The sequence below is a fragment of the Symphalangus syndactylus genome, chromosome 18, assembly GCF_028878055.3.
Source record: "Symphalangus syndactylus isolate Jambi chromosome 18, NHGRI_mSymSyn1-v2.1_pri, whole genome shotgun sequence".
Classification (NCBI taxonomy): domain Eukaryota; kingdom Metazoa; phylum Chordata; class Mammalia; order Primates; family Hylobatidae; genus Symphalangus; species Symphalangus syndactylus.
The window spans coordinates 90,559,285-90,631,373 of record NC_072440.2 but is presented as its reverse complement, the minus strand read 5'-3'; the positions used below and the strand labels follow the sequence as shown (position 1 = coordinate 90,631,373).

At 38.1% G+C, this 72,089-nt stretch overlaps 1 long non-coding RNA gene across 1 annotated transcript; it reads right to left on the bottom strand.

The window, feature by feature from the left end:
- Positions 1 to 42,289: 42,289 nt before the first annotated feature.
- On the bottom strand, positions 42,290 to 65,344 carry LOC129467853 (uncharacterized). The gene is made up of 3 exons (XR_008652496.2): positions 65,287 to 65,344; positions 64,843 to 65,020; positions 42,290 to 44,199 (listed from the first exon to the last, which is right to left on the bottom strand). It is a non-coding gene; the product is annotated as an uncharacterized lncRNA (long non-coding RNA).
- Positions 65,345 to 72,089: the final 6,745 nt, after the last annotated feature.

The window sequence follows — 72,089 nt, the reverse complement described above, 5'->3', positions numbered from 1 at the left end:
TCCTACGCCAGGGCCAGGCCTGTTTTCAGCATGGTTCTGCTGGTTTCGTGACATCACAGCTTTGACATGCATTACTGGATCTTGGGAACTTCTGCTCCTTTCAGACTATGCATAACTCAGAGACAACTCTGTGTAAACACAGAGACGATCATATATGGAATAGAGTGGGGACCGAAAGGAAGACTTTTTGTGCTTTTGAGACAGAGTTTTGCTCCTGAGGCCCAGGCTGGAGTGCAGTGGCATGATCTCAGCTCACTGCAATGTCCACCTTCTGGGTTTAAGCGATTCACCTGCCTCAGCCTCCTGAGTAGCTGGGATTACAGGTGCCTGCCACCTCGCCCAGCTAATTTTTGTAATTTTTAGTAGAGACAGGGTTTCACCATGTTTTCTAGGCTGGTCTCAAACTCCTAACTTCAGGTGATCCACCCGCCTCAGCCTCCCAAAGTGCTCAGATTGCAGACATGAGCCACCACGCCCGACCACCATTTTAATGGCACTGGCTTTAGGTAGTGTTGAGGAAGATTAAATATAAACCTCATAAAATTGTTCTAACAGATCCACATTTAGTGAGGCTATTTGAAACCACGATTCTGGCATTTTACAATATCCAGGTTCACGACATGCACATAGAGGTGAACACATGCCTCATAAAATGCTTTTATAAAGACTGGAACAAAGTTCTAAAATCTTAATCACTCACTAATCACAAATCGTGTCATCCCTCCTGTTTGTCTCAAACTCTTCTGCAATTGTTATTCTTGCCCGAAAGCATTTGGAGGTCGTCCTGCCTGCCTCTCTTCAACAGGGTCAGGGTCAGCTCCATAACTCGGATGAAGTGTGACTGCCTGGGAGCCCACTGACAGCAGCACCAGCTACGAGGTCTCAGGATGCCCATTTGTCTGGATAAGAACTAGAAGACCAGGCACAAAAACAGAGAGGCAGACAAGCCTTCCTTTTATGGGGCTGGGATTATCCATTGTGGATTGCACAATGGATAATCTCTTTCTCTTAACTCATGTTTTTATTTCTCTGTTTTAGCAAGCTGTTTTCCCAATGTTTCCAACACGCTAGTCTACATTTGTCTTTCTTCTTAAGTTTAGTATCTTAGCCAATGAACCAAAATTATATTCAAGACTAAATGTCAAGCCCTACAAAGACTATAGGTGAAGTAAAACTTCTATAGTTCAGTGTACATTCTGCTTCAGCCTTGTCATTTTCTGATATTCTAAGTTCTTTGAATTAATATTCCTCCCTTTGGTTGCCAAACCAGATGAGATCCTCGAGACAAGAGCTGAAACCCTAAAAGACACAATTTCGTGAGTTACTTAGATCTGGAGAGGGCAACTTCAGAGTGACGAAATACTACGATGAAATATTATAAAGGGTTCCAGTGTTCACATCAAGTGCAAGCTTCCAAGTACCAAATACGTTGCTCTTGAAATCTGAACTCACAAAGACTGGAGGATGGTTGACACTACGTGACCTCATTTTTAGCTCTCAATATTGATTTTTAAAATTTCTTACTATTGGAAGAGATAGCCCATCTGTCCTTTAAGAAACTAATGGCTTTAATGCCATGAGTTTTAATGTAAAGTTTTCATTAACCATTGCTGTTATTTGGCACAAATAGAATAAAAAACAGAAGTCCTTTCTTATGACTGATTGCTCCATAGGACCTACTTCTGCCTTTTGCTATTTAATATGGACAGTTGCAGAGCCTAAGTGACAATTGCCAACACAGAGGAGAAAGAAAAGGGTGGTAGTCATAAAAATTACTAAGTTGACCAAGAACAAAAGCCCATTATAAGTGATAGAACATTATCTGAAGGAGGGTCTGAGTACTCCTCACATTGCATATGTGATCAGATCTCTCTCCCACCTGAGCAAAGCAGTTTCACTTGCTTACTACTGAGTATTTTCTTACATGTCAACATTGATTTATTGACAAGCACCACGATCCTGTGAAGTTTGCTGTAAGAATAAAAAACACTCCCAGCCTTGCAGACAGTGCTTGTTACTAATCACCACATTGCTGGTCATCAGATCCAGGGGAGAGGGTAACTAGTGGGCAGTGTTAAGCCATTTGGCTCAAGAGTTCAAAGGATGAAAAATCACAGATGCTTCCCTTATAAGCCATAAGGGCCAGATCGCTACAAAATGCAACTTATGAGAGTTAAGGGAGGGCTAAAATGAACACGGAAAATTGGAGCTGCCTTAATTTGCTGAGCCAGCATATGCTACAGAATAAATAAACTGTGCAGGAAAATCCAGGTCACACAGAGGCTCCCCTCCCTTCCCAGGCAAGGGTCTTAAAGAAAGACCTGTTCATCTCCTAGCCTATCAGCTGCTGATTGAGCCCACATAGGTTCCTGTGCCTGGAGTATGGGTTTGTGGCTCTCTGTGGGCAAAAGCATCTCCCTGGATTGGGGAGAAAGTTGGCAGGGGATATTACAATGGGCAGGATTGCATTACAGGCCCAGAAATGCAATGGATTTATCTGATGCTCGAGATGCATCTGAGCCTTGTGTTCCTGTCAGTGCTTCCTCCTTTTGTTATTATTAATACACAGATTATCACTTACCAACTCCCATGAGCTCTCTGACTCTAAGGAAAACGTTTCTCTCATCATCAACTAATGAAAACATTTTGTCCCTGTAATCCCTAAAGAAGTGTACTCCTCTCCTAATTAATCAACAAATATTTATTGAGAAGCTTTGGCACACAATCTCACTGCCATTCCCTTGGAGTCTCTCCTCCGCTCCTCAGTGTTCTTGGAGAACTCATTTTGCTTGCACTTCTGAAGCATGTTTGTTGCACTGTATGATCGTTACATGCCTACATGTCTGATTCTCTCACTAGGCTGAGAGCTCTCAAACTCAGGAGCCCTATATTCATCTTTGTAAGTTTAGTAGCTAGAATGAGTCCTAGCAGAGAGCAGGTGCTGAATACATAGTTAAGGAATAAATGTGTAGATAATGCATAGATGGTTCTCATCTCCTTGGCCCTGTGAAAGACATAAGAACAATGGAAGCCACATCCTCTACTCCTGGAGGAGCTCACAGTCAATATGTGAGTCCCATGAATATAAATATAGCAGATGATTAGTTACTAAATAGATTCAGGTAATGAATCTATCAGAAGGGTCTGGAGGGGGTGATCAGGATATGCTGGAGAAATCATGCAAGATGTACAGGGTGATGGAGCTTGAGCTGCATTTGGAAACTGGAAATCATGGTTTTGGATTCCTGGAAGATGATGAGGAGACACAGCCCTCCCAACTTTCTGGTGTTTCTTTCAAGGCATTCAGAAATGCAGGGCTCATATCGGAAATGAAAAGTCCATGATGTTCTTTTTAGTGGTATACAGTCTTGGATTGGGGAAGGTCAGAAAAATAATGACACTGTGAATTCTGTTAGGGAAAGTTGTCCCCTAATCTGTGAAAAGACAGCCTCTAAGTCACCATGAGTGTTTTGTTACCAGGCTTTGGCCCCCTCTCAAACCCCTGTCCTTTTCTGTTTTTTTACTTCACTGGGCTGGGGAGACCCAGGGAGGGGGGCCCTGTAGCCAAACGTTCTCAAAGTGTTTGAGACTATAAAATTCATGTACGTGGGGAGACTGTGAAGGTGGCAGCAGAAAAACATTTTTTAAAAAAGGAAAAGATGGCAGACGGTCTGTGATTTAAATGGAGGCCAGATCTAGCTTTGCCTTCGACAGGTACCCTTGCTACGTGCTCCTCCCTCTTGGAGATGCCACTCAAATGAGTGTTCTAAAAATCCTCCTGGCTGCAATGTCCACTGAGAGCCAGGATTGCCTGTGCTTCTGTCTTGTCCCTCATCTAGGTCAGTGTCCTGCATCTGGCCTGCCCTATCTGACTGATGCAGCAAGGATGCCTTCTCTGTTTCCTTCCATTTATCCTCATGCATGGACTAGATTTAGCTCTGCTCCACCTGACCCAGGGAGTTCATGGTATGTCCTAGCTCACATCAGTCACACCTAGAACCTTATCCCTCACCAAGGCCTGGCATCTCCCAGTGAGAATGCCCCATTGTCTTTCTTTCAGAATGTGATGGATCTTATGGGTGTGATATTTGCAGGAATCCTTAGAGAAGGAAACTTGAAAAGATATAAAGGAAACTTGAAAAGATATAAAGAAAACTTGTAAATAACTGATTGAAAGAGAGCAAACTTATTTACTGCTGCTCTTCATAGTGCCTTTCATGTGGCTCCTAGGGATATCTTGGGAACCGGGCAAGATGCAGAGGAACATTCTCTCTGGCTACTCTTTGTAAGGTCAGTACTTTCCCCAGTTCCCATGCAGGGGTGGTTTCTGGACTGGTAGCCAGAACTGCCAGGCTACTATTAGGTGTGGTCCTTGGAGTTGTGGGGGGGAAAATCTTTCCAATTTAACATTGATTTTTACTCAGAAGAGGTGTGCCTCTCTTCACACAGCCTGGCCCACACTCTTTCTCAGTGCTGCCCTATATTCCAGATGTGCACCTGGACAAGCACTTGCAAATATGAGGGCTGCATTAAAGGAAGTCAGGCAGAAAGGTAAAGTCAGGCTGTGGACCTAAAATAAGATATATGGCTTCTGCCTCATGCTCATTTTGGTGTGGTTTCCGCGGGGATCATCATCTGTAGGGTGACATCAGTCATTGTCAGCAGATTCTGCTGTCTTTTAGCTAAGGGGTAGAGTGAGCATAGGGCCATAAGCTTGGAAGGGAAGAGACAGAGTCAGAAGAATGGCCTTGGGACATAAAGTAGACTGATGGCCGACACTCTTATGGCCCCAGGAACGCTTGTGAAATGTTTGTGAACATAAGGAACAGCGCAGAAAACAAAAGCACAAACACACAGTAGAGGAAAGCCTGCCATGTGACCACTCCTCCCCCAGAGATGGGATCCTTGCTCTTCCCCTCACCCAGGGAGAGGCATGCAGAGACCTCTTTGGTTTTTTGAAGAAGGAGATGATCTGGACATTAGAAAGAACGAGATTCGGTCTAGAAATTAGAAACCATGGGTCCCAGATGACCTGTCTCAGTGTGATGTTGAGTTGCCTCCATCCTTATCTGCTGAGTCTTGGTGCTTCTCATATGCAAAATTAGAGACTTGAAGAAAGTGGCCTCTAAAGAACCCTGTGGCTATAATGATCTGTGAATCTACGGCATCATATTAAGTGGTTGAGAGGACAATTCTAGTGAGGCATATTTTTATTTAAAGTGTGGATTCCCCTTTATAGAGGGAGAGAGTTCTAGGCAGCAGCTACTTCAGCTTCTCCTCAGGACAGCTGGCTGGACATGAGGCTCCTGGCACCCATGTTCACTGGTAGAGCCCAGTCCATTGATTTTAGGCAATGCGTATTAGTAAAAAGGATGAGCACATATTATTCTTTAATTTACCTATCAATTAAGTAAATGCTCTTCAATGGCTCTTACAAACTGGCTCTGTGTTGGGGATGTAAGAGAAACGAAAGCAAACACAAGACACGGTCTTTGGCCTCAAAGAGCTCACATCCAGTGATGGGGATAGGAGTGGCAGCTCAGGAGGGACCTCCAGCCTAGAAAGGCAGCAGGGAAGCTTCCCTGGCAGAGGATTTCCAGAGCTGACTTTTGAGGACTGATTGGACTTTTGACAAGATGGAGGGTGAAGGTGTAGGCATAGGCAGGTAAGAGACGGAGGGTGTTGAAGACAAAGGGACCCGCTTATTTGATTGTCCTGTTGGGAGGGAGTCTGAAGAGAGGTAGAAGGAGATGAAACACAAAATTCTTCCTATCTTTGACGCCCCTGCCTTATACAAGGGAAACGATAAACAGTGAGAATAAAGAAGCCTGAATCTCAGAGCCATCCCTGTTCCTGCCATGCTTTGTGGCTTTGTGCATCTTGCCCGGGGTGCGTTCCGCAGCTTCTGGACGCTTATTATCCATAATAATCATAATAATTAATAAAACCTTTTAAAGGGGGCTTTAATCGTGCTTGTGCTTTACTTCCAAACATATAATAAAAAAGAATTACTTATAAAAGTGACAAATTTATTCCTAATTATACCATTATTTTGTTATGCAATACAAGTAAAGCAATCTTTGAAGCTGGAAAAAGGTCTCATGCAGAATTAATTAGAACAGTACATGGTTTGGAATTAGGCAATTATTTTATTGATATTTCACAACTAGAACTTTATAAGAGCACCTCAAATATTTTCGTTATTGCCAGTAAATAGTTATTTTAAACACTTACTGGTATGAGTCCCAGAGATAAACTCTGGACTGCTTTTGGACCTTATAAAAATGTTTTTAATCTGAGAGAAAATTTAGAGAATGCACGAGTCATTGTGGCCCCAGGGAAATTCTGAGGAAGCAGATGGTAACATTCAGGGAATTCACTTGCTTGATATGACACAGCAAGAGAGAGGCTGCAAAGGGTCCCACCCACTACTCAAACAGAGTCCAGATATCACCACTGGGCTAACGAATAAATCCATAAAGGGAGGACAACAATCAGGTCACATCGTAAGTCATGAGCCAAGACTGTATTTCTCATCTCTGGACTCTCATTCCATTTTCTTACTTTCTTTAAAAATATAAGCTTGTTTTTCATGATATAAACGTAATACCTATTCATATCCAACGCTCTTTCCTACTGCCTTCTGTCCCAAGCCCACACTGATGTCTTTATTTCACTTTTGCTGTAGATTAAATAGCCCGTGAGTACTGTCATGCATTCTTACTTTGCCTCATGCATGTCAAACCTGCCTCCTTCCCCATCGACTCCAAGTCTGTAAATAAATCAAAGGCTAAGTTCTCTTTTAGTCTTCTGCCTTGACCAGTTCTTGTTCAGGGCTGGGCACATAGCCTAGGCACTTTGGGACTTACCTAGGAGATTTACCTAGCCCACTGCACCTGACAAGAGCACTAGAGACTCTACTCATGAGGGTCCTATGGGTGGACATCCGGATTCAGAGAATGGTTGTGGGTTGGAAGGCAACCATGCTTGTGAGACTCTCCCATCCAGAGGTGATCACCAGCCATCCCAGGCCTCTGCTGGGTGTGGACATGCCCATGTAGTGACCTCTTCTAGGCCATTGTTTTGGAGCCCTCTACAGAATAGAGGGCCTCTTAGTTTCTTGGGTTATTAAGAAAATAACTTTTTTTATTGGATGCACATAACTTTATTGGATGCGTATAATATGTTATACACTCTGCCTAAAAACACCCATGCGAGGTGTTTTCAGGCAGAGCAAACACCTTGGTATGTGGGGGCATAGGCAGTTGGATCAGTGGGTTCCACACTCCAAAGGAGAAAGAAAAGGTTGGAGAGGCAAGAGAGAATGAGCAAAGAACTTTGAGGCCTCTATGGTTCTCAGGGAAGACTCTGGACACTGTGTTTGCTGACCTCAGCTCTAGCCTGAGGTAGCTCTAGCTGAGGTAGCTCTAGCTGAGGTAGTTTAGAGTACAAAATGAGGTACTTGCTCATTTTGTCCTTGAAAGTAAGGCAATATCTGCTTCAGGCCTCAGTTTCCCAAATTCTAAAATGAAAGTGTTGGCCTGGCAGGAACCTAAGGCTTGTGTGTGGTGCACTGTACTTATCAGCCCCACCCTGCAGGTGACTTCTCTTTGCTAGAGACAAAGTCACGGTGAGCTTTGAGTAGCTAAAATAATAATGATATTCTCCAGGCTCCCATGGCAGCTTGCTCAATCATTACAGCTCTCTCACAACTCAGATTTGCTACCTAATATTTAACCTAAACCTTTTCCCTGCTTTTGTTTTAGTTCATCGCCACTTACTCGGTTCTATCAATCTACCTATGCATTTCTATGCCCCCTCTCACCATAGTGCTTAGCACCTGTCCTTTCTGAGCAATGAGGTTAATATTGAAGGTAAAATCCATTTTGTAAAGATAATGTACTATAGACCTTTCAGAAAAGCTCTCTATGATAATGAGGAATGAGTTACCATGCTGAGGTTGTTTAAATGTCATTTATTTTAACAAGTGACACTCTGAATTTATTTAAAGTTGACTACAATGAAGGAAGGGTGGAAAGTTTTAAAGTTTCATGAAACAATAATAGAACTGCAAAGCAAGGAGCCCTGAAAGATGGATCTGAACGGCAATCCTGATTACAGGCTCCATGGGAGGGCTGGTTGGGTTGAACGCTTCCTGAGGCTTGTGAAAGACTCCAGGGATGTAAATAAGGATGTGGCAGAGAGCGCCCTGGCTTGATCACTGAGTTTTGCTTTCTTTTCCATTGTGCTCATGTGCACATATATGCGTTCATGTATACGCAGATGTCTCAGCAGGTGTATGTGTGCAAGTAGGTGAGCTAGAGTGGAAGCATTCTCTTGCCTCCTGATTGTACTATTTAACACAACTTCCATGACCAAGCCAGGGTCTAGTAGTCCTGAGGCAGCTGCCACTCACTTGTCCCTGCTCTCTTGTTTGTCTGGAGCAAGCGCTATTTGGCTCTCTGAGAATGAAGGCCTTATTTTGTTCTCATCTTCACCAATAGGGGCTCACAAATTTAGACATAAAGCTCAATTCTTGCTCATGGAAAAATGGAGTTTGGAAGGTAGGTAGTGGGCGAAGACTACAGACTCCTTGGGGAAAATACGGGAGGGGCAGAGGCGTGACTCGCCTTTATCTGAATGAGCTAAGGGTTGTCAAGATTTGAGGAGGAGATTATTTTGATTGCAAGAAACTGAAACTAGTTAAAGCTAAAAAAAAAAAAAAAAAAAAGAGGGAGGTGGGATGGAAAGTGGTATCCCTTGTAGGACATAAAGCAGCTGGGCCTCTCAGGGCGTGGAAGGAGGGAATGGAAAGTCAGCAGGAAGCCGTGTAGTAAGGACTCTCCCTGTGTCTTTTGTCTATGCCTCTCTTCTCATTTTCTCCGTTCATTCTCCCTCTCTCTGGGACTGGCTTTCTCGGTCTCCCTCTAGTCATATATTGGGCAGAAGATGGATGCCCAACAACTTCCCAAAGTATATCCTCTCAGTTCCAGTCATACATAGGGAATGCACTGGTTAAATCTGAATCCTAATTTTATAACCCTAGGGGAGACAATTTGATGAATTTGTTTTAAGCCAAGAGTCTGCCTCCCATAGCTAACTGTTCATTCCCCTTTCCTCTATGGTTCCTGGTATAAATAAACTACATCTCCCCATTGGCAAATAGTAATAATAAACTTAAAAAAATAATAAATCATCTGTGGCCAAGAAGACAAGATTTTTTTTAAGTGGGCTTTTAGGGGCTTGTTCCTGCATATAGAGGAGGCAGAGTTCCTGGAAAGCAACCATTTGATGTGAATAGATAGCATAAAATATTTTGACTATACCAGAGAACTTCAGAACATGCATAAAGCTGAGCTCGGCATCAACTGCAATCGTGTCTTCCTGGATATGGGAGATGGTATATGGTATATGGTAGTTTGCCAATCTAAGGGAAATGCCATCTGAAGGTGGGTGATTTTACGAAAGCTGAATTATAACAATATTTTTTAAAGTTAAGTAAGTTATTTTCTTTTCACTTCAATCAATTTCCTTATTTGAGCATTTAAGATAATTATAGGCTACAGGTAAATTATATAGTATATACATGCTAAATTATAACTCGTCTCCACCAGTTAATATTTATTGAGCAATGAATGGGCCAAATATGCCAACTTGAGGATTCAAGACCTGAGTGTAATTAAGCATTTCGGCTGGGAAAGATTATAACTCTATCTTCCCAAACATCCCTCCCTTCTCTCCCTAGTGTATGTGAAGGGAAATGTGAGGATAATCTGCTAACCCTGAGCTTATCTCTAAAGTTGTTTACAGAGGAAAAAAAATCAATTACTTTACATATTTTAGAACCTATTTCCTAGTTACTAACCAATGACAATTTATGATGGTCTTAAAAGACAGGCAGAGGAGTCAAATTTAATTGTATTTATTTCCTAATTCCCTAGGGCTTCTCCCGGGTCTCTCACCGGCAGGCAGGAAGGATACTACAGTGGCCCTCCCGGTTTGGTTCTCAGGAGTTTGGAATCTCATGTGGTTGCAGACTAGAGACTAGTCTACTCAGTATTGCCGATGGTATAGCAGAGATATGCAGGGAGGGTTATGATTGAGCAGAAAATGGATGTCACAGTATATTAACGGCTTTGCAAACTGATTATGAATAAAGCTGAGAAGTTGTTTAGCTCATGATAAATTTTGAAATCCAGAATTTGAACTTCAAACCATGGTGTGGATATTTATTTTGTAAGAATTATTACTATCATGTGGAAGGATAACATGATGCCCGTCAATTCTGCATTTGCCAACCTCCGTAAGACTAATTCTCTTTACAAATAAGATTGACACATAAATCTCAAGGATGATCTGAGTCTTTGGGAACTCTCCTGGCAGGAAGAGAGGGGAGGGCAGAGGGAGTCAGAGAGGGAATCAGAGAAATCTAGAACCTGATTGACAGTATGAATACATAACCAATGTGTGCAAGGCATTCCCCATTTGTGCCGTCTGCATTTAAATGATGAATTATTTTCTCTCCCTACTCATTACTGGCATCAGCTTACATAAAGGTTTTAGGAACCATCAAGATGTATGTGTTCATGGATTCCTTTCTAAGCCTTGTAAGCCCCACGTTTCACCCCATATTTGGATTTCTGAGAGCTCTACATATTCCTATTGTCATTAGAGATCCTCACCTTTACAGCGATTTCTACTTTCCAAGCTCCATTCTATAGGTTTTCTCCTTTGAATCTCAAAATTATCCAGAGAGAGGCAGAGCCTGGGCCATTACTGTGTGGATATTAAAGTACTTGCTCAAGGTGATCATGGTTGTCAGGGGCAAAACCCAGACTAGAACTCAGATTTCCCAATTCCCAGGCCAGTGCTTTTCCTACCATATGAAGGGCAAAGCCATGTACACACTGAGATCTCCCAGCCAGAGTCCACATCTCACTCATCTGGGCATTCCCATGACCCAGCACAATGTCTGGTATGTGGTCAGTGTCTATGATGCTCATAGGCTCAGGGCAGAGAGGACAGAACTTTGCATGAGGCAATCTGAACTATAATTCTACAGCCAAGTGACTGTGTTACATGGCCCCTTTCTCCCCTGGCTAGGTCTTTATTTCTCTCCTATAAAACTGGGGCAATACAATAAGCCCTATCTACTGAGGAGTTGTAATGATAGACATATATGGAAAGAGTAGGGTAATGTTAAGAAAAGAGAAAATAATGCTCAATATTTAAACATAAATAGGTATAAAAAATGATTGATTTTGATTCCCAGAAAATATCTTCGGTGGCCTTACAAAGAGTGGTACCCTGTAACATTTGACCATAAATTCATGTACTGCTAAAGCCCTGAGAACTCATGGTCTCTGCATAAGAAGTGGAAGTGAGGGTATGCTTGGTCAGGGAAAAGGGAAAGTGAATACGAGATGCAGCAGGTATAAGCCAGCCAGGCTTGGTCTTTTTAAAAGAAAATTGAAGGCAAGTCTCCATAATCCATATTTTGGAATTGAGAAAAGCATATTGTGCTTCTAAAAACATTTTTTTGAGCTAGAGTCTCACTCTGTTGCCCAGGCTGGAGTACAGTGGCACAATCACAACTCATTGCAGCCTTGACCTCCTGGACTCAGGCAATCCTCCTACCTCAGCTTCCCAAGTAGCTGGGACTACAGGCCTGCAACACTACACCCAGCTAATGCTTTTTTAAAAAACTGTTTGTAGAGGCAGGGTCTCACTATGTTGCCCAGGCTGGAATACAGTGGCACAATCACAACTCATTGCAGTCTTGACCTCCTGGACTCAAGCAATTCTCCTACTTCAGCCTCCCAAGTACAGGAATTATATACACCATACCCAACTAATGCTTTTAATGCTTTTTTAAAAAAAACTTTTTGTAGAGGTAGGGTCTCACTATGTTTCTCAGGCTGGTCTCAAACTCGTGGGCTCATGTAAACCTCCTTTCTCAGTCTCCTAAAGTGCTGGGACTACTGGTGTGAGCTGCTATGTCTGCAGATGCTTGTGCTTATTAGACCATATTCAAACTTGCTGAAGTGGCTGCAGTTTTCCTTTTCACTTCCTAACTGGAACTGTTGGGTGTGCTGCTGTTTTGTACTAGAGAAGGCATATCTGAGTCAAAAGGAAATGCCAGCAATTTAATAGAAGATAAAAGGATCCAACACGGCTCACACACACAATAAATGAAATGAGAGGAGACAGACTTATAATGTGTCTTTAATGTAATCACAACTGTATTCCAAGGATGAAGGTGTAATCTCAATTTGTATGGATGCACACAGCTTTCTCATTTGCAATCATCATTAGTGGGTTGTGTGCACCGTGGTGAAAATGGGAATCTGCCCGGTGCAAATCTAATACCCTCTAATGAAACTAGAAAACATCAATTGTGACAGAAGGGACTCGGCTGAGTCAGACCACCCACGCAGCTCAGCGGCCTGATTTCCAGTGGTCAATACCAAAGATTCTTAATTCTGCCCCGATTAAGAACAATACAATGCACTCCCTTTAGAACACTCATGTTAGAAGGAGGACCAAGCCTCCACCTGTGCTGACATCAAGGAAAAGGCCCTATGGGGCCTGTGTGGGCACATCTTGGGTTGGGTGCTTGGGGTCATTTGACATCTCCAGTGTATTTGATTTATAAAGTGGATTTGATCCTTGTTCCTATCCCTTAGCAAAGGAAACCTATTTACATTTTAAAGAATGAATGCATTGCTAGTATTTCCCACTCCCCTGGATTACCATGACTTTTTATCTGTTTCTTATCACATTCAACCTGTCTCATGGTTATTTGTGTACGAGGTTTATTTTCCCCTGCAGACTGTGAACATCTGATATGAAAGTCCACTTTGTAATCATCTTTGTAATCCCCCCTTGCACTTAGCACAGGGCCTGGAAAGGAGATGACTTGAATTGTTCTTGGTGAACTAAATTGAAACTCTTTCTCTTATACCTGCAAAAAGGACTGTTCCTCTGAATTAAATCTGTGTAGGACTTAAATTAATCAATTTTCTTTATTTTTCCTTTGTGTTAGCTCAAACCATAACATTTGTATTAGCTAAGAGTGAATTCCAGTAAAATACTCTCTTGCCAGACTTTCGACTTAGCTTACAAATAAGTTTTACGTTTGCCAAACATTGCAAACATTTCAAACTCCTTAGCAACTTATACTTATAACTAAACATAGAATATCTTTATCCAGACTTAGTCACTAACTGTAACTGAGAGATTTTGAGGATGAGTGTGATGAAGTAAAGTCTTAAGAACTAACAGGTAGCAGAGCTCATTCAGATTGTGCAACTCATTCATCATATGGCCTTGGGCAAGCAACAACTTCCTGGATCTCAGTTTCTTCAGGGTTAAAACACTTGCATCAATGCCTGTGCTGTGTATCTCATAGAGTTTTAATAAAAATATCGAAGTGATTGATATCAAAGCACCTTGTAACCTGCAGAGCCATATATAAAATATAGGAAATATGGAAAGTGAAAATGGAAAGAACTGGAAGTGCTAATGTCTCTTCATGCTAATAAATCAAGGGGAGAGAGGGAGTCTCAAAACGAACCTGGTGAATGTTCACTCTAGGATTCAAAGACACCTAAGCAAGACTGTCCAGTGCATGGGGTGGGGCCAACAGAGGTCAAATTGTATAAATCACCCAGGAGCTTTCTGGGAAGAGAATGCAATTTATAAGAAAGTTAAGCACGCAAGGGTGTTCCAGTGACAGTGGGAGAAGACCCAAGTGGGAGGGGCAATTGTGAGTGTGTGACTTCCAGCTTTTGGTCTCCACCTTTTCCCATAATCCCCTAACCCACTGAATAATTCCACTGAAATCTGTACAAGACTCTGTGTGGTGAGGTAGCTCTGTTCCAGTTCCCCTCTGACAAAACATTACTCCAGCAGAGTGAATGCCCTTTTCCTGCCTCAGCATGGGATACAGATGAGCTGGGATACAGTGAGAGTTCCATAAGGCATAGCCTGGCCTAGTCACATTGAGGGTCCCATATCCCAGCTGGAGCAGCAGTGCCCAGATCCTATTACAGCAGTTGTGGCCCACACTTCTGGAGGCAGCAAACACCAATGACTATGAAAGCAATGGGGGCTAATGGCCTTGCCTAGGACATCTGCATCTGCTTTGAGGACAACAGGCAGCAAAGTGGCATCCCTGAATGAGAGGCACTGTCATTCAGGGATGTAGGCTTGGTATCATGCAGTGTTTTGGCATGATTGAGAGGGACTTGGAGGAGTGGCAGTGATATCATCTAAGAGGATTGGTATGGCATCATTAATGTTGGAAGAATTTCCATGAACTAATTAGAAAACACCAGTAATATAAATTATAGAAAATTGAGAGAGGGTATTTGTTATGGTGCAAGTGGTAGATAGAATCCAGTCTAAGAAAGCACAGATGACACAAAACTGGGAAGAACTGAGTGTCGCTCAATTCTTATTGTTTTAAAAAGGAAGGAACTGTAGGCCACTGGCCAGTGTAGCTGCGGCAGCATCTCATGGTTTTAAATAGGGGGATAATACACAGCCAGTATGCAATAACTGCTAATAAGGAATGCTGGAGCCTGTAGAGTCTCAGGGAAAATTATCCTCCGTTGTAAAGAGAATGAGAGTATGCTTGTTTCTTCCATTTACCATTCCCCAGATCCACAGCCTTCTTGAGCTCCAGCGAGTGCCTCCTTATTCCTTAGAATTTTCATTTCACAATGTTAAAACAAGATCTGTTATAGATAATTTAGCCCCAGGAAGCTTAAGCCAGGGACAGCCAAGCAGGGCTTCAGTAACAGAGAACGCCAGGCCTCTTTATTTCCTTACCCTGGGACTTTATTTCTGAACCAAGAAGCTAACGCATCTTAATAGCAAGCAGCTGAGTTAACTAGATAAAAGGTTTCATAAACAGTTAGTGAAATCTTGAAATCAGAGAAACCGGAGATTCACAGACTTACCTTGCTTGACTGGATCTAAATGTACATCACAGAAAGCAACACAGAAGGCGATGGTGAGATACTAGGCAGTGCTCCCGTGAGCCGAAACACACCGGTTTTCATTCATTCATTCTACAGATGGATATACATTTAATTCTACAACACAGTTTCCTCTTGGCTTAAGACTGAGGATAAAGGATACAAAAGAATCAATCAACTAAAACAGATTTAATGATCTAGACAATAACGATTACATTCAACTAATGAGTACATGGAGCTAACAAAAGGCCAGTTTTATATACTGGTTGAAAGTTGTTGATAGTTCAAAAATAGAAGACCTAAGAAGTTTAAATTTATAGTAAATAATGGCACACAAAAAATATGAAAAATGAGTTAAAATGAATGAACTGACATGTATTAGCAGATAGTAATAGTAAAAGGATCAGGATTATAAGTTGTGATGATTCTATGGTTAAGGGGGAATCACAGGTGCACAAAAACAGAAAAACTCAACAAAGGGGAAGAAAATCTACTTGGTGAGAGGGAAGAGCTAAGAGAGCTTTTTAGGATATTGACTTTGGTGGAGGAAGGAGCTAGAACTGGCACTGGAGGTGCTGAAAGCCTGGGGCATTAGATTAGGAACTTCAGACTTGTGAACGGCTGGCTCTCAGATTGACCACCCGCAAGCAAAAGATTTTAAATAAAGTACAAATTCAAGAAAATTCCAATTACTGTGGCAGCAGTAGAAAAAGGGAATATCAAAGGAAGTATCGAGGGGAAAAATGATTGATTCTGAACAAAGAAAAATTAAAGATCAAAAGCAAAAAGATAAAGGAAATCATACTGGTTTTAGACAAAGACTACATGCATTCAAAACCTATAAATAGATAAATAGGGAGCAATTTTCTGAATAAAGTTAATGAAATGGAGCAACAACTGAGATATGGAAAATAATGATTATGTGACAATGGGAATAAAGCCAGTCAAATACTACCACATCAATTAAGGAAAAAGCAGGCCTCCAGAGCAAAGACAAAAATAATACAACTTCTGAAGATCCAACATTTACAAGACAACATAAAAGAACCAAGAGAAACATGTGCCTTTCATTACTAATCTGCCTTTACATGAAATATTACAAAAAAAAACTTTTAAAGACACGATTATGATTCAAATTGTAAAGCAAATTCTTCAAAGCACTGTGTACTTCATCGGAGCAAATTTCACTCAATCTCCCATGTGATCACTAAGCCACGTGCCCTCATTTTTGTAGGTGACCACTCTACAGGTAACGTCACCAACTTTGTAGATTGTTAAAACCCTTCAGTAGGGACAGAAGGGCCCTGTGGGCTTGGTGTCGTGAGCATTTTTGGCAAAGTTGACAGGGACTTGGAGAATGCCTCTGCATCCCCTGAGCTCCGCATTGACTCTAAGCTTCCTTTAGAGCCAGGAAGCATGGTTTTAGCCATACCTTTTCTGGTTCCCCCCACCCAACTTCTGACACTAATGAGTAATCTGTCCATGGAGTCCATCTTGAGACACACCTGCTGAGCACACAGTTGGATGAACAGTTGGACTGAAGGATTCAATGTCCCTGATAACCTCTCTCTTCCAAGTTACCAAACCAAGGAAGACACTAATGTTCTTTCTGATGTCATTAATTAGCTGTGCTTGACTGTTTGTAGATGGCACCATTGAAATTTTGTTCTCAAATGTTCTCTCTTTTCCTCTTTTCTCTACTGTTTGTTTTGACATCTGTTTATTTCCTCGCATCTTCAGAGCCTAGGGAAGCACGTAACTCATTGTCAGTGTCAAGAATGAAAGAACTGGCCTTCCTTCATATGGAATCCACTACACCAGCCCCTGCCTCCACTGCCTCTTCTCTGCCCACTTCTCTGGCTCTATTTCTCGTACACTCCAGCTTCAAACCGTGGGGGTCTCCCAGGATATCAGGATATCCTCTTGTCCTTTCTTCATTCTACTTTATGTTTTCATGTCCCTTTTATACTCTCTTCACTTCTCTCTCTCTCTCTCTGTCTCTCTCTCTCCTCTCTCTCTTTTCCTTTTAGAAAAGAGATTCCAGGCATGGTAGCTTACATCTGCAATCCTAGCACTTTGGGAGGTTGAGGTGGGAGGATCACTTCAAACCAGGAGTTCAAAACCAGCCTGGGCAACGTGGCAAAACCCCGTCTCAACAAAAACAAAAATTAGCCGAGTGTGGTGGCAGGAGCCTGAAGCCTGTAGTCCCAGCTACTGGGGGAACTGAGGTGAGAGGGGTGCCTGAGCCCAGGAGGCTGAGGCTGCAGTGAGCCGAGATCACACCCATGCACTTCAGCCTGGATGACAGAGTGAGATCCTGTCTCAAAAAACAGAAAGAAAAAGAAAAGATACATATTTCATTTTAAGGCAGTGGATAGATCACCAAAAGGAAAAAAAAAAAAATCAGTGAATACCATAGTATTTCTTGTCTTTGTTTTATTTTATTTCATTTCTTTTTATATACGTTGGCCTTTGTAAAGACAGAACTCAAGATCTCGTTTAATTCCTCCTAGGCACTTCTTTGAGTATGATTTCTGAGATATAGGATTTCTCATGAGCTTATTTTAAAACAGCAAACACAAATTAAAAAGCATACATATTTCTAAAACTTATATAAAATATATATCATATAAATATCACAATTTAGACAAAACTAAAACACAAATCTGTAGTTACAATGGAGTATGATTTCTACTCATTTATAACTATTTCTAGTAATTTGAATCCCATATTGCCCTCCATGCTTCTTGTTATTGCTTTTTCGACTCATCCGAATTTTTAAAAATTTGAGTTGTAAACTTCTGGTAGCGGGTTTAGTAACTCTGAATATCTTATACTGACTTTGTAATTACTCTTTTAAAAATCGTTATTAAGGTACACATAAACGTAATTTAAAGAGTTAACTACTTCTTCAAAGTTTCTCATGAAAAATTGGTCTGTCCTCTCCTGCCGTGATTTTCCATTTTTCATGTGTATTAGTTTTCCGTTGTTTATGTAACAAATTACCAAAATCTTAGTGGCTTACAACATAGATTTATTATCTTATAGTTCTGTGGGTCAGAAGTCCAACCTGGGTCTCACTGAGCATCACTAGGCATCACTAGGGCCGTGTTCCCCTCTGGAGGCTCTAGAGGAGAATCTGCTTCCTTGCCCACTCAGGTGTTAGCAGAATTCAGTTTCCTATGGTTGTAGGGCTATTGCTGGCTGTCAGCACAGGGCTGTCCTGAGCTCTAGTTTTTGTACATACTCCCTACATCTGAGAGTTAGCATAGGACAGTGGATCTTTCTCTTGGGGCCATTTCTCAAGTTCATCTTCTGCCTTTCTCTTCTTTTAGGGATTCATGTGATTACATTGCCCCATCACACCCCAATAAGCTCCCTTTTCCAAGTTCTTTAATCTTAGTCACATCTGCAAAGTTCCATCTGCAAAGTTCTTTCGCCATGTAAGGTAACATTCAGAGGCCCCAGGAATTAGATCTTGGATATCTTTTGGGGAAGGAGTGTTATTCTGCCTACCACACTATGGTACCCACAGTCAGGCTTTTTTAGATACTTGTTTGGTATTTACTCCAATGTCTCTAAATAGTATTCTGAATTAGAGCTTGTTTGTTTTCAGTTTTTGTAATTACTCTTTGTTTTCCAAGTATAGAAAATGATGATTTAAGTACCTTTCACACTCAGCCTCTCATAAAATATGTCTGTTTCTTGTTCCTTTGTCTTCCTAATATAATTAAATTTAGATCAAATATAATTTTTATACTACTACTATTATGTAAACACTATCCATAGCTGAGTTATGTATTATAATGTTGATACTATTTTTCTGGCAAAAGTTTTTGGTTGTTAAATTTCCTATTATTTGTCTCTCAGTTATCCCATGCTCTCTTCCAGTAGTGTACATTTTTTCTCATCTTCTTGAAGAGCACTTGCTAAGAATTTTCTGACCTGTTCCAATCTGGATTTGCTGATTTCTCAGCATGCTGCCCAATTGCTTCGTAGGAATCTCCCTGTGATTTCCACCCTGAAGATGCCTCTCACCTCTTACTGTTTCTTTTTTCCCTATTTTCTCCTTCATTTCATTTGAGCACATTCTTCAGGAGCTGCTTGATGAAAAACGTAAGGGGGTGGTATATTTTAGATATATAATATATTTGCATGCATGAAAATGTATTTTTCCTGCCCTTGCACTTAACTGAGAGTTTAGCTGGTCTGGAATTTCAGACGGATACTATTTTTTCTCAGAATTTGCATTCAGTTGGAAATCTTGCGCTTCATCGATCCTCCCTGTTTACAGTGCCTTCGTAATCCCTGCCCTTATCTCCTGGTCCAGAGACATTCTGTCTTATTCTCTCCAGAGAAAAACCTTCAGGCTTCTACTGTGGGAAAGAGGTTGCATGGAGTGGGAGGAGGGACTGGGGGGTCTAACTGCTTCATAAAAAAGACTTCCTATGAATCCTCCTGCTTTTAACCCAATATTTTAATTCATCCTCCCAAACAACACCTTTCCTGGGTACCTGGTTCTTCCAATTCCAGCGCCTTTGGAGATTTGGGGGTAAAAATGAGAGTGTTGCTTGGCTTTCCCCAGAATAGGATTTAACATTCTCCTGTCCACTAAGGCAGTTAGCATCAACTATTTTCAAGCCTCAGCATTTCATTATTGTTGTTCCCATTTCTGTTCTCTTTGCTATTGTGTTTATGTGCTTGTGTCAGTCCGTTTTTGCTTTGCTTGAAGAAATCCCTGAGACTGGGTAATTTATAAGTAAAAGAAGTTTAATCAGCTCATGGTTCTGCAGGCTATACAAGCATAGCAACAACATCTACTTGGCTTCTGATGAGGGTCTCAGGAAGCTTCCACTTATGACAGAAGGCGAGGTAGGGGCCAGCACATGGCATGGCAAGAGTGAGCAAGGGGATGGGAGGTGCCACATGCTTTTGAATAACCAGATCTCATGTGAAATCAGAGCAGAGTGAGAACTCACTCATTACCACAAGGAGGACACCAAGCCATTCATTAGGAATCCACCCTCATGACCCAAACCTCCCATCAGGCCCCATCTCCAACACTGGGGATTACATGGCAACATGAGATTTGGAGGGGACAAACATCCTAACCATATCAGTCCTTTCTTAGTTGCTTTACCATTGTTTTCTTTCTTTGCTTATTTATTTTTGGTGGTAACTGAATCTCATTTGCATGGCCAACCTGCTGTTTTTAACTGGAAGTCCTCACAGCCTTTAAGAGCTCAATGATCTTTATTTTGTTGTTGCTGCTGTTATCAAGATGAAAGTTTCTAGATGTACCAGCTTCCTCATGGTCTACTTTTAAGTAGACTCTGTAAAGGACAGTTTTATCTAGATATTCTGCCACACTGCAGCTAAAACTCAACTGGAAAACACTAAAACATTCCTTTAAACCAGTGCTTCTTTCTGGCCTACCCCTTGTAACCATGGATACTGCCATTTTCCAGATTTTCAGGCTGTTCTACTATATTCTAATTTGTCCCTTGGACCCAATCTATTAGTAAGTCATATTGATTTTTTTTCATGACATCTTTCAAATGTGCCCTCTCTGCTCCTGGCCTTTTCTTTCTTCCTAGTCTAGGCTCTCATTATCTCCAAACAGGATTATTGCAAAACGACCTATTGACAGTTCTGATCACCCATTACCCACTTCTTTTTCTCCATTCTATTCAACCTTTCTCAATACCACTGTCACCATGACACCTTCTAGCCCTATACATAGGGCCTCACCAATCTCCTTACTCTTTAGATCAAGTCTAGACTGCGATGTCAGTGCCTGAATACAGAAAGCATTCAATAAACGTTCATAAAGGGAGGAGCTGGATGATGTCCAAGGACTTCAGTAAGAGCTTTTCATTATATCTAACAAAGTTTTTCTCCAAATGAATAACATCAATCCTTCCTGCCTCTCATGACTCGTTTCCCCCTTTTTCCAGCCCTAATCCCACTTGTATCCCTAGGTTTAAGCTTGCACTTTCCTTGGACTTTTTCCCTCCCCATGTAAATCTGCATTTCCTAGGCCAGGCATAGTGGTTCACACCTGTAATCCTGCACTTTGGCACTTTTGGAGACCGAAGCATGTGGATCACTTGAGGTCAGGAGATTGAGACTAGCCTGGCCAACATGGCGAAACACCGTCTCTACTAAAAATACAAAATTATTCGGGTGTGGTGGTGCGTGCCTGTAATCCCAGCTACTCAAGAAGCAGAGGCATGAGAATTGCTTGAACCTGGGAGGCGGAGGTTGCAGTGAGCTGATATTGGGCCACTGCACTCCAGCCTGGGTGACAGAATGACACTGTTTCTCAAAAAAACAAAACAAAACAGAAAAATGCTGCATTTTTTTATAAGGATCTGCTTTAACTCTAACTGCTCCTGGAAACAAGCCCTGACTAATCAAGGCTACACAGTCCCCATCTTCCTATGAATATCAGCAAGACTTGGAGCTAGCTGTCTCAAAATCACTTGTGTGTTGTTTGCTCTTTTGCCTGTGTGTTCATTTTCTTCCCCAATTTCTTTAAGAGTAGGGATTATATCTAACATTTATCTCCAACTCTTTGTGGTGCTGGATACATGACTTGGCATACACAAATTAGTAAGTTTTTAATGCTTGTATAAAAAATATTCTTAAGCAAAGAAGAGTAAGGACCTTACCCTGAGACCCACATAGAAAGTTTGCCATTTTCTTGACTTATCACATGAAATCTTATTTTGTGTGTGTGTGAATTTTGCATTTTAAGCCCCAACATATTTATATCAATAGACTGAGTCCACAATTCGACTTCACTACTTAATACTGCACAACCTTGGTCCAATTACTCAGCTTCTCTGCACATCAGTTTTCTAATTTTTAAAACAAGGATTACAGCCATTCCTATCTTATTGCTGAAGTGAAAAAATAAATTAGTTCACATAGAACACTGAATAGTGCTAAGTAGTTGGAAGACGCTCAATAAATACTAGCAGTTTTAAGAAAGATCATTTAGATGAGTTTTCCTCCATACTTAATATTCAAGTTTCTCCAGAAATATGTCATATCTGTCTTGTGGTCTCAGAGTACCAGGAGGAAGGCACGCGGCAGACTCTTACACAACAGAGTTGGGAGCCAGCAGGGCAATCACGATATATTCCTTCTTGGAATGGCTGAGAACCAATAATCTCAGCCCTGCCCCACATCACGGAGGAACTAAAACCCACACCCCCACACTGTGGCACCCTCATGCATGGCCCTCACAGCACACAAACATTCTCCACTCTTTACAACAGATGGACCTGGATGATCTGTGTCTCTCAAAAGATTTCATATAATGGGAACCCCTACATGTCTAGATCTGGTTTTTGTTTTAGAATTGCCAGAGTCCCTGCAATAAAGAAGAAACACTTATGTCCTGAGATCAAACATGACTCTTTTCTTTATTATTCCTTACGGACCTCTTTCAGTCTATCTCCACATTATAGTACAGTTTTACCCTCCTGTAATCTTCAGGGGAGACTGAAGCAGAGTGAGGTTTAGACCAAATCTAGGCATGCTGGTGTCACACTGAGAAGTGAGGAAAAGAGGAAATAGAAGGTCTAAAAAAGAGATTAAGATGTGCTGTGATTTAACCTAGAGTGCTGTAAATTACTTCCAGTTTGTCACTTGGCAGATTTGCTCCTCAATCCATGTCTGCTCTAAATATAAGTGCTCTGGGTTCCCAAAATACTTCTCCTTTCTCACCCCCTTTGATCATCTCATTTGTTGGCAGATTTCAGACTGGTATGAATCAGTAAGTGTCCATTTAATTCTCTAAGGCTAGATTCAGTGATGTCCTTTAAGCAGATGGACAGATATTTTAGGAAGTGCTGGAGGTCTTGGTGTTACCTACTCAGTTGTGACACATGGGGAGGCCACTTGATTTTGAAGCCAAAGAATAATGCCTTTACTGTGGGCAAATGCAATATACAGCCCTCTCAGCACAATGTCCACTTGGGTGAAACACTCTGCCCCACTTCTGCCTGTGTAACTCATGTATATCCCTCAAGGTGATGTTCAAATTTTCTCTTCCAGGAAGCCCATGCCAATTCTCTCCTCCTTGCTCCTTTGGCTTTTTACTTGTACTAATTTTGTGATACATAGCCCTATCCATCTATAGTGTAGTGGGTTAGCATTATGACAGAACTCATCACCAAGTGATGAGTTCGTTCAGGGCAAGGAATGTGTCCATTTTCCATTCATCGTCCTGAAATTTCATAGCAAACTTCCTGAAGCAATGAAGGGGCCAAATATAACTTTCAGAAGCCAATAGGCAATGTAGCTTGTTTAGAGAGAAGAACTACTTGAATGGATGTTTTCTCAGGGTGCTTAGAAACAAGACCCTTCTGTAGGCCAGACCTTGAACTTAGGAGAGGGACAGCTCTTCTGCAGTGCCCTTTCTCTTCTCTGCATTACTGGTGTCCTAGTGACCTCACCTCCCGCCCAACAAAACCTGCTGCTCCCAGATCACGACCTAACCCTCCTTGCACTCTTCTGGGCTCTTCTCTCTATAAGTTATCTTTCATGATGAAGGAGTTAATTTTTTTTTTTTTTTTTTTTTTGTTTTTGTTTTTTTGCCAAAAGGGTTTAAGGAAGTAGAACAAACCTTCCAAAAGAAATTAAAAAAACAAACAACAAAAAAAAACAAACATGAGTGTCTTTGTTTAAGATACTTCTTCTGCCGGCAATAAGGTGATTGTAAAAGTGACAAAACATAGGTCTTTGGTTGGTTGCTGTTTTTCTCTCAGCCTGAGAGCAAAACAATGACTATTTTTTTTTTCCAGTAAAGCCTCCCCCTTTAAAACTGGTTAACAATAGGCGCTATTGAGAACACACCTGAAGCCTTCAGTCTACATGAAATCAATGGAGAACTCACAGCAGTCTCCAAGGCCTCTTTTTAAAATCACCTTGGACATGGTATCTCAGAAAGAAAGTAAGAGAAGGAGCTAAATATCATTGCCATGCATAAGGCATTTCACTACTTGCTACTTTAATTTCTAAAAACTCTACAGCTCTATTATAAGGAGCACATAGTCTATTATCTCTTGATAATAACCTTAAATAAATGTGAAACACAGAGGTCTAAAATTATTTCTGGCCTCATGCATCACTTACGTTCTATGTAATGGCCCTGAGATTGACTAAAAATAATGAAATGTATTCAGTATGCAGTTTTTGTTTTTTTTTTTTTGTGTGTGTGTATTTTATAGACTCTTCCAGAAATTAGTGCATGGATATCCCCTCTGATAACGTTAAACCTTTGCAAAAAATAGAAGGGCCCTTAGTGAGCCAAAGTTTTCTTTTAATTTTTATAAAAAATGCCCTTTGTGTATCTATCCCATTCCTTGACTTGCCACTTCCAGTTGGTTCCCAAGTCCTCTTAGTTCACCCTCTTACCAATCCTACCCAAAATCCACACCTTCTTTTTTATCCTTATTATCATCACTTCCCTCCAGGTCTTCATGACCTCTCAACTTTATTTTTGCTACAGCCTCTGTCTGGTATTGCCTCACTCTGGTCTCTTCGTGTTGCTGTTAGAATACTTTTTCTGACCTGTAAAATTGGGTTTTTGTAGTCTTGCTTACTTTTCCAAGTTAAAGCTAAACTTCTAAACACTTCAAATACAACCTTTGGTTGATACTGCTCCCACCTGGTTCTATAAATATTTTTCAGTGCAGCTCCAGAAACACTCCCCATTTTATAGTTATAATCTTGTAGCTGCTCAAGTCTCCATTCTGTTTCATCCCTGGACTTCTGTTAATTCTGCTTTATCTGTTTAAAATTCCTCTCCCTTCACTGTCTTGCTGGCTAACTCCTAGATATCCATTCAAAGCCAGAAAGTTGTCACCATTTCCAACAAGGCCAGCAACATCCTCCCTGAGCCTAAACTCCTCCTTAGTAATCTTAGTGCCCTATGCATAAATCTATCCCTATGACCCCGTTACTCTCCTTTCTTTTTCCCTGGCTACATTTTAAATTCCTTGTGGGAAGAGACCTTGTCTTTGTATCTTCAGGATTTAGCATAATGTCTTTAAGACCCCTTGTATAAAATTGATGTGTTCAGGCAAATTAATGAGGTTGACACGTTGTTAGCAAATAAACAGGAACTTACGACTTCATATGAATGCTGCCTTTTCTGAAAAAAATTTTCTTTTTTAGCCTAAGGGGTAGGCTTAATCTAGTGAGGAAAGTCCTCTTTGGGGACAGCTTTTGGAGCCCATTTATGTGTCACATAAGGAAATTGGGCTCAACTTCATAGGCACGTTGCCATGTGTGACATAAAATTATCCCTCTGCTTCATCACCCGGCTTATTCATCAGAGTTGACTGAATGGCTTCTGATGAGGGTGAATTGTATTTTTGGCAACAAAGGACACAATTTGCTACCACTGAAAATTTTAAAAAGTAAAAAAGGTTCTCACCAGCCCCGAAATCCATTCTAAAGAGGAATCTTGTAATATATGTATTATCACCTGTGGGGACTGTTTGGAAGAATGGGTTTCAATTTTTGCCAAAGAATTGGTTTGTTTATTTCATCAGGCCTGTGACATACAGGCAGCATGGGCTTAGTAACAAAAGCACAGATTTTAAAATCGAGTGCTTTAAACTTGATTTCTCACCCTGACTCCTGCCACTTATGTGGCCTTGGATAAGTGATGGACTTTTGGGGGAAAGAATAGAGTTCAGATTATTGTGCTAACATGAGGTCATAGATGCTCAAGAATGTTGGTAATCATTAAATAATAACTGTTATAAAACGTATTTTTATTATTTACTATGCGTTGAACTGAACTAAAATGTTCATAATAATTTTATCATGTAATTCTCTCAAGAAAACCCAATTTATATAAAAGGAAACGGAAGCTCAGAGAGATAAGAACTTTGCTCACAGTGACAGAGCTATTTTTTTTTTTTTTTTTTTTTTTGAGACGGAGTCTCGCTCTGTCGCCCAGGCCGGAGTGCAGTAGCGCAATCTCAGCTCACTGCAAGCTCCGCCTCCCGGGTTCACGCCATTCTCCTGCCTCAGCCTCTCCGAGTAGCTGGGACTACAGGCGCCCGCCACCACGCCCGGCTAATTTTTTTTTTTTTGTATTTTTAGTAGAGACGGGGTTTCACCGTGGTCTGGATCTCCTGACCTCGTGATCCGCCCGTCTCGGCCTCCCAAAGTGCTGGGATTACAGGCGTGAGCCACCGCGCCCGGCCTAGTGACAGAGCTATTAAAGGGTAGAGAAAATCAAAGTTTTCACTGAAACAGTTTGACTACTTGGTAGCCAATTTTTTTTTTTTTTTTTTGAGACAGAGTCTCACTCTGTCACCCAGACTGGAGTGCAGTGGCACGATTTCGGCTCGCTGCAAGCTCTGCCTCTTGGGTTCATGCCATTCTTCTGCCTCAGCCTCCCAAGTAGCTGGGTCTGCAGGTGCCCACCACCATGCCCGGCTAATTTTTTTGTATTTTTTTAGTAGAGATGGAGTTTCACCGTGTTAGCCAGGATGGTCTCGATCTCCTGACTTCGTGAACTGCCCGCCTCAGCCTCCCAGAGTGCTGGGATTACAGTCGTGAGCCACTGTGCCCGGCCTGACTCCATAGCCAGTATTTTTAAGCACACTTTCCCCGTTTCTTACAAAACTATCACCACTTCCAGATCCTCTAGTAGTACAGACTCAGCATGTTGATGAATTTTAATTTGGGACTATTTATATTTCTGTATCAAGTTATATTCATATAAGCACAAGTTTTTGGTGACTCTCATTTACGAACATCTCACTTCAAATACATATAAAATTGAACACACGCACACACACATGCACACTCCTCTACTCTAGATACTCTTCAAGAGACACTATATAACTCCCCAGGGGCTTGAGTGAGGATCACTTGTGAGGCATCGTTTTGGTGAATGATGTATCTCCAAACAGAGAGAAAATCTTTCTGAAGGGCTGTCACATGTAAGAGGGTGCAGACAGTTTGTGTGGCCTCCAGAAGTCACAAGGAAGACAAATGGATGGAACTTACAGGAAGACACTATTTCAGTTTATTGTGAGCAAGAAGCAGGTGACAATCAGAGGAGCCCAAGAGCAGGGCAGGCTTCCTTGTAAGGTACAGCACTTCCTGTCACCGATGGCATCCAAACAGAAGGTGAAAGACCCCTGTCAAGGATGCCATAGACAAAACCCCCAGGAGGATGTTGGGCCACATGTCCTGTACAGTTCCTTACAGCCTTCGGGATTTGAAATTTCATAAAGGATCCAGGACTGTGGTGACCCTAACCCGGCTCAGTGGACCATAGAGCTGCCAGACCAAATACTCCATAACTCAGAGTGAAAGGGGCTCTGGGCAGGTCTCTCAGGACAGGGACAATGCCAGAGATGACATATCAATGTCTTTCCTAGCTTCTATCTGATACAGAATGTCAGTGCTTAACTCTGTGCACAAATTAATCATCAAGTAGAAAATCAGTAGTTTATTCTTTCACTGATGTTTTACAACTTAATATCTGCAATATTAATTGACAATGTCTGCTGTAAAAGGTATCTGAAGATCTGAAAGGCTACTTTTAAATAGGTATTTACAATACCTGTCATTGTGTACAAGTTGACTGATTTAGTGCTCTCAACAATATTTTGGAAATAGGTATTATCTTCATTTTCCAGATTCAGAAACATAGGCTTAGAGAGCTGCATAGTCTTCATAACCAGAATGCGAAATGTCAGCCATGAAGACCACCACAGTGAGGGGAGGAAGATGTATTTGATACAAAGAACATGCATAGAGCAATAGATGACATATCTCCATCTGTAGGAATGGTTTCTCAGGTGTACCCATTCCAGATGCTGGGATCCACAGTTTTGATCTCAGCTTTCCTTACCAATCACTCTCTTGATTCAGTGGTTTCTTGTTTCAGTTCCTTATGGGAAAACTCAGTATCTCAGCTACTTAATGTGGGGGGCCAACAGAAGCACTCAAGGAATTATAGGTTTGATCAATGTGAATTGAAATTCATTTTCAATCTAGTGTGTCAAATGGTCCATACTCAGTAGAAAGTGAAATACTCTACTGAAATAATATGTCCCTCATGTCAATAAAAAATCATTATAATTTTGTGTCAAGAATAATCCAGATTGGATTTCTAGCATTATCTCCTTCCCCCACATTTTTCTCATATTTCCTCAAATAAATTAGGTCATTAGAGTTTGATGTCTTTGCATTTAAACCCATGTCAGACACCACTCTGTAAAACATAGCAGGTTGGTTTGAGAACTGGTAGGAAATCCATACAATAGAATATTACACAGCAATGAGAAAGAGAATGAATAAACTACTGCTACATGTAACAATATAGATGAGTCCACAAGGAATAATGTTGAGCAAAAGAAGCCAGGCAGAAAATTTCCGGTTCAATTTGTATAAAACTAAAATAAGGTATTTAAAGTAGAATGACAGGTATATTTGGGGTAGGTATAGGTGAGACTCCAATAGGAACTTTGAGATGTTAGTGATGGTTTTTATTTTTCTTAAACCAGGATTTAAAATTTCACCAAGCCCAACATTTATGTTTGTTTGTGAGCTTTCTTAAAAAGGCTATATTTCAATTAAGAGTTTACAAAAAAAATGCTTAGAAGAAAGAAACCACATTCAGACCTCTGCTCTGTTTCAGGAAAGCTAGTGATTTGAGAGAGCAGAATAATAGAAGCAGATGAGCATCTTTCTCCTCACTAACATCTTTCTCCCTTCCCCATGGGATGAGTTTCTGCAAGTGCTTTCTATGCAGGTAGTTTCTGACAAAATTGAGAAAGGAAATGAACTTTTGCTGCACTATTACCCTTTTACATACAACAACAATCAAAAAGCTGTTTAAGGAAGGCAGCTCAAACATCAGGCAACTGTGAGATCCTTGCAGTGTCCAAGATTCCATCATCTAGAAACCTGGAAAGTCTGGATTTGCAAAAGATATTTGCGTAAGGTCAATCAGCTCATAAGAGGTTCCCATCCTTTACATTCATGTTTTCAAAAGTGTGTTTTTTATAACACTCATGCCATATAATGGTGATGGATGCCACAGATAAAAGGGTTCCAGAGGCAATTTAATGTCAGAAAGGCCATGTTACAGAATGCTTCATAGCCTTTCAAATACCGGTTTACCTCTAGTGGACTTGTATTGAGATCCATTGCATCAGACACCCTTGTCCCCTTAAAATGAACTCTAGTTATCTTGGGAGGCAGAGGGGAGGAAGTTGGGAGCAAGTATAAACACAATGTATAGCTTGGTCCAGATCGCCAAATACTAATTTAATGTACTCAAAATTCTTAAAGGAAAATCTGCCAGGGATTGAAATCAACATTCATGGAGAATAAGAGTGTTGCCAAAGGAAGAAGGAAAAATGAAAGTTGATAAATCAGGTACTGTGGATTCAAATCCCAACTTTGTCACTTGTATCTTATACAAACCTTCCCCTCTTCTCCCACAGATATTTGTGTGGTTTGCATCCTCCGTTCTTTCAGGGCTCAGCACAAATGCTACTTTCTGAGAGAGATCTCACCTAAGCCTCTTCTATAAAATAGAACTCCTATCACTACCCTCTACCCCCTGTCCTGCATTTCATTGTCCATAACACCAATTATCTGTTTATGTGTTTATTGTCTACCTTTCACAACAAGAGAATGAGTTTTATGAAGACAGCGTCTTTGTCTTTTTGCATCACAACCATACTCTAGTGTATAGAACTATGACTGCAGCATTAGGGCTCAATAAATATTTGAAGCGCCTTTTAAAATAGAAAATATTTGTGCAGATCTAAGATAATATTAGCATTTACTGTTGGTTATTCTGTCTGTTTATTCTCTCTAGCTCTAGATGTATGTCTATTCTTGAACTTTAGCCAGGAAAATTTGCCCTTGAATGTGCCAAAGTGTCCTCTATACCACCTAACCCTGTTCTGAACCTTGAACCTACTCAACCAGACTACATGGTACCAGCATAGATCAGCCCAGAAAACCTGCCCTGGTTTCCAGGAGTCTGGCTTCAGTAAATCACCCCTAGCCCCCTTGGCGTAATCCCAACTCAGAGGCTTTTCGAGTGTTCTTGGGGCTCCTTCCAGCATTCACAGCCACTGGATGTGAATGATTCCTCTGGCAGATAATTATGGGGTATAAACTCTAGAAAAGGTGGTCAAGACTCCATTCCAGAATTCTCCCTGAATCAGTGCTTCTGTAGCTTTTCATAGATTTGGCCAGCCTGTATTATCCTCAATATGTTCTTCTGCTGCCAGAAAACTGATGAAGGAAGCTGTCTTAGGTCCACACTGACTGAGGGCTGCCTTTTTCAGGGAGAGTTCAGTACTGTCACGGGCTCAGAGGCTCTGAGCCTAACATGGGGTTTCAGATTATTAGCAGATAATATTGTTTCTCTTTGGGCGTTGTCTTTAGGGTCCTCCCACCTGAAACCTGCTTGCGTGGACCATAACAATTAACTATAGTGCCCTGAGAGTCATCTGGCCCAGGATGGATTCCTGCCATTTTGGTTAACACGTGGATTGGTGGACACATTCCTCTCACCTTTCTTAGGTTTTGACCATAAACATCATGGTAAATTAATTCTAAATGTAACTGGATTATCTTTCCTTCTGGTTTGGGAACTTATTATATACTTCTTTCAATACTGGAGCCAAGGCTGTAATCCTCACTTTTTGGATTTAATAGGAAGTCTTATCGAAAGCACCTAGTCTCTTCCTGCCCATGAACTTTTTGAGCTCACTGATGTCCATTTGGAGGTGAGAAGTCCAGTGGATGTGTTCTAACCTCAGTGCCATGGCCCAGTATCAATATGTCAGTGAGGACTTGATAGGAGAGGCAGAACCAACAGCAATAATACATAAAAAAAGGATTTTTGTAAGGATTTAACCTTATACAATTATGGAAGTTGGTTGAACAGTATTTTTAAGGTTATTGCTTCTGTGTCTACTACAAAGGTCTGAAATCAGAATGGCAGAAAGTTAAAAAGAAAGAGGGACATAAAGTAGGGCAGAACAACGAGAAACTGAAACTTGTGGGGATAAACCAGAACCCATGAAGACAGACTGGAATCAACATAGGCTGTCACTGTCTTCAGTGATGTGGGTGACCTACAGTAGAAGCTTGCTCCCTTCCTCATGATGTTAAACACACATGGCCCACGAGTCAGGGTAGCTGAGAAAGGGGATGGTTGAGAGCTGGGAGAGCAGCAAGCCTTGCTGCTATTCTGTGCCAACAAGGTGAGCCAGCAGATAATCAGCAAAGTACCTACCTGGCAAAACAAGCCATCCTACACTGATTTTTGAAGTCTTAGAGGAATATGACCGCTCCTTCATTTCCAGTTTCCAAATCTCATGCAGTGTCTCCAGTTGCCTGTACTGACATAGAACCATTCAGGGTAGGAAATTACAAGAAACATGCTCCATATTAGCTAAATGGACACAAGGTGAATCCACTGTAGTCTACCTCTTTTTAGCTTGGCATTCATATCTTTATCATCATCTTGAAAAACTATATTTAATTTCCAAATAAATACAATAGCAAAATCATGTTTTCACTGGTCAATAGACAAATACCCTTTGTATAACCTAGGGTGCAAACAAGCTGTCTCTTTCCCCAAAGGAAGATACAAAATCTGTTTATCCATATATGGGTAATATATTTATCTTCTAACTGAGTTATATTTATATTTTTGAGATCCTATAGGTTAAATAGTAAGATGTGAGGTTAATTACTTGCAACATAATAAAAAATAGGAATTTTTGTTCTGCCCTAAGTTCTTGGCACAGACCTCCTAAAACCTTTGTGCTGGGTGCATGTTTTGTTTTTGATCTTACTTCCTACACAGAATTCCTAATTCCTTGGCATTTCCTGGTGATGAGAGCAACTTTTGTTCTAATGAGATGACTCTGGGTGGACTCCTGGGTGGAGGCTGGCCAATAGAAAGATGAAGCCATAATTAGAACCTTATAACTTTCAGGTCTACCCCCGACTTTCTCCAGGAAGGAGAGAGAGGCTGGATAATGAGTTAATTATCAGTCATGCCTACATAGTGAAGCCTTCATAAAAATTCCTAAGGTACAGGGTTCAAAGAGCTTTTGGGTTGGTGAATAAGAACACATCCTCAGGCTGGGGAGGAGGCACACTTCAACTCCAAGGGGTTCGAAACTCCTATGTTTGAGAACCTTCTGAACTATGCCCTGTGAATCTCTTCATCTGGCTGTTCAGTTGTATGCACTAAGATATACTCCATAATAAGTTGACAATAGTGAGAAGGGGGTTGTGGGAACTTCTAATCTGTAGCGAGTCAAACAGAAGTTGTGGTTGACTTGGGGACCTGCTACTTCAATTGGCATCTGAAGGGAAGGCCAGTTTTGTAGGATTGAACTCCTACTCTGTGGGGCCTGCACTAACTCCAATTAGTGTCTGAATTGAATTGGCCAGTGTGGGGACACGGACACACACACACACACACACACACACACACAACACAAGTGTTCTGTGTTGTTTTTCTCTCTACTCGCTTTTAACATACATTATGTTAAATGGTAGAGAAATGAGAGAATAAAAATTCTATGATATAAACACAAACATATTGGTATGAAAACAACAAATTAACATAACTGTTGCAGATCTCATTTCTACAATTTGTCCCTTGATCATAGTTAGTTTTTATAATTATCTTCGTCCACTGTCCATTGCACATTCCTTTTGCCTTCAGTAAGGTCCTTGGCTATTTTTGCTTCATTGCCAATGAGGTGACTCGAATCTTCATACCTGAAAACTGGGTCATCAGCAGCCCTCCCTATTGATTTTTTTATATTACCTTTCTTTGAATTTAATCAAGGGACATGGGAGTATTCAGTGGACCTCACTCTGCATTCTATACATATTCTTTCTTAACCCCATTAAGATGTCATCCAATGTCCTCTTGATAGGATAAATTATGCATATCTATGCATAACTCCCTTCTTTGCCCATTTACTTACATAATGGCCAGGGGAAAGCTTAACTTTCAGGCAGGGAAACCACCTGAGTATCCTGGTAGAAATGACTATCAGTTTAGAACTAAGAATTCTAGACATTTGGAACAGCAGAGCCCAAAGCTGTGCAGACAGGAAGCAAACATTTTACTGTGGATCACTAGGAATGATAGTGAGAGGAGCTACTTCCATTTCTACCCCTTGTTCCCTGAGCTTATGAATATTGACAATAGGAGAAACACACCATTTGTTGGTTGCCAGTTTAGGTCTGTACTGCATCCTTCATGATATTATCCCAGCAAGCACCCTGAGTTTTCAAGAGGTCATTTTAGGAGGATTCTTGGAAAATGTCAGAGGAGGAAATACTAGAAATCCATGTCCCCACTCAGATAATAATTACACTGGTGGAATCTTCCGATACAACTCTTTTGGAACTCTGGAGACAATTGAAGGCTTCCAGGGTGAAGGCTTAAATGGTAAATTGTGGTTAATTTCACTCAATTTCAGTTCTTAGCTAGGCAGTAACTACTGATCTCTCACTCCCAGCCTTGTAACAGGAAGCTGTGCACATGTTCCTACAGCAGCTGACACATAGCTTCTGGGAGTCGGAGTGGGCAATAAGGACACTTTTATTGCCCCAAATATTGGGGATGTATGTTCTGATCGCTAATTGTTATTTCTGATCATAGAGTTTCAGACACAGAGTTGGGGACACGTTGTTGCACCTCCTCTCATTTTTGCAAGCCCCTCCCACTCCAGGTGGTATGTCTTCCAAGAGACTTAATGAGAATTATCCTTAATAAGATTATCAGTAGATTTTACATCAGAAAATTTGGAGAGGCAATATGATGATATATTTGAAGTGCTAAAAGAAAAAAAATTAATGAAAACAACCTCAACTAAAGATCCTGTATCTGGCAAAACTGTCCTTCAAAAATAAGAGAGAAATTGACTCCCAGAGACACAAAAGCTGATAGAATTTGTTACCACTATTCCTGCTCTGTGAAAAATTTTGAAGGGAGTCCTTCTGAGTGAAATGAAAGGACACTAGAGAGTAGTAAATAGAAGCTGTATGAAGAAATAAAGATCTCAATAAAGGTAAGTACATGGACAATTATAAGAGCTAGTATTATAACAACATTAATTTATAACTTCACACTTTGTTTCTACATAGTTTAAGAGATTAGTGTAGTAACAAAGAGACTATTAGTTTATAAAGATGCGATTTTGTGATATCAACATCCAAAAGGTGCGGGATCAGAGCTGTGAAAGAACAGTTTTGTATGGTAAGCTGTTATAAACTTAAATTAAAGTTCTATAATTTTAGTGTTGCATGTAATGCCCATGGAAACAGAAAAATCTGTAGAATATACGCAAAAGGAAATGAGAAAGGAATTAAAACATTTCATTGCAAAAAATCAAACACGAATATGTAGAAGAGAAATTCAAAAAATGACAAACAAAAAAGCTATCAAGTATGGAGAAAAAGAGCAAAACAACAGTCCCTTTTTATCAGTATTATTGTAGTTATAAATGAATTAAATTCTCAGTTAAAAGACATAAATTCACAAAATAGATTTTTAAAAGCCATGATTCAATTATATTCTGTCTATAAGAGACTCACTTTTGATCCAAAGGCAGAAATAAATTGAAAGTAAAAGGATGGAAAAAGGTATTCCATTCAAATGGTAACTGAAACCACAAGGGTAATTGTACTTTTGTTAGACAAAATAGACTTGAAATTTAAAAAAAATTTCAAGAGACAAAGAAGCATATTATATGTTAATAAAGTTTCAATCCAGCAAAATATATAATTATAAACATTTTTGCACCTAATAATAGACCATCAAAATATATCAGACAACAGACAGAATTGAAGGGAGAAAGAGAAATTTCTACAATAGTAGTTAAGAGGTGTCATTACCCAATTCTTAATAATGAATGCAACAATGAGACAGAAAATAAGTAAAAAAACAAAGGGCTCAACACAATAAGCCAACTAGATATAACAGACATGTACAAAGCACTCTATCCAATAACAACATCATATACATTCTTCTCAATTTCACAGGGAAATTTCCAGGATAGACCAAATGTTAGGCCACAACATAAGACTTAATAGACTTAAAAATAGATATCATGAAAAGTATTTTCAACCACAATGAGATAAAATTGGAAGTCAATAATAGAAGTAAAACTGGAAAATTCACAAACTTGTGGAAATTAAACAATACACGCTTAAAAACCAGTGGATCAAGGAAAAAATAACAAGAAAAAATGGAAACTGCTTTGAGAAAAATTAAAACAAAACACAATATACCAATACTTATTAGGTGCAGCTAAAGCAGCTATAAATGAAATTTATAGCTATAAATGCTTACTTTAAAAAACATAAAATTTCTCAAATCAACAATTTAACTTTACATCTAAAAGAACAAGAGAAAGAACAAACTAAACCAAAAGCTTGCAGAAAATGGAGATTATAACCAAATTCCACATATTCTTACTTATAAGTGGGAGCTAAATGATAAGAACACATACATATGGACACATAGAGGAGAACAACATACCCTGGGGCCTATTGGAGGGTGGAGGGTGAGAGGAAGGAAAGGATCTGGAAAAAATAACTAATACGTACTAGGCTTAATACCTGGGTGATGAAAGAATCTGTACAAAAATTCCCCATGACACAAGTTTACCTATGTAACAAACCTGCACATGTATCCCTGAACTTAAAATAAAAGTTAAAATGAATGAACAAATAAATTGGAGATTATAAAAATCAGAACAGAGAAAAAATGAAATATAGAATAGAAGACAATCTATATTTGTCTAGAAGACAATAGAAGTTGGAGACAATCAATGAAATCAAAAGTTCACAGCAGACATTGGGGACTACTAGAGGTCGGAGGGAGGGAAGGAGGGAGGGTTGCAAGGGTTGAAAAACTAACTATTGGGTTCTATGCTCACTACCTACCTGGGTGATGGGATCAATCATACCCTAAACCTCAGCATCACACAATATACTCATGTGACATGTACCCCCACCCTGAATCTAAAGTAAAAGTTGAAATTTAAAAAAAAATTTGTTCTTTGAAAATATCAACAAAATTGGCAAACATGCTTGATGAATTAAGAAAAGAAAAAGAAGTCTCAACTTACCAAAATCTGAAATGAAAGTGGGGACATTATTGCTAACTCTACAGAAATGAAAAGAATTATAGGGGAGTACTATGAACAATTGTATACCAAGAAATTTGGTAACATTTGTGAAATGGATGAATTCATAGAAACACAAAACATAAAAAGATTAAATCATGAGAAAATTGATAATCTGAATAAACCTATAACTAGTTGGAGATTCAATCAAGTCTGCCAACACAGAAAAGTCCTGGACTTCATAGCTTTACTGGTAAATTCACTAAACATTTAAAGAACTAACAGCAAGCTTTCTCAAACTTTAAACAAAAAAATGAAGAGGAGGAAATACTTTCTAACTTATCCTGTAAATCCAGTATTGCCCTGCTACCAAAGCCAGACGAAGACACTAAAAGAAACTACAGACCAATTTCCCTTATGGACATTGACAAAATCCACAACAAAATACCATCACACTGAATTCAACAGCATATTAAACTGATTATACACCGAGGCCAACTGTATTTATTCCAGGAATCAAAGGATGGTTCAATATAAAAATTTATCAATGTAATACACCACATTAACAGAGTGAAAGAAAAAAAACATAATTATCTCAATTGATGTAGAAAAAGCTTTTGACAATATTGAACACCATTTTATGTTAAAACATTCAATAAACTAGGAGTAGAAGAAAAGTATATTAACATAATAAAAGCCAAATATGAAAAACCAATAGCAAATATCATGTTCAATGGTAAAAGACTGAAAGCTTTTCCTCTAAGATCAGGAACATCCCTGCAAGCAAGAATGCCTGCTTGCAGCACTTCTATTCAACACAGCTTTGGAAATTCTATCCAGGTCAATGAGGCAATGAAAAGAAATAAAAGGCAACAAAATTGGAAAGGAAGAAGTTAGATTATCATGTGTGTTTGCAGATGATTGATCTTATATATAAAAAACCCTAGAGATTTCCTGCAAAAAATTTAAAATTAATAAACAATTTCAGCAGAGTAGCAGGATACAAAGTTAACCCACAAAAATTAGTAGCACTCCTACATACAAAGAATGAACAATCTGCAAAGAAAATTAAGAAAATTATTTCTTATATAATAGCAACAAAAAGAATAAAATAATTCAGAATTAATTTAAGCAAGGGGGTAAAAACCTGTACAACGACAACTATAATACATTGTTGAAAGAATTAAAGAATACATAAATAAGTGGAAATGCATCTTATGTTCAAGGATCAAAAGAAGACTTAATATTGTTAAGATATCAATATCATCCAAAGCAACCTACATATTCAATGTGATTCCCATCAAATTTCCAATGACTTTTTTTGCAGAATAGAAAAATCCATCCTAAAATGTACATGGAATCTCAAGGAATGTCAAATCGCCAAAACAATCTTGAAAATGAACAAAACTAAGCAACTCACACTTACAACAAAGTACTCAAAACAGTGTGACATTGGGATAAAAACAGACATATACACAAAGAAACATAATAGAGAGCCCACAAATAAACCTTAATATATATGATAAAATAATTTTGACAAAGGCAGCAAGACCATTCAATGGTTAAAGGGGAATCTTTAAACAAATGGTTCTAGGAAAGCTGGATATCCTAATGCGAAAGATAGAAGTTAGACCTGTACTTAACACCATATAAAAAAATTAACTCAAAATAGATCAAAGACCTAAGTGTAACACTTAAACCTATAAAACTCTTAGAAGAAAACATAGAGTGATAGATTTACAGTGTTAGATTTTGCAGCGATTTCTTGAATATGGCAACAAAGGCACAGGAAACAACCAAAAAAATAGATGAGTTACATTTTATGAAAAATTTTAAAAATTGTATGTCAAAAGACACTGTTAACAAAGTAAGAATGCAAACTATATGAGAAAATATTTTTAATTATATATTTGCTAAGGGATTAATATTAAGAATATATAAAAAACTTTCAGCATTCAACAAGAAACAAACAACCTGATTAAAAAATGAGCAAATAACTTGAATAGACATTTCTGCAAAGAAGTTATACAAATGGTCTACAAACATAAGAAAAAACACTCAACATCCCTAATTATTAGGAAAAGGCAAGTCAGAACTACAATGAGATACCACCTCATACCTCATACCTATGAGGAATGCTACTATTGAAAAAACAAAAAAATAACAAGTATTGGTGAAGATATGAATGAACTAGAATCCTTGTGTACCATTAGTGGGAATGTAAAATGGTACAGCTGTGTGGAAAACAGTGTTATGTTTTCTCAAAAAAAATTAAAAAATAGAATTGCCATCTGATACAGCAATTCAGCCCTGGATACAGCTATCCAAAAGAATTGAAAGCGGGATTGCTAAAAGATATTTTTAGATGTCTCTTCATAATAGCTAAAAGATAGACGCAATCTAAGCATTCATCAAGAGATGAATGGATAAACCAAATGTGATATGTACATTCAATGGACTATTATTCAGCTTTAAAATGGAAAATATTCTGACAATATAGATGAACTTTGGAGACATTATGGTAAATAAAATAAGCCAATCACAAAAATACAAATACTGAATGATTCTATTAATATGAGGTACTTAGAATACTCAATCATAGAGATAGAAAATAGAATGATGGTTGCAGGGCTTTTTGGGGTGGGATGGAATAGGGAGTTATTGTTTAATGGGTATAGTGTTTCAGTTTTGCAAGATGAAAAGTGTTCTGGAGATGGTTTTTGGTGATGATTGCACAATAATATGAATGTACTTATTACCACTAAACTGTACAGTTAAAAATGGTTAAAATGGTAACTTACTTGTTTTTTATAACAATAAAAAATTAAGAAAAATAAAGTCACTCCACTCTTCCTTTGGGTCAGCTACTTCAGGGTGATAAAGAATAAGGTAACTCTTAATGGAGTTCATAAGAATGAGCCAATGCCACAGTTCATTTGGTCTCAAATTAGTTCCTCAGTCAAAAGCAATGCTATGTGTGATGCCACAATGACAAATAAGGATGGTGAGTTTGGAAGAAGCATTGTAGATAGTGAGAAAGGCAAATCTGTATCCTGGGTAAACGTATCTCCAGTGATAGCAAAGATCTGCTAAAGCCTAATCTTTATACCACTTCCATTTGATGAACAAATGCTGCTCTGCATACCTACATTGATGACTGCGTGGGTCAGAAAACATCAAATTCATGTTGGGTTGCTCAGATTGCATGGTAACTTAGTGGCCCATGGTTAAATATTCAGTCCTCACTAAGGGTGAGTAGCAAGCCAGAAGCTGCTTTTTAAAAAGAGAACCGTTTTCTGCAGCGTATGGCAAAGCTTTGCTTCTAAATCCCAAGGCTCTGTGCTAAGATTCACATATAGAAGTCTGACAAAGACCCTTTACAGCATTCTTATCTGCCACCGACACTTCAAGCACTATACAATCTTCCAGGTCTCATGGACTAAGTGGCAGAGGAGCTTGCATGGCTCTCTATACCTGTTGCAGAGCCTTTCTTGTTCTGGGCCTTTGTCCTGGCAGCTTCTTAGGTTGCTTGATGAATGGAATAGCATGCTTAAAGTATATGTGAACTCCAAAATCCAAAAAGACACCTAAGCCTTGTAATTCATAATTAATGGTAAGAGGATCAGGAGGCACAACTTATTCTTCTTGGAAGGCATATCTTGATATACTGCAGACCACTAGACACCTAGAAAATTCATTGAGGTGGCAGGTTCCTAAATTTTTGTAGGATTTATCTCCTATCTTCTGGAACACATCTACTTCCAAGATAAATAACCAACATTTACTTAGCAATTATTAGGTATCTGCATTCATTATCTCATTTAATTTTCTCAACTACTCCGAGGGAAGGACTATTAGTATCTTCATTTTTCTGTATAAGGAAAATAAGTCTCATTAAGACTGTGTCTTGGCCCAAAGCTGTGAAGCTAGTAATTCTTCACGTGGTTAGAATCTGATAAACTCCGATGTTAGAAGCTAAAATAGCTGCCTGGTCTGAGATCAGAGAAAAACTACCACTTATTCCCTGTATACTACCAGCTCCTAGTAATAATATAATAGACCTGCATCATGTACTATGGAAGAGAAGGGCTATCAAAGACCCTAAGGACTAGATTATGACATAGGGCTGGGAGGTTAGTTCTGGGCAGACTAGTAAAATTTATTGTTGGCCTTACCAGCTAAAGGTCACTGTTTTTGATGGCCTCTACTAATAAGTATAGACAAAAAGCATTTATGAGATCAACTGCTGCATACAAGTTACCAGGGGATGTGTTGATTTGCCCCAACAATAAAACAACATACACAGTTGAAGTTACCACGAGATTAAATTTTCAATAATCCACTGTCATTCTCCAAGATCAATTTGTCTTTTGCATAGGCAAGTTGAGTGGGGACATAGAAGGCATCACCACTCCTGCATCTTTGAATCCTTGATAGTGATATTAATCTCTGCAATTCCCCCAGGAATGTGGTATTAAATTTGGTTTACTATTTTGGCAGTAGGAGATTGTGATAATCATTTTCACTTGACTTTTCCTATAATAATAGCCCATATTCTATAGGTTAGAGAGCCAATGTGGGGATTCTGCTAGATGCTGGATATACCTATGCTAATTATGTACTCTAAAACAGGGGAAATAAACACAGGGTGTGACTGGTGACCCATTGGGTCTACTGTAAGTCAGAACTCAGCGAAGTTCCATTAATCATTCTACCTTCCTCGCTATTCTGATTAGTGGATCAAAGCAGTGTTCTGGGTATCTGGGAATTAAAGTGAGTTCATACCTGTTTCAGTAATCTTTGAAAAGTGTGATTAGTTTCTTTTCTCCAGTGCAATTTCCCCCTGGTAAATAACTAAGCCACAAGTTCTTTTGGGAAAGGTTAAGAGAAAGACTTGCAGTATAAATTTCGGCAATGTGGCAGCATCTTTCCTCAACGGGTCTAGGCTGCCCCTTCATTCAAGAGGTAATGCACCTGTGAATTGGCCCCAAACTGAGAATTGGTTGATGGGCCATGACTCCATTTTGTACTCATTCAAGTCAGACTTTTGCTTCTCAGACCTAGAGATTTTTACTAAGACATATCAAGTAAGATTTTAATAGTCTGCCCATTGATTTCAGTCCTAGGGACACCATTATCAACTTACCAAAAATAAATCTGATCACTGCTTTGGATCTGCAGTTGGTTAAAACACCCACTACCACCTTGATCTTGGTGATAAAGTACCATCACTTGGCCCTGCCACTCTTGGAGCCCATCAACCCCAGTGGATTTGGGGAGCTTCATTTCAATGGCAATAATTTCCACTGTCAATCCTCATGTAGTTAATGGATCTATCAGAGAGTTCTTCAAGGATGCAAGGGGACTGCTCATCAATATATTTTTCATAGTATTAGTGAAGAATGAGTCCTCTAGAGGATGTACTAACAGGGCATGTCTTTACTTAATAAAATCCACTCTAGCATTCTAGTTTTCTTAAGCCAATAGATATTTTCCTTTACAGTATGCCAGGGGATTTTTAGCATTTCCATTTAACACAATTTAGGTCAATTTCATGTCCAGCTTTTAGTCAACCCAGCAAACAAGCTAGTAGGATTATTCCCAGTTCCTCAGTCCAATATTATATATATTCCTTTCACCATTATCCAACAGCCTTAGGATCTATTCCCACACATATGGATTCTATTGATATAAATTGGAAAAGTCATGCAATTATTTTGGTGTGTACTTTAATTTTTTATAGGTCTTTTTGTGAACCTCATCTTCTGGGAGTCACTTGCTAGGATGTGATACTGGTTATAGCTGAGGAAGAGAAAAACCATGGTGGGGATATGTCCTTAGGAGAATCAGAAGCCCTTGTAAGGCAAGAACATGGCAGGAAAACCATTATAAGTTCACAAGAAAGAAGAAACGAACCTCCTCAAACAGGAAGGAAAGCTGCTTTTACTGAAAAAAATTTACGCCAACCATGAATCTTATTTCTGTCACTACATCTTTCTGTTTTCTGGACATTTCATACAAAGGGATCATATATGTGGTCTTTTGTGACAAGATTCTTTCACTTAGCATAATGTTTTAAAGGCAAATTCATGTTGTAGCATGTGTCAGTACTTCATTCCTTTTAATGGCTGAATAGTTTTCCATTGTTTATTTCAATAATATGCCACATTTTGTTTATGCATTTGTCAGCTGTTAGACATTTGGGTTGTTTCCACCTTTTATCTACAGTGAATAATGTTGCTATGAACATCCATGTACAAGTTTTTGTACACATTTGCCTATGCTTTGTTTTTATTTATCTTGGGTAGATACCTAAGGATAGAATTGCTGGGTCCTGTATTTCTACTAATCCTAAGAGATAACTAGTACAATCTCTATTTTAGTGAAAAAGAAACTGGGATTCAGAGGAGTTGGACTGCTGGTCATGTCGCAGAACAAATAGAAGGTGAGATTAACACTCAGCGCTCTTTAAGTCCAGAGCTCACATTTCTCTTATGCTTCTCTGCTGGGTGAGAGCACTGCAGATGCATCAACATTCATGCATGCCACGCACACAACCCACAAGTGCAGACACACACAGTGATTGGAATGACATCAGTTGTGGTTCAAGACAAGCCTGACTTCATCATAACTATTCTCTCCCTCACACCAACTCCCCTGCTAGAAACACTTTCTAGCTGAATCTACCTCCCTTCTATGGATTTTTCAACAAATGAACTCCAGTTTGTTTTTAGGGAGCAGAGTCAGATTTACTTTTCATATGAACTAGCCTTAGGGGCTATGCAGGGGAAGACACAACAGCATCCCTAACATTGGAATCTCTCTCTAAGACTCACAAGGAATGAACACCCCTGAATATTGCCTGATATAGAGGCTTCTAATAGACCATCAGGCAACTCACTCCCCAGAGTCACCATCTTTATTTCTCAGTATGGGCTACTACCTCTGTGCATATATGTAAGGGACCAAGGACTCTTTACCTGAAATATAGCTCTTTAGGATTGACCACCATCTCCCCAACTAAGATGCAGAAATCATACAAACTTTTATATATTTTGTAAGAGCAAGCAGTTCAAAATTGGATTACCTTTCCACATTTTCATACAAAGTAGATTAATGTGCTCCTGTCTTTATTACGTTTTCCACCCTTGTCATTTGTGATTAAGCCAACACTATGAAGATGTATTATGGATCAGCATAAATAGGAACATTAAAACACTGGCTATATATCAGAGAAGCTCAAGGCAAGTTGATTTGTGCTACATACACACACCTTTGGTGCAATGTGTCTGGAATATTTCACATCTTTTTGGACAGAGAAATCTTTCTACAGCACCAAAAGTAATAGGAAGTACAAAAGAAAGAAAAGAGAAGAAATAGGGGAAAGTACTAACTTTTGTTCTAGGTAATGGAAGACGTCTATTCTCCCTGCAATAATTTTGATATGGAATTTCTCATAGATGAGGCTCTTAAACCAAAGCCATCACCTGGATTTGGAGAAGAAGGAAAAACGTGGGCTATAACCAAGATTCCTAGTTCACATAAGGAAGGGTGTTTGACCAGGCCCCCATCTTATTGTCTTGAGCTTATATTCCATCTCTTCTAGGTCATTCCTGCCCTGAGAGTACCTTAATGGCTCAGGCTTCTTATAGAAACAGCTAAACAGCTGAGAGGCAAATCGTGTATCTGTACAGGTGTCATCTCATTCTTAGTCATATGATGGATAATCTCCAGGCTTGAAGGCTCAGGCAATGGGATTAAGCAGTTCCGGTAGGAGAAAGAAGGGATCATGGCCCAAAAGAGCTATTTCTAAGAAGAAGACAATCCTATTGCTCCCCTAAAAAGACTCTTACCTGTAACACACTCTTGCCTCTACTTCATAACTTCTTTCCCAGACATGTTCTTGAGAGTGATCCTGGAGAGCTCTGAGGCCTGAAGCTGCAGTACCTTTCCATGACAGGTTTTCCAGGCTACAGCGCGAGGCTCTTTCTGGTCAGCTGACACCTCTTCTGCCCTTCTGGCTCCCCTGGTGCCTTGAAGGGAAAAATAATGAATAGATCAGAGGAAGTCTCCCACTTCTTGACACTTTTTTCACCTTGCAAACATAATTCCATGAATGTATCTTAGCCTGGGCCCATGGCCTGGGTCTGTGTAGGATGGTATGAATGCATTGGGAAACGGCTTCTCTTTGTTAATATTAGCGTGGTTGGAGGAAAGCAAAGAGAGTACAAAGCAGCTTCCAATTAAGCCAGGTGTTGTTGATGATGTTATGATGATCCTGTATCTCTCATTCTAGTCTGGTTTTATCCAGTTGTACTTTGTGATTGAATGCAGTGGAAGCAACAGAGGTCGGGTCCTTATGCTAAAGAAATTTGTGGAGGAGCCAGACAAATAATACCAATAAATTGTTAGTTATGAAGAAGAAAATAAAACAGGGAGATATTATACAGTGAATTGAAGAGGCCAGTTTCTCAATAGCAGGGAAGTGACTTTTGATATAAGTCTCAGCTAGATCCGAAATTGACTGGAGGGTTTGGGGCAGTAACCTGGTGGAGCCAACATTCTGGACATGAGTCCTTAGATAGAAGTCATGGTGGGCAAGGCTGAAGAACCTTGTTTCTAATGTATGGTAGGAATTGCAATTTTTCAAACATCAGATGCCATTTCAATAGAGAATGAAAGAATTTGCTAAAAGCCTACTTGAAATATGGGATTGAATCAGGAATTCTGCACTTTAACCTGTTTTCCAACTGCATCTTTGAGAAGAGGACACAGAGATTCAATGATGAATTCAACAAATGTTGATTGAAACAGAAACAGTTACTATGGCATAGAGCTTTTAATGAGATGAAAGACACTGACAGTGAAATAATGGCAGAAGTATAGTTGACACTGTGAAATATACTATAAAGGAAAATGAGAGTGTAGTCTAGGAATAGGTAAGAGGGGCATTCATTCTTATCTAGAATCTCAAGGAAGTCTTCCCCAAAGGATGTCATTTGAACTGACAGACTGGAGTTTGTGTGTTAACCAGGTGTTTTGTATAGGGTGGAGGTAGGGAGCTTCCTGGCAGAAGAAACTCTAAATGCAAAGATCCTGTGGCAGAAAGGAACAGGTTCTGTTTAGGAGCCTGGGAAAAGCTCAGACTGGGAGAGCACCAGATGGGTCTGGTGATTGGAGCAAGTGCTAGAATATAAAGAATCCTGTAGGTGATGTGAAGTTAATTGATTTTTCATCCTGAGAACAATGGCAAGTTGTTGAAGAATTTTCACCTGGGGAGCCATAAGTTCATTTGCAGTTTTAAAAGGTTGTTTTGTACAAGAGAAGAGTAGATATAGAAAAACAAATTAGGACACTATCTAGAGAGTTCAAATAAGAAATCATAGTGCCTTAAACTAATATGATAGCAGGACAGAAATGAAGATATTAATGATATATTTACAGGGTTAAACCCACAGGACTTGCTAATGTACCAGAATATAGCAAGAAAGATGTATCAAGGTTGATCCTTGATATGGTTAGGCTTTGTGTTCCCACCTGAGTCTCATCTTGAATTGTAATCCCCATAATCCCCATGTGTCAGGGGAGAGACCAGGTGGAGGTAATTGAATCATGGGGGCAGTTTCCTCCATGCTGTTCTCGTGATAGTGAGTGAGTTCTCATGAGATCTGATAGTTTTATAAGGGGCTGTCTCCCTTTGCTTGGCACGTCCTCCTTTCAGCTTGCGAGGAAGGTGCCTTGCTTCCCGTTCAGCCTTCTGCCGTGATTGTAAGTTTCCTGAGGCCTCCCCAGCCATGCTGAACTGTGAGTCAGTTAAACCTCTTTCATTTGTAAATTACCCAGGCTTGGGCAGTTCTTTATAGCAGTTTAAAAAATGGACTAATACAATCTCTAAGTGTTTTTAATTTTTTCTAATTTTTATTTTTTTTAAATTTTAATACAATTGCAATGGTAGTAGTTCGTTTCCCTCAATAGAGAATAGGCAATGATAAATTTGGTGAAAGGAGACAAGCTGCATATTCTGTTGACAAATAATGGCTGTGAATTATTCTTGACTGGCTCAAGGATGAGGAGAAGAGGAGGAATTGTGTGGGTGAGGAAGATTCTTTATGCGGCCAAAATAAACAACTTCAGACACAGGAGAAGCTAGGGAAGATTTCTGAAAATATTGTATTCTAAGTTCCAGAAGAAAATTGTAGGAAACTGTCTTTCTCCTTAGAGTGAGAGAGTATTCTTTATAAAACAGAAATTAAAACTGTAAGGAGAGGGAATAATGTGACGTGCTGGAGGGGTAACAGGTAACATCTTATGAAAAGAGAGATGAGGGAAATTCTCAGGAAGTCTAAGAGCACAAAGAGGGTGACGAGGCAGAGGAGGTAGGTGTGATGATGCAGCAATTTAATCTGTCATGTAGAAAAATAATTTAGATATCTCAAAGTGTGGCTTGGCATGGTGGCTCACGCCTGTAATCCCAGCACTTTGGGAGGCTGAGGCAGGCAGATCACTTGAGGTCAGGAGTTAGAGACCTGCCTGGCCAACATGGTAAAACCTCGTCACTACTAAAAAAAAAAAAAAGAAAGAAAAAAAATTAGCCTGGCATGATGGCACGCACCGATAATCCCAGCTTCTGGGGAGGCTGGGGCACCAGAATGACTTCAACCTGGGAGGCGGAGGTTGCAGTGAGCAAAGATCGCATCACTGCACTCCAGCCTGGGTGACAGAATGAGACTCCATCAAAAAGTAAATAAATCTCAAAATGCAAAGCCATAGGGTAACAAAATTAAAAAAAAATAAAAACATGATATAGTGGGCAGGGAATGGCAACACTAATTAATTACCAAACAGGTAGCAGGGAGGGGAAAATGCAAACATATTTTTTTCAATTGAAGAAAGACCTATGTAGATTGAAGAGTCTCACAACATTACAGGCATGATCAGCTAAATAAAATACCTACAAACTTATTAATAAAAATTTGAATTCGTTAGTGGGGAAAAGACAAAACTAGAAATGTAGTGTCTTAAAGTAATGAAATTACTGAATTTTTGCTCTTTAACACCAACAGTCAGATGATAATAGATGAGAATTGATAGGATTTTGAAGAAACATTTTTGTAAATTGAGATAATTTTACCCAGACTCCTTGATTTTTATTTTATGTAGAAAGGTATAGGAAAACATTTTTAGATATGCAAAGGCTCAGATCTTCTATCAGCCAAGTACACTCTAAACATACAGGTGTCTGTGTGCACATACACATGCTCTTGAAGATATAGCCTTCTGATAAGGAGATGAAGAAGACATAGAAGCCAAAAGTAAGAAATGCAGATGTTATAAAGAGGTGGAAGAAAACCCATTTCGAATAAAAGTAAAAATATTTTATAACTAGTTATAAAACTAAGTCTAAATTTTTAAAAAAATTGTCAAATCAATGATATATTAAAAATGACATATTTATAAATTCCAAGATTACACAGACAAAAAGAGAGAAGTATAGGAGAAAAGAAGATTCCATGTTATGAAAGGTTGGGAAACTAAAAACATTTTATTTTATCTTACCACCAATATCAAACATATCATTGAAATGACAGGGTTTGATTTTATTTTCCTGTCTCTCTTTATGGAGTAGGACAAACACTGCCTTTCTCTCCATTATGTTCTTCTATTTAGATCCTAAATTATGCTTCTAGGAAGTTCTTGACTCTGACTGGTATTGAGCTATACTGATAAAAGGTGAAAGTAGAAGTTAGACAAAATTTATACACTGTGAAGACCAGCACGATGACAAGACCTTTATAAAATTAATAAATTATTTTCATATAAACTGTAGTAAAGAGAGGCCCCATGACCTCATACTTGTTCTGACGTTTTCATAGCTAAAATATAAAAAATTGCATTTATACTATTTTAATTTATTCTTGTTAATTTCAGCCTAGTGCTCCCCCCTCCATCAAGGCTCCCTTATCAGACTTTGGCTCCATCCCTCTTAGATTTGAACCATCTGGAGATTTGGCCAACAGCCACTTCTGCCTTCATCTAAACTCCTGTTTGGCAAACTTTAATCATTCAGGGACCAAAGTCACAATTTTCACACAATTTTTGCCATATTTTGACATATTAACATGCAATAAATTTAATATTTTTCTTTAAATAATTTGTATTTACATAAATTTATTTTAAAATAAATTTTATAGCGTAGATTTTATGTAAATCTCTATATAAACTCATTTCGGTGTGTGTGTCAAAACTCTCGTCTGAGCCACCCACCAATAGTGCAATAGCACCTTTTAGGAACACACTGATTCTAGTCGTCAATATAATGGTAGGTAGGACCACGAAGAAGTGTGTATCTCATTTGTGATTCCACTTTCTGTACTAAGGCCAGAGCTCCAGATAATATAGAAAGCCACCATTTAAGGCCACTGACTGACATAGCTGATATAGGGAAGGCTGTGTGAAATTTCTCTCACTCAGAGACATTTTTTAGTCTTGACGTATTTGCGTTGACTTTAAAGAGTTCATATTATTTTACATAGTTTATTTGGCTCTTAGCATCTGATGCTAAAATTATTTCAGCTGAGCTTATATCTGACTCTACATTTCAATGGTCTTTCTGGAGACTATAAATTTTCTGATTTAGGTGCAAATATGCTTGGAGCAAATCATCTGAATCTATTTGCATTTTTAGTGAAAAATTCCAGACTCAATGATCTATCAAATTCAGTAGTGGTTTTGACCAATATGTGTATCACTCCATGCAATTAAAACAAGATAAAATATAATTTAATTTGTTATGCCAGTGGGGCATGAAAGAGTACTTTTTCTTTGTTTTAAATTCTGCCTTTGTCACCCCAAACTATCCCATATACATTAGGCTACAAGTTATTATTCAGATAAGTTGATTAATACAGTTTCTTTAAAACGGATTTAAATCTCTGGTAAGGATAGAAATGGTAATATTCAATGCAGAGATCAAAATGACAAGAGATAGTCATCTTCATTCTCTAGGGCACCATCTGATCACCAGCTGGGGTCAGAAAGAAATTTTTCTGGCCAAAGAAAAAGTGTCATATAATTCATTCCAATTGATGCCTAATGCAAACACTTTCCTCTCTCAGGCCCAGCAGGTGTGGGCTATTCTTAACGATGCATCATCCTATTCTTCTACAGTCATTTTTCTCCATTATATTATCGCTCCCTCCTTTATCTCCTCCCTGTCTCAATGTCTTTCTTTCATTACTTTTCTTCTTCTTGCTCTGCCCTTTTCCTCTCCTCCTTAACTAATGAATTGGATATGCATTTGGGCTTCGGAACTCTCACTCTCAGAAGCTCTGTCTGTCCCTTCACCTCTAATGGTGTGTTAGGCACCCACATCATCCTGCCACCATTTATTCTGTCCAGCTATTAATTCACAGTAAAATTCTAGTGTGAATTGCAGAAGCCAGCTGCTGTTTGGACAATACTGTCAATGAGAGTGTAAAATGCAAAATGACAAGTTCCTTTCTACCTAACAGGAGGCATCAGCTTAAACAGGGTTTTCAATGTCTTGAAGTAGAGGTCAATTTCAGGAAAAATGTTTTCTCATAGGAATTCATATGTTCATGGAGCCTAAAGATAAATAGCCAAGGGTCTATATATTTGCTACAGAAATTTAAATCCATATTGAGATAGACTATCTCATGTTTCATCACATGCCTTACATGGTACTGAGACATTTGGAATGTTATATTTAAGATTCCATTTGAAATATCATTGACGAAGACCAGCAGGCTACTAGTAGTAACAGTGGTAGCAGTAGTAGTAGTAATATATTAATGCATTAACTTTTTTCTTTTGCATAGCTTCTTTTAACATGTTTAGTAAACCAGTATCCAGTAAGCATTTATTATATGCTTGGATCTTGCTAAGTGAATTACAAACTATTGCCAGTTTTTTTTTTTTTTTTGTACATAGAAAATGGCTGAACATTAGGCATTTCATGTGAGTCGACAATTTCCTATTTAATTGTCACAACAAAGTTGCGAGGTAATTATTAGTCCTGTTCTATGTATGAAGAAACTAAGGATCAGAGTGTCTTCTGTGGACTATGTAGCAGAGTAGGGCTTCAGACTCAAGTCGTGCATGTTTTCCCTACCCCTACACAAAGTGTTCCCCCAGTCTTCTTTTGTTACTCATACATTTCTGTTTGTTAAACTAAAGTTTCAGGAAAGAACTCAGGGTCCTTAATTTGCTGCTAATCCAGCACCGTGCAGATTGTGAACATTGAATGTGAACTCCTCTCATTGTTCCTGAACCCAGGATATTTCTTTTTTCTCCTCTTAAAAACATAATTTCTAAGCACGTATGTTCTAACAACAGGAAGTTTACTAGAGCCAATATGCTCTTACTTTAGGAATTCCTATGAGATAGGGACTATGGTGAGAATAAGGGTGCTTGGTCCCTTTGTACCAAGCATGCTTGTGGCAGACAGGCCATAGGTATACTTGCCTCACCTTTGATGATATGGCCCAGAGCAAGGAAGACACCTCCAGCACAGAGAGCCTTTCATCAGTGAGCAAAGGTAGTACCTGGAGAACAAATCCTTTAAGACTGGTAAAGCTCTGTGTTCTTCCCAGTTGGCCTCCCTGGAAACAAGCTGGGTGTTCTCCTGGCCAGTGAAATCTCTGGAGCTTACAAGCCATCAGCACAGGGAAAATTGGAAAACCTTTTCACTGAAGCATTCACATACTACTGAAGCTCAGTTATGTACAGCTCGAACTAGGACTTGAACCTACCAGTGTCCAGAAACCATGCCCTTAGAGTTGGAGTAGTCAAAGTGGAGAAAAGTCCATATATCTAATTATTCACCTTCTAGAAAAAGCAGTCTCATTAAAATCTCTTGTATTATTTAGCACAAGGTCCTAGGCCAAATAACTACCATGGTTCCACACTGCACCTGCTCTTCATCCTGGGTGGATTAGGACCTCTAAGTTTGCCATCATCTCCTTTCATGACAGTCTCAATCATTGCAGCCAAACACTTTAGAACCATTCGTGATTTTTGTAGCATACTCAGTTTTCCAAATGAATAATAAATATAATTCTGTCAACTATTTCGGGAAGCCATGTATTATTTTTATTTTTTTTCTGAGGGAAACAAGAAACCTATTTGCTTTTGCACAGTTTATGGCAGTCAGAAGTACATCATTCATTCACTTTTTATTCATTTGATGCATGAAAAAAAGGCATTAACTGTATTTCAGTGTGTCACCTCAAATTCTGTGCAGCCAACAGTGATGAATATGCTTGGTTCCTCAGCTGGGGTACTGTTTCATTTTTTTGTGACAATATCATTTGACAAGGCGATTCTGCATTGGCAATATTGTATCATATTTTTGTCTGCATGTAAATTATGTTGACAGTCTCATAAACATAAATTGGCAGGCATACTGTCCCAGAGCAATGTTTGTTAAAATACACTAATGGAATAGAATAAATAATTTTTTCCAAAGCATTAATAACACAGTGGTGTGTCACTGCATTGTGCAAGAAGGTCTATGGGATATGGTACTGTCTATGCTAAATTAATATCGCATATATTTCTTTATATTTTATTCAATCTCATGCTTATGTTTACAGATTAGTCATTCCATTTCACAGAGCTTTGTATAATAGCGGTCACCCACTTGTGATATTTTTTAAGAAGTCAGCATTGTCTGTGGCAGATATCTATAATGGAACATGTGTAAGGTGCAATTCATGTCTGACATTGTTATTACATTGCTTTGTTCCAGATAGGGCTTCCTCTTTCTCACCTGCCAACCCAAGGACATACACTTAGCAGGCCTCTGCCCTGATGGAGCAGGCAGATTCTACAGTGGGCAGATCTAAAGCAGGTCCCTAGAGTGCCAAACAACTAGGCACATACTTCATTTATATTTTTGGACCACAAAGATAATTTCCCTTCCAGATGTCTGTGGACAGACAGGATGGGGCACTGGCAAAAGTATGAACTATTCTATACTTTTTCACTTCTTTAACTTACTAGAAATGTGACCTTTGGTAAAACTCAAAATGTCTTTGAGCCTCAATTACTGTATAATTGGAATAATCATGAATAAGGATAGATGTCAACAATGAGATGTTGATTTTATTGCAATTGATATGGTGTCTGGTTCATAACAGGCAAGGGGTATCTTAACAGAATGAATGGAGGAAGATAAAATGAGAGAAAGACAGAAACAAATACAATGAATTTAGCAATTTTATTTGATCAGGTGATGGAAAATTTATATGCTGTGTCTCCAAACATACAAATGCCTAGAGCATAGAGAAATGGATAAAACTTTGAATTTTTGCAGAGTCAAGTCAGAGTGTACATTGGATTCCACACGTACCCTGACTCATCTGCCTCCTGGATGGTAGCTCATGTATCCCTCTTTGGGTTTTCTAAGTATCATCTTCCCTATTAAGAGACCTGACACAGCTGTGACTTCTGATCTTTGGGGAGAAAAACTAGGATTTTAAGAAGAAAACTACAGGAAAGCAGTAGGGTTGGTCCCTAAGGGCCATGCCTGTGATCAGACTTGGGCCAGAATACTTGTATGGTTGTTGTCTCTAATATCTGTTGCTTCAGCTTTATCTGGTCTCTCTCAGCTTTTACCCTGACACTTCACAGAAGCACATTGTAAACTATTCATCTAGAAGACCACATGTTTGTACATCAGCGCTAAACAAAGAAGGTTAGTGAGCACAAGTCTTGCATCTGATGCATAAAACCAAACCATGTAAATATGTAGGTCATACAAGAGGAGAAAGTTCATATTTAATACATGGCTTCACTATAAGATATTATGTTTAAAGTTCAATAACCACACTGATTAACCACAAAGATACAGTCCACCAAATTGCTGTTATACCAGAGAGATTTTATCAAAGAGGTAAAATGTAAGAATTATGTATACGATTTAAGCAATAGCCCAGGCAAGAAATTATAAATGCTTAGACTAATATGGCAGCTATAGGTGAGAAAGTAAATGTGGGGACAGGTAGTGCTTCATAAAACTAAGAGGCAGGATTTTGTCAAATTAAACAGGTATTATTGAGCACCTAATACTTATGAAACATCATGCTAGACCTATGAGTAAACAGGAGAAGTTTAACATACCTTCTGTAGTTGTCAAGACTTTACAATTCTATTGATGATATAAGCCTCACATACAAGCAAGTTCTTTATGTATGTATATATGGTGGTTTCTTTTAATAGTTTAAGCCCAAAGCATTTTTTAAAATCAATTTTTATTTTAAGTTCCAGGTACATGTGCAGGATGCACAGGTTTTTTACATAAGTAAATGTGTGCCATGGTAGTTTACTTCACAGATCAACCCATCGCCCAGGTATTAAGCCCACACCTAATAGCTGTTCTTCCTGATGCTCTCCAAGAACCAGAGCTCAGCTCACTAATCCAAGTTAGCATGGCTTCTCAGATTCTGCCTCTTTAGGGCCTAGGTATCCATTTCTCAAGAGTGTTGCCCTCTGATTGCTCACAGATGAATATTCCACAAGAATTGTCCTTGGACTAAGGTAGTTGCCTTGTTCAAAGTTACTCTATCTCTCTAGGGGCAATATAAATTCAATGACTGCTCTATGGGGAGATGCAGAGTCCCAGCCCCCTTGCCTCCATTGAGTACAGCTCTGAAGGGCTATTTTAGCTATAGAGCTCTGTCTATGGGACTGTCTAGTGTCCCTGTTGAAATGCATCACCATTCAACTTAGCCCTGTGCCCAATCTTACATTCCTCCCTTGATGATACTTGTTTTTCCTGAGAGCACTCCCCAATAAACCACCTGCACACAAACCTGCATTTTGGAATCTGTTTTCTGGGAAACCTGATCTACCTGCCACAGCTTGTGTGTTTTAAGGTTCAAAGAGCAGTACACATAATAAATTCTGTAGAAATATTGAAGAAGGGAGAGTATACATTTTGTATAATTGAACATCTCGTTATTTCCCAGACCTTGCAAAATGCTTGCTGCATGGTCAGCCCAATATATTTTTGCAAGATGAATGGCTTGTGTGCTCAGGAAAACTGGCTAGATGTTGACAGGCAGGAGGGAAAATAACTATACAGTGATTGACTTGGGCAGCAGAAAGAATATTGTATCATTCTCAAAAATAAAGAATTGAACCAAGGGAGGAAATGTGAACTGATTGTTCCTTGTTGTGTTGAGTCTCAGGATGTTTAATAGACTGGAATTTTGGAACTGAATTAAGTGTAAGTTCAGTGTTCATTTTTCCTCGTGATATCTGACTCTGTTTCTGAAGGAATAGAGAAAAAGTCACTTATTGGCCCCAGCACTTCTACTCTGAGGTACTATAAACCTTTCTCTCCTAGAGAGTCCTAAAGAAGAATTTTCAAAGGCAATTTATCAAATATATATATCTATTTGAAAATATCAAATAGATATATATATTTGATAATATCATAGAAAAAATAGATATATATTTGATAATATCAAATAAATATATTTGAAAATATCAAATAGATATATTGAAAATATCAAATATATATATTTGAAAATATCAAATATATATATTTGAAAATATCAAATATATATATTTGAAAATATCAATATATATATTTGAAAATATCAAATATATATATTTGAAAATATCAAATATATATATTTGAAAATATCAAATATATATATTTGAAAATATCAAATATATATATTTGAAAATATCAAATATATATATTTGAAAATATCAAATATATATATTTGAAAATATCAAATATATATCTATTTGAAAATATCAAATATATATCTATTTGAAAATATCAAATATATATCTATTTGAAAATATCAAATATATATCTATTTGAAAATATCAAATATATCTATTTGAAAATATCAGATATATATATATGTGCATGTGTGTGTTTATACTTTCATAAAACTTCCTAGAGCACAATTTGTAGTTAAGATGTGCTAACCCTTTGATATAATTCTACATTTAGAAATGTATTCTAGGAAAGTAATTCAGATATATGAAAGATTGAATCTCAAATTGATTATTAAAACAGTATTTAATGATAGCAAACAACTGATAACATAAATGCATTAGATAATTTAGATTATTTTTATTATTGATAATTTAACAATGCCATCGATAAGATAATTTATTTAACTTATCGAACATAATTAAATAAATTATTTTGCTTCCCTCAAATGCAATATTATATGTTTATTAAATCAATGCTAGTTGAATATTTATCAATTTGGAAGAATAGTCACATACAATTTTAGAAGGTATAAACTATTAGCTATAGTATAATATTCTTTTTTGCTTACAAAATAAACATGTATTGGGTACATATGTATGTATGTGTATATGTATTTGTATATATGTACACATACATATATCTATGTCTTTCCCTCTCTTCATGTATATAATATGCATAATATATATTATATATTATATTATAGATAATATATATTATATTATAATGTATATTATATATAATATATTATATATAATGTATATTATCTATAATATATTATATATAATGTATATTATCTATAATATATATAATATATATATTATCTATAATATAATATATAATATATATTATCTATAATATATAATATATATTATCTGTAATATATAATATATATTATCTGTAATATATAACATATATTATCTGTAATATATAATATATATTATCTGTAATATATAATATATATTATCTATAATATAATATATAATATATATTATCTATAATATATATAATATATATTATCTATAATATATATAATATATATTATCTATAATATAATATATAATATATATTATCTATAATATAATATATAATATATATTATCTATAATATAATATATATATAAAAAATAACTTTTAAGGACTCAGAGGAAATACACCAAAGTTTAATGGTGGTTGTTCAGTAGAGAGATTGTGAAAATTTTTTTAATTTATATTTTTCTGTTCTATCCTCCCTCTTACATTTTTAGTTTCCTCTCCAGATTAAGTTCCTTGATCTATTACTTTAGCTATTTTCTTGTCAATATGCTAAACTAACTTGTGATTATCGTATGTGGCTGGCAAAATCTCAACTGTGATTGACTCTAACTGTAGAAATTTGTACAGTTCTATGTCCAAGTCTGGGCTGCTGATAACAGCTCAGCAAATTACACCCAGGTCAACTGGGAATGCTAAAAATAGAGGGTCACACTGTGTGCACCATACAAACATAACTGCTTGTTTACCCATTCAGTTCTCACTCTCATTGCCTCCAGCAACCATTTCAAATTTCCTCTCTTGTCTTCAAATTTCTAACCACCTTGACATCCACGTTCTGTTACCTTTCTCAATCTTCAAGCAGTCAACGTGAGCTTCAGATTTATCTAGAAAATAGAACACATTGGATGGGAAACATCTCATTCTACAAATGAGCCAAGTCTATATGTCTGCCTCTTCCTATTCCCTTTTTCTTTTCAGTTCCACTCATTACAATGGAAGTCCAATTCTTCCAGTTCCTTGGATCCATTCCTTCACATGTAATAAAGGCCAGGGCACCATATGCTGCCTCCTTTTAACTTCACTTCCTGTATATCCTTCTCCAGTAGCTCTTTACCACCCCTTTTCTTGCCTTAATTTTATCATCCTGTTCACATTTTAAAAAATATTTTTGCGTTATAGGAAATATCTTAGATTTATACAAGGTCAAGTATGTAATGTTTCCTTGTGGATAAAAAAAAATAGAGAGTAACATATGACAACATCCATGTACAAATTATTTTAACCTGCTGCCATATTTGCTTCTAGTTATTAAAAATGCAAAAAAACCTCCAAATATTAGGAATCCTGTTAAAGAATTTTCTAATTTCCTTCTTCCCTCTCTTCACCAGAGATAACTATTATCCTGAAGTTGGTATGCATTATTCCTGCTTGTGTTTTTTATACTTTTTATACTTCTAGGACACATAGTCTATCCATTAAAAGTGATATAGTATTTATGGTTTTTAAATTAACTCTTAATTAAAACGAATTAAGAGTGGCAATAATGTATGCATCATTCTACTAGCTGTTTATTTTCTTACTCTTCATTATTTCTGGAATCTAATTTATACATGTAGATCTTGTTCATTAATTTTAATTGTTGCACAGTATTTCATGGTATGCATATACTGTAATTTATTGATCCATTTCCACACTTATGGGCATTTAAGTTCGTTAGAATGTTCAGCTGTTACAAACAATGATGCAGTCAGTAACATTGGACATGTCTCCCTGTCAACATAAGTACAAATTTCTCCTTTGAGTAGATTTTGCTTATTCACAGATAAAATTACAATAAAAGTGTGGGATTTTTTTTGCATACATCTGTTATTTTTCTGTCATCTTATTTGTATTCTCCATTTATCTTTTTTCCCTCCTCCTTTTCCTCCAGTTTCCCTGACTGACTTTCTTAATTCATTTTTCTTCTCCAGGTTGATTTGAAAGTTGTGCATGCCATTTCTATTGTTTAATGATTATTCTTACATTTTAACAAAGTTATTTATTTTATGTATCTCGAACATGAGTCCTAGGCTATTCCATATCTCTCTTCCTTCCCACAAAATAAGAGTTTTAAGCATAACTTCTGTCCAAAAATTCCACCTCACCCAGTTCTTTTTTGCGACTGTTGTTTTGATGATGACAGCTTTTGAATCTCAGCAGTATAACCTTGCATGGATTATGCTTAAATAAACAGTAAAGTTACTTTCTCTTTTGGAGTATGCAAGATGAACATCTACCATGTAAAAGTTAGGACATGGAAACAGTGGAAAATCACATTGGTTAAAAAGTCTGGCTGCATTTTTTTGATGCCTAGCTACTGACAGTTTTAAAGCCTTAGCCTTTCTTTCTCCCTTTTGCCCCATATCTGGGCAAGCTGATAAAAAAAAAAAAAAAAAAAAAAAAAAAAAAAAAGCCCTGGCACTCCCTCCTTTGTCTCCAGAGGGAGGTTGAAATCACATAATCCCTTTTCCTTGTGTGGGAACCTTTACCTAAGACCAACCCCCTAACCACAATAAAAAATTTCAGCCTAAGGATGAGGCATTTTCTGGCTCTCAAGTCATTTTCAGATCTGTTTGAGGGCTTCCTGCTTGCACTAGAAAGCCTTTTTATGTGAATGTTAAGTCTTTTTCTATCCTCTGGTTGCAAGTGTGGCATCAACAGTCTAGATACAAAGCAAATTTGGGATGGGGGTCCATCCTGTTTCTCTGGAGTGGTGACAACACCATACAAGTCCAACTGAGCCACATCAAATTTTCCTTCCCAATAATTCCTTAGAAATTACACCAGAAATTCTCACATCATCTCATCTTCTACTTTTAGGTCAGAGCTAAACACAGTCTGCATATTCTAAGACAAACACCGGTGATAGATAAAACTGACACTGCTCAAAGATTATAACAAAAACAAGGCTTTATTATAAATATAAAAATAATGGAAAAAGAACATGAGGTTTCAGAAGTAAAAGGGTAGCATTGGTATAGATTACTGTAAATAAAAGATAAGAATAATCTGTAAACCATTATTCATGAAGCTAATTCTGTGAAAATATGAGAAATGTATGAGAAGTTCATGAAATCAAAAGATGATTTATGAGGAAGGAATGGGCTAAAATGAAAAGGAAACAGGTTGGGATGAAAGGTTCCAGCTGAGATGATGATGATAAACAACTATACCAATGATACCAACAACACAAATGATGCCGCAAGGGACTGAATGTTTGTGTCTTCTCAAAATGTGTCCTTTGGGTTTAAATCCAAATCTCCAATGTAATGGCATTTTGGAGGTGGAGACTTTTGGAAGTGATTAGGTTATGAATGACCTCCCTCATGAATGGGATGAGTGCCTTTATGAAAGTGACCTGAGACCTCTCCAGCACCTTCCAGTATGTAAGGACACAGGGAGAGGATAGCAGGATGCAACCTGGAAAAGGTCCCTTACCAGAACCTGGTCATGCTGATACCCTGATCTTAAACTTCCAGCCTCCAGAACTGTGATGCATGAATTTCTGTTCTTTATAAGCCACACAGTCTATGATACCTTGTTACAGCAGCTGAACTGACTAAGGCAGATAACTAAGAATCATGCTAACTATTTAGTTTGATTACTATGAAGAGTTCTAGATGATCCAATAAATAACATCCTCCTCCATTCAAGTTTGGGTTCATTGTTAAAATATGTAAATGCGTGCATTAATATTAATACAAATAGGCCAAAATATTGTGCTTCTTACAGGTAAAACTGATAACTGAGGGTGTAGCTTTCCTTTACAGGCAAGGATGTACTAATACTCATGCTGAATCTCAAAATTAGACTTCCCTAGTCAATGGTGCAGGCTCAGGAAGACCTGCAAACACGGAGCAATTAACACACTTATGCCCAGTGTTTCATTATTGGAATGCTAAGCATGTGGGAGTAATTTATATCCTACTGCTCAAGGTCATCACCAAGGTTTGATTTTTCACTCATGTAAAAATTCAAAAAATTGCAACCGCAGGCATAAATGGGTTAAGGGAGTGGTAGTTCTAAACAGACAGCTTGCAAAAGGAAGAGAGTAGGATGAGCATGCCAAACTCCTTATACCTAACTCATAAGCACGGTGCATTCCTCCTTTTTGCAAAAGATAGGAGTGACTGAAGGCCTGGAAGGAGGCCAGTGTTGTAAGTATTGGTGATTCTCCATAGGAGAGTAAGCCTTAGTAATACACTTTTTCCCAGTTACCCCCATCATGCCCATAGGCGATCAGAGGTGTAACCATCCCACTTATACGAAGAGGTCAACAGTTGGGAAAGTCGTATTCATACTTCATGACACCACTCATCCAATAGTAAACATGGTTCTTTGGGTATTTTCCTGAGTTTACCAGTGGGAAATATGAAATTTTGTCCCCATAAGGCACTAAAATGCTTCTGAAAAATACACCAATTGATGAAGTCAAAGTCTATTCTGTACACAAAGCTTAATTTCTATAATTTTTCTACCCAAACTAGGTTTCCCAACAGTCTATCAGAGGTTCTGCAGAATAATAAACACAAATTACATACAGATTTTAAAAATTTGAACATACTTTTCAATATCAAATTCTGAGCAAGAAATTAAATTTCAAATATTAAACCCCCTCGCATTTTACAACTCGAAATAAAGATGGATTTTTTTTTTAAATTTTCCTATTGAGAAACAAATCCAAAGAAATTTAAATTTGAAATCTCTCTTAGAGAAAGGAGTATGGTAGAGTGAAGAAGAACATGGACTTTTGGGTCAGGATACCTGGGTTTTAATATCTGTTCTATCACTTAATTGATATAAAATATGCTTAATTGGTAAAAATTAAATGCTTCTCTGCTTTGCTTTTCTCAATAAAATGAGGAAAATTTTATTCTTGATATTAGTATGAGGATTAAATGAATGACTATAAATCAGATTGTTAGTGCAGTGCCTGACATTGATACTATGTGTTGGTGACTAATATTGCAGTATTCTCCTAAATGTATCATGCTGCTCAATTTAAGCTAGAATAATTTTCATGTACTAGATAGAACCTAGATTCTTTCAGATTTGTATTAGTTCAATTCCATTCTCCTATATGTTTCATTTTTTTTAATTGTGGGAGATAAAAACATAACATTGATCTCAAATAATATAATTATGAAAACAAGCTAATTCCTGCCTCCTAGAGCAATTACCTCAATGCAAAACATTTTTCTAGGACCCCTTTGGGTAAACGATTTGTGTTTTGAATCAGATACATCCTGCTTCCCTTCCGCCCTTGGTGTCCCACTATTTCCTACCATCTAGGATGTCAAAAAGTTGATTTCAGTTGCCTATAATTCATAGGAAATCTAAGGAGACACAATTTTTAACAAGAGGTTACTTTTGGCTAATGCTGGTCACTTGTTACTAATTGTTCTACCAATGCATGAATGAGTAACTAGATCTGCCACTTGAAGAGGCTTCCAGAGAACTTCAATATCACCAGCTGCTCACTATTAATTTCTCATATATTTTAAATGCCTTAATTCCTGAGATCTATGTCCTGTGGTAAACTCAACTGGAAAAAAGTTCTCAGTAGAAACTGATTTTGGCATTATGTATTTACCATATTCTCCTAACATCTCCTTTCTGTGAAAGTAGCATTGAAGGTATTGAGACCTTCATAGTAAAGTCAGAAATTTGCAATAATAGTATTTCCAGTCACCAGGTCTTATTTGAGGTGCACTTGTTTTTCAGTTAATATATTCAAAACTTCTTCAATTTTATTTCATTTCGGAGTGCAGAATTGAGGACGGGCTACATCTAGTGACACAGCATCTGTAATCCTATGCCACACTCTTTCCACCGCCTCTTGCTATAAATTTCCTGGTCCTGAAGACACTTGAGTTATCTCCTGGGGAATCTTCTCACATATACTATATTAAGCCAGACCAGAGCTGACTTGGTACTAGATATTGGGCATGACTTTTGAGTCTCTGGAAAAGACACAGAAAGTCCACTAACAATCTTTCCTTGGCCCTGGATGCAGAATGGAATTTGGCAACTGGTCTAGGACTATCAAGCTAGTTCTGATTCTAACAATATGTAGCTAGAACCTCGCTAGTTTCAGAAGCATATGAAAAGCTCAGTTATTTTGTTGGTTAAAAGAAGCAATCTTTGTTACATAAATTCAAGCAAATGTGTGCAAATTAGCCTGTAATACCAGACCCACTGCATCTATATAGTTTGAGGTCAAGCTTTACCAGGACTGTTAGGCTACATGAGGTTGCCTGGACCCACTGGAGCCCGAAGTTTGCTTGTTAGTATCCTCATAGGCCACCAACTTTGTCAGCACTTAGCTGGTTCCCATTATCTACCCAGTTCCCTGTGCCTTTCCTGAAACCTGTACATCCTATTCAAGTTTGCTAAGTAATATGTTGCTTTGCTTAAGCAGGAGCATTCAATCTTTTGGCTTCCCTGAGCCACGCCGGAGGAAGAATTGTCTTGGGCCACATATAAAATACACTGACACTAACAATAGCTAATGAGCTAAAAATGATAATCACAAAAAACTCATAATCTTTTAAGAAAGTTTACATATTTGTTTTAGGCTGAATGAAAGCCATCCTGGGCCACATGTGGCCAGAGGGCCATGGATTGGACAAGCTTGGCTTAGAAGCTGGTGTATATAGTTCCACTGCTACAGAAACAACCATTTGTCCTTGAATGAAGACATGATTTATTCTAGAACATAGATGAACCTAAAAATATTATGCTAAGTGAAAGGAGACACAAGACCACATATTGTATGATTCGATTTGTATTAAACATCCAAAATAGGAAACTACATAGGGACAGCAAGTAGATGAGTGGTTGTCACAGCTGGGAACAGGGTGAATTAGGAATGACTGCCAATAGGTACACGGACTTCTTGGCTGATAGAGATGTTTTAGAGTTAGCGGTAAGGAGTGCACAACTTTGTGAATACATAAAAAGCATTGAATTGAAAAAATTTTATGATATGAGAATCACATCAATAAAAAGAAGAAAGGCTTAAAACTATATAACACTGCTAAAAACCTTCTAAATTGATGAGTCACATGAAAAACAAGTGTACAAATTTACAGAAGCTTTTCCATCAAGCATCTGGCATTCTCCATGGGTTAAGCCATTCCCCAGCATGTCAGCAAGGCATAAAGCATCAATGATTACCTCAAGCTCAGAGAAATTCTCTACTATAAGTTAGGCATATCCAAAGAACAATATAGCAAAGTATGCTATATGAGATATCATCTTTACTCATTGTTATTCAAATGTCAGCAAGAACCATAAACAACACAATAAAGACAACCAATATTTGAACATGGAATAGAAAGTAGGGTTATGTTCCCATGAAACAAACCATCATTTCTTCTCATTTTGGAACACCTAGTTTACTCTTTGAAGCATTAAACTCAGAGTTTAGAAGCATTTACAGAATTTACTCTTGAAGTATTAAATATATATATGGCTATCGTGAAAAATAAAGGAAAATTCCCACGTGGCCATTGCCTAGCATAGCACCTCCCCAGCTGACAGCCATGCACATCAGCCGTGCCATAAGCCTCAAATTCCAGACATAATTTTTATCTCTCAGAATGCATTCCAAATTCTTTTCTTTAAGATGCTCAGCCTAATAAACCAGATACTGGGAATTTAAGGTGACCCAACAGACACACTGCTTGTTTTTTTTTCCACCTGAGTTTGAACCAAGGAAAAGGTAGTGGAAGAAACAGTAAGTAAACCAGAGTAACACATTTATTAAAAAGTTAAACTTTGACCAAGAGCAATCAAGAAAACATGTCTGTTCTCTTCAAGTAGGCAAGGAAATTCCTAAAGGAAGAGAGAAAAGGGGATGAGAATTTATCCCTAACCTATCCTTCAGGCAACTGGAAGGGAGGAAAAAAGATGGAGAGGAGAGGGATGGAAGTTTTTCTCTATTGGATGCCTGGTTAAATGGAAGAAAACATCAGCAGTGGGGTGGTATGACCTTTCTTCCAACATTATAACATGCTTAGTTTCAAGTGCATTTTACATTTTGTTCAATTTAATCCTGACAACAAACCCATGAGGTAGGCACATTTACTGTGTCCATTTTACAGATGAGATAACTGAAGCTCGACCAGGGCAAATTATTTTCAAGAGGTCACACAAAACAGCTGGTCTCTACCACCAAAGTGGTCTCTCTCCAGATAAAATTAAAAAACAAAAACAAAAAAACCCCACTAAACAGATCCTGGGGGAAAGAAAGGAGTAAAATTAAATCCACATAAGAAAGAATAAAGTACAGAACTTCCACTGCAAAAACAGCAAATCAGTGTGGTATAGGTAAACATCGGAATGAAGAAAAAGGTCACAGGAATGAATATGAAGAGAGAAAAGAATAGATAGGAGTTTTTTGTAGGGTAAGGAAAAGTTTCATGTAACATGAAGCACTGTTTACTTCTCAGAGGGTGTACTAGAGAAAAGGAGACTAGTTGAAAGGCTATTGCCAAAGTCTGGGTAAGAAATAACAAAGACTCAGGATAGAAGGGAGTAGTTACAGCAGAAAACAGGATGGATGTGAGAAATGTTCAGGTGTGAAAATAGAATTAAGTAATTCATGGATAGGCTGATGGGTAAAACGGGTAAGAAGGGCTCAGTGATGCCTTCCGTATTTCTAGCTTGATGACTGTGTTGTGAGGCTGGAACATGATGAACAGAGAAATAAAATGTTGCATATTATATCTGTAATCCTCCCTAAGAGGAGATGCAAAGTTATTGTTTTATTCTTAATTTTGATAATTACTTAAATATAGGTTTGACTGCCGTTTAAAAAATCTGAAACTCGTCACTAGGAGAATTACATGTTTGTCAACATGCCAAAATCCCATAGAAAATTATTTAAAAAAATAGCCCATGTGGTCAAATGCTGAGCCAGATGAAAGAGCAAAGTGGCAAAAACAAAACAGAAAAAGCACACCCAGAAAGCGTGAAACAGCATTACAGAATTTAATATAGGCAGAGTTTTGAAAATAAATGTACTTTAAACACATTCATTAAAAAAAAAAACTCAAATTGGGTTAACAATATGCAACTTCTTGGATATTATGGCAGCAGCCTGGTCATGCCTGACTTACCTTTCATCGCTTTCAGTTGAACACTCCAAAGTGTCCAGCCCGAGATAAAAGCTGACAGCAACACAGCTGGTTGATGAAAAGATAAGCCCATATTCAAATTCCAGTACTAAGCCCACTGGCAGGACGTTTGATGAGATGTTCCCAGAAGCACAAACCTGACCAGAGAACAGTCTTCTGTCTGGAAAGAAACTGATTGTGAAAGTCACCTTCCACCTTCCACTACCTGTCTGTCTCCCACCTCCACATCCTGGACACGTTTCAATGTACTCTATCTCAGTCAAGGGCACAATGATCTATCCCGTTTTTATACCCGGTTCCTAACACCTTCTGTATTAGTCTGTTATGCTGCTAATAAAGACATACCTGACACTGGGTAATTTATAAAGGAAAGAGGTTTAATTGACTCACAGGTTAGCATGACTGTGGAGACCTCAGGAAACTTACAAATATGGTAGAAAGGGAAGCAAACAAGTCCTTCTTAACATGAGTGCCGGGGAACTACCCTTTATAAAACCATCAGATCTCGTGAGACTTATTCACTATCATGAGAACAGCACAGGAAAAACCCACCCTCATGATTCCATTACTTCCCATCAGGTCCCTCCCACAACACGTGGGGATTATGGGAGCTACAATTCAAGATGAGATTTAGGTGAGGACACAACCAAATCATATCTCTGTCCCTTTCCTCATGCCCGCTATCCAATCTGTCAGCAGTTCTGATTATTTTACCTCCAAACTCTTTTATATTTGATTGCTTTTCTCTCTACCACCATCACCATAGTCCAAGCTACTTTCACTCCTGAACTTCTTAAGCAATTCCCCCACAATCTATTTCTTGCTCTTTAATTTATAAAGGTTTTTCTTGAGTGCCAGAATTACATTACATGTGCGTATCACTCTTTTTGGCACAGTAGAGACCAAAGTACTGAACAAGACACGATCCCTGGTCTGAAAGAGCCTACGTTTTAGTTAGATTGACAACTAGCGTGTGCTTGTATTACCTTTTACCAGGTAAGCTACTTGCTGTGGGGAAAACCAAACAGGATAAAGGCTGGGTCCTTTGTGAAGAAAAGATCTTGGAGAAAGTAGAGTACAGAGACCATAGCCGAAGTCTTGGAAGAATATTGGTGGCTTGGATGGGGCGTTTAATAGATATGGTAAGAAAAGGATCGGCTCAGAACATATTTTCAGAGAAGAGCCATAGAATTTGAATTGGACGTGGAATGTGAGGGAAAGAGGACTCCTTATTGAATGAAAGAAAGGTGATACTAAATTGGTGGAGCTATTTGTTTGAAGTGTGAGACTTGGGGAAGAAGTTTGCTGCACAAGTGGAAATAATTCAATGGTATTCTTGAACTTTTTTTGATAATAGATACTAATATTTTGTACATATCAACTTTCACAGAAAGTCTTTTAAAATGTCTTAATCCACTTCATGCTTTATTAAGTGGAGTCTAATGAAGAAATTGAGTATTTTCTGCCTGATGCTCTTGCGAGTCATTATTGTCATTATTCTGAATATCAGTTGTCACTATTCAGGCCTCTGACATGAGATACGCAAGATGAAGGAGACTCTAGACAAATAGAAGTACCACAGTGCTTGATTTCAAAATTTTCAAAGAAAACAATATGTATACGGTGCACTGTGCTTGCTACCAGTAAATTTTGTGTAATTTTAGTGATTTTTTTTCTGCTTTTTTGCTACTTTGCGTTTTCCAGGACTCCCAATGATAGCAAAATCTATGGGTGCTCAAGTGCCTTGTGTAAAATGGTGTAGTATTTGCGTAAACTATGATATCATCTCATATATTCTAAGTCATCTCAAGATTACTTAAAATACCTAATACAATTTAAATGCTGGGTAAATAGTTGTTATACTGTATTGTTTCAGGAGTCATGACAAGAAAAAATGTCTGCACATGTTCAGTACAGATACAACCATCCATATTTCTTCTGAATATTTTCAATTCACAATCAGTTGACTCCAAATAGATGTGGAACCCATGGATACCGATTGACTATTACAGTGTAATAATTTTGTGTGCTTATTTAGCTATAATACGTCAATACATTTTTCACTGATTAAGATCCAGGTACTACTTAAATATTCAGAATCAAGATATGAAAGTGCTTCCTAAGACTCTCCTTAAGATACCCATGTCAGGAAATTCCGATGTTCACATTTCACTGTATATTGTTCTGGGGATTTTCCCCATGCCTTCAAATATGTCTATCATGTCTTCTTCTTAAGTTTTTCTAAATATCTGTATCTACACAAATACATATCTTTTCAATGAGCTCACATGATATGTACTATTTTAAAACTTGCATTTTTCATTTGATAATATGTCTGGAATTTACTTCTGCATTGAAACATATAGTTATCCTTAATTATTAAATAAATTAAAAATAAAGCAAAATAGAACAAAATCTGCCTCATATTTCATAGAATGGGTTAAACATCATTTATGTAAACATTTCTCCATTGATTTATAGTTGTTTGTTTCCTATTTACTAGTAAAAGTAGTGCTGCAAAGAATATTCTTAACTGTGTATTTATACATGTGTGAGTACTGCTTTTTTAGTTTGCAAAGAGTGTTAGATCAAAAGGTATGCACACTTTCAATTATTACCGATAAAAACAAGTTGCGCTTCTTAAAGAATTACCAATGTAAAGTCTTATCATTAGTGCATAAAAGTTTTCCTTTCTTCAAAGCTGGTCAGTAGTTGATTATCATAGGTTAGTTGTGGGGGTTTTATTTGTTTGGTTTTAGAGCATATGTGATGGAAAGTGTAAGAGAGCAGAAATCTAGATTCCCATAAACCCCACCAGGGTCTTCAAACCTGCTATTTGACATAGGCAGAGATTTTTCTCCTTAAATAAAGTGCTTTACAAATAGAGTTTTGAAGCTCCCTTTCTAACCAGATTGCTTTTTATATTGCCTTTTCAACTCAATAGTTATTTAAAAGGCAGTGTAAAACTTCCCAAGTTAATAGATTTTATGGTAGTCTAATTTATATTTAATTTGTATTTTTTTGGCTGCCTGCACTTGAAGAATATGGTTATAATTTACTGAGCTCTTTTTTAAGCCATCATATATGAGAATATGTTTCATGTGTATTTGAAGGAATGTTTATTTTCCATTTGCAGGGTATGGTGCTTTATTTTTCAGGGTAAGACTTGCTATTTGCAATGCAGTTTTATTTAATTTTTGATACCCTTATTTATTTATTTGTTTTGTCCAACACAGGGAGATGACACTAAATTCTTCAGTAATGATTATGGGTTTCTCATTCTCTTTTTGTGTTTTTTAATGAGATTGTTTTAAATATTTCAAAGCTATAATAGCAATTTTAAAATATCTTAAAATATTATAGTTTTTTGGGTGAATCCATATGTATGTTTTATTTTGTCTAGTTTACAACCCTCTATTCCTTTGCATTCTATTTAATCTTATTTTAACTCTATCATATCATCTTTTCTTCCCTTATCTTTTGCTTGGCATATCTTTCTCTAAGCCTTCATTTTCAAGTCATTGAAGTATCTACATATGATCTTTAAATCTTGCTCGACCTTTAAATCAGAAGATTTGTATCTTCAGTTATTTTTTGATGCTTTCTTATTCTACTTTCTGTTCTCTTTAGCTGGATTTTCTGAATCTCTCCTTCATGTCTCTTAAATTTCACTCTCAGACTTTCCACCTACTTTTCCTTGTATGCATAATTGAAGAATTGAGGCGAATCCCTTGGCTATATCTTTCCAGTAACTAATTTTCTTTGTATCTATGTACATTCTGCTTCTTAGCCTGTCGTGACTCTGATTATGGAAGTCATGTATAGGGATACCCCAGTGTACACCAATTTGACTGTCAAGAATTCTCAAAACTCAGCCAAAGAATATTGCTTTGCGTTTGAATTGTGTAGACTTCATGAGTATCTGATTACCATAAAAGGATCTCAGCTTTATAGTTGTTGTGTGTTATATTTTGTGCTTGACTAAGAACACTCAAATTTTCACAATTTACTGCAATGGTAATTTCATGCAGAATGATCATTATAATAAAAAACTCTTTGAAAGTGTGATATAATTTATATTATTTCTATTGATTCATTTTGTACTTTAGAAATTGATTCAGATTTTTAATGAAAGGGTGACTTCACAAACATTGGGTGAAATGTTTTTTGCTTGTTTGTTTTGTTTTAGAGACAGAGGCCTCCCTCTGTCACCCAGGATGGAGTGCAGTGGCACAATCATAGCTCACTGCAACCTCAAATTCCTTACCTCAAGTGATCCTCCTGCCTCAGCCTCCTGAGTAGCTGCCACTGTGCTCCATGGGTCAAATGTTTTGTTAGTATTTCTTAAGTGTACGGTATCTAGTATCTACACAAGTGTTTATTGAAAGTAAGTAACCAGTAGATTATAGACTAAAAATACAAGAAAAATGCATTGTTATTTTATGTATCAATAGCTAATACAAATTATCAGAGCAATTATCTCCACTTTAATATAATTTAGTGCTATTTTAGTATAAAAGTACGTCAAATTGGGGGCTCAGGAATACATACTTTTTTCACTATTGAAACAAAAAATTTCCTAAAGATTTTAAAAATAAAGTCAATTACTCCCCAAATATGGGAAAAGACATCTCTGGTTGTCTTCTCACCTTTGCTTTTATGATTCTTGCTCTGCCATTGAGTGAGAGATAATTTTGAAATGCCTGGCCTGTCTTCAGTGCCTCCAACGGAAGGAAGAGCTTGCCAGAGATAGTGGATAGTGATCATCCAACTACTTGGTATGCTGACACCTCTCTGGAAATTAGGACCTTTCAGGGACAATACTCTGTCCCTGGAGCACCATTCTTCTTGCCTTGGTGAAGATGGAAATCTCTCTGCATCCCTCTGCTGCACGCAATCCAGAAAAATTCAGTTGGCTTGGCTGTTGAGTTTTCCAAATCATCCCCTATTCAAGTTCTATCCTTCCCTTATTGCCCAGGATTCTATTAAGCCTAGATATAAAGTTCCTCAGAACTACCCTTGACTCTGTAATAGTATTCTCTATGAGTTTGGCTGTATTTTCTCTGGGTTTGCTTTTACATAGATCCAATTCTGCTTGTCATCTATCTCTTACGAAGTCCTGGAACTTTCTGGTTTGTTAATAGCACTGGGATAGTAATTTATTTTAGAAGCACATTTTCTGCCCTTTCATGTGATTTGTGTGTAGTTGGATCAGGGTTGACATAAATGCTTAGAGATCATCTAAGCCAATCTCTTCCACATAAATATGATTTATAATTTGAAAAATTGCTTTATTGAAAGATGATTATAATTTTTTTAAAAAATCGTAATTACTATTCTCCCCTTCCAAAAGTTAAGTAAAATCGAACTCAGCCACTGCCTGCTACCAGAGAGGAATCTGGCTGGCTGTGTAGAGCTGATGAATATTTGATATTTGTGATAGAGGTTATAAAATGCTTTTTATTACGAACTAATTAATGACTGCTCTGCCGTTGTCATCCTAAGCAAGTAGAGAGCAGCGGGAAACTAACCTGAGTGAAATGTGAATAGGAAAGAAGACTTGGAGGTGACAGATTTTATTTTTAGGCTTTCTGTGTACTGCTTAGCACTACAGACTATAGCCACTGCGAGGTGAGCTGCAAAGGGCTTGCTGGGCCCACTTTGCCCAGTTGCACTTAGAACAAAGGCAGCATCAGGAAGTGCTGGCTGCATTCTCTGTGCTGGCTGTGCAGAAGGGCCTCATAATGGCATCAGTAGTAGCTCGAAGCCCAGGGATTTTTCTTCTCTAAAATATGTCTCAGACAAGGAAAACTTACTGCTTGATATTCTCCAGGTCCTGCAGGCTGCTTTTTTCCAGGCATTATTTGTAACTCCTATTATATTTGTTAGGCAGAACTTCATGGAAGACATTTTATTTTGCTTTCCTAATATGTATATTTTTGACAACCTCAATTAACCAGAATTAAAACAGAACTTTCAGTTCAGTGGCTTTGCTTTTGCCTTTAGCTATATATCCATTTCAGGATGAAGAGAAAGTTTTGGCAAAAATGCATGATTTGGTTCAACATAATACAATACCACACGATACACACGCACAGACACATTGGAACAACTGATGTAGCCTGGCAGGTACATTTCAATGAAATATCCTATGATTTTTGTGCCTTGAGCAGTAAAAAATGATCCTCAAAATGATGCCCTTAAGAATATGCAAAGATAGTCAACTGATCAAAAAAGAAATATTAGATATTGTTCTCTATAGTCTCCTTACTCAGGAGTATGTGAATAAAAAGAGTTGTACCTATGGAAGACTTTGCCCAGTAGGAAGTCTAGTCATAGAAACACTGTCACTAGCAACTAGTGACCTGGCAGAAAGTCAGCCCAGGGGGATAACTACTTTGACCTCTCTCTTCTTTGCCCTTCGGTTTCCTGCTGGTGTCTCACAATAGCAGAAAACAACCAGAATCCAGAGGGCAGGGGATCCTGGTGTTGCAATTCACAGATGCCACCATCTCAGAGCCTTGAGCAGAGTGAAGAACTGTGGAGGGAGGGTCTGATGTACAAGCAGAGGATACCCACCTCAGCATGGGAGGCGATGATGATCTCTCTTCACCAATACTTGGATATTCTTTATTTTGACTTCAGTGAACGATGGGTTTGCTGGTGCCTGTCATTTCTATTAGTAGCACTTCTTACCTGGACACACCGATTCCAACTTTTGGTGATTCCCTGGGATCCTTTTGTTTTCAGCTCTGACTTGGAAGCAGAGAAGACTTCTCAGTTTCCAAATCATGTGACAGTACCTATTTGCTTTTGTGAAAATTAAGCTTCTGAATGATTACTAAATTCAGGCCAGGTCACAGCTAATATGTGGTAGTAGATCTGGGATTAAAATCACTGTCTATTTGGCTCCCAAGTATCTGCTTTTTCACTTGTCTTAAAAGTCAATCTTTCTACTTTATTTACTTATTTTTCACACTCTTCATTTTTTCCTGGAGTCAATCTCTTAAAATTTCTTAGTGGAGCGTTCCACTCCATATTCTCTTACCCTTCTTCTCCATCCTTTTATGATATTGTAACCAGTCCTTCTCCAAAATCCTCAGTGCTTTCGACTACTTGAACCCAAGCATGTGACAGATCCCTAAGCTAGGACCATCAGACCATCTTTCTTCTTTGCAAACAAGTCATAAAATCAGATGTAAATGCTCTACTCTACAGCAATGCTTTCT